The sequence below is a fragment of the Mobula hypostoma genome, chromosome 1 (assembly GCF_963921235.1).
Source record: "Mobula hypostoma chromosome 1, sMobHyp1.1, whole genome shotgun sequence".
NCBI lineage: Eukaryota > Metazoa > Chordata > Chondrichthyes > Myliobatiformes > Myliobatidae > Mobula > Mobula hypostoma.
Window position 1 is genome coordinate 94,770,052 of NC_086097.1, and position 72,089 is coordinate 94,842,140.

The 72,089-nt window shown below is 45.0% G+C and overlaps 1 long non-coding RNA gene across 1 annotated transcript; it reads left to right on the forward strand.

Annotated features, from left to right (window-relative positions):
• The first annotated feature begins 21,655 nt into the window (after nucleotides 1–21,655).
• Nucleotides 21,656–52,112, forward strand: LOC134349075 (uncharacterized). Its single transcript, XR_010018581.1, has 3 exons — nucleotides 21,656–21,820; nucleotides 45,958–46,067; nucleotides 49,253–52,112. It is a non-coding gene; the product is annotated as an uncharacterized LOC134349075 (long non-coding RNA).
• The last annotated feature ends 19,977 nt before the right edge of the window (nucleotides 52,113–72,089 follow it).

Below are 72,089 nucleotides of genomic sequence, written 5' to 3' on the forward strand. Positions count from 1 at the left end.
TACAAAAACTGTTTTTCAATGTCTGCTTTTGTTTTTAATGCAGCATAATATCTGAAAGTCGTTAAAGTTCATCTTTGTGTCATTTCTCACAAATGAGGTAAGCTGTCTTCTGGAGCAAGGAATAAAGATTGTGGTGATAAATTTCGCACCCACGGTACAGTGAGGGCTTGTTGGGTTTTGTCACTCATTGTAGATACTCCGTGACACAGAAGAGGTTGGAGTTTTAACCCCATCCGTTTTGACTTGAAAACCTCCTGGCTGTATTTTGAATCACTGCCTTCAGAAGTCAGTAGAAGCCTTAGCCGTCTCTTCCATCACTCCAGTCTACTGTTTCTCTTTGTGTGTGATCATCCCAATTTTATAACATTACTTTTGGCCTTTGTGGTTTTTGTCTCCAAAGGCTTAAACTCTGGAATTCCCTCCCTAAAATCTTCAATCCTATCACTTGTCTTTCCCCGTTAGGATTTCTTTTAAGACGTACTACTTTGTCCAAGCTTTTGATCCATATCTTTTCTGTGGATAGAGTCAAACATTGCTAATATCTCTCTGAGAGATGGTATGACATGTGAACTATGTGGCCTCAAGTGACGTAAGACACTCACGAAGGAGATAAGAGTGCAAGGTAGCACTGACTGAGCTCCTGATTTGTCATTGTGGCTGACGGAGACTGGCCTAGAGAGCTCGTCTCGAATAGAGTTTCTGCTGGCTTTGGAAACTACAGTATGGAGCGGTAGAGCCCTTCGCAATGTCTGATGCAAATGCAGAAGCCTAACAGCATCCATGTTTGCTTCAGCCTGAGCTGTGTCAGTTTGAAGTGGTCTTAGTTCTTGCCTGGAGTACTGAACCCCGGTGATCACAAGGCCCAGGGTGACTCCTTCCTGTCTGTTCTCTAGCCTCCACTGACCCCACCCACCCAAACTCTGACAATGAAATCTCCACCTTTACACCAATCTCACTGTCTAAATGATCTCCAACCCCTGGCCACCCAACCTACAATTGCTTTGCACTCTTACCCTCCAGGCACTAACATCCCACCCCCACCAACCCGAATCATCTTCACACCTTCTCCAACCGCTTCCTCTGTAATCGCCTCAGTATTGATCTGTGCTGGTGCCCACACACAAAACTGGCCTTTGTGTCCCTCACACTGTGCTCCTTTACAGTGTCCTTTCTTGCCATATTACAGCTTTTAAACCTTGAGGAAGTAACGAGCACATAGTGGCAGTGGTGAGAATTGCGCTCGGCAGAATCCCTGAGGCAAATTTCTCTCCTTCCCTTTGCAGCCCATGCTTCCACTGTAGTGTAGCCTCCTACAGAGAGCCTGCTAAGAGACTCTATAAATAACCCTCATCTCAGCTAACCTGACATCACCGTTCACTTCCTCTATTCAGATAACCCCTCCATCCCCAGGTATTGTGAGCTTATTACTGATATGCATCGGTGGCCTCAGAAACTCAGAAAAATTACACAATATTTTGTAGGCTAACTGCAGATGTCCCAAACCACTGACAACTAACGAGCAGAAACATGGGCATTTAGCAACTATTCACCAATACGAGGATCTTTAAAACATTAACTTGTCTTAAGTTACAGTGATATTGTAGACCAGGTGTTCCAAACCTTTTTAATACCGTGGACCCCCCGACCGTTAACTGAGGGTTCTGTGGACTCCAGGTTGGGAACCTCCTGGTCTAGACATTGTAGGATACGCAGTGGCTATAAAATACAAAAACAACTAACCTTAAACTTGACCATATGTACCAAGCAGGGAATGCTCTACCATTGTCTTCTCACCAGTACACAAGGGACAATAACATGGTCTCCAAGATATCCCAGGTAAAATTGATTGGGATACTCCAAGCTGCTCCAGGACGCTGTTGTTCGCTTCAGATGTTTGCATGATTTGTATTTTTTTTCTTTCTCTTGCGCATTGAGTGTTGGTCTTTTATTTTTATTTTTATTCTTTTTTTTTCTTTAAATTGGGTTCTTTCATGTTTTTTACTTTGTGACCTCCAGTGAACAAGCAGTCTCGAGATTGGATAACCATTCTTTGATAATAAACGTACCTGAAATTGGATGGAAGTCATATGCGAGGTTCAAAAATAAAAGCAGGTTTTACACCGGTCTGAGAGAGGAAAGGAGATGTGAGAGTGAGAGACAACACAACTGAGTTTTAATGACGTGGTAGGTTGGTCTAGAGGTGCAGCTAATGGAGCTGCTGCCTCACAGCTTCAGAGATCTGAGTTCAGTTCTGGCCTTGGCACTGTTTGTGTGGAATTTCCCTGCAACTGTGTGGGTTTCCTCCAAACGCTCTGGTTTCCTCCCACATCCCAAAGACATGGCCTCTATTGTGTCGCTGGGGAAAACTGGGGAGAATAAAACAGAATGAGTGTAAATGAGTGGTTGAGAGTCAGCACAGAGTCAACGGGCTGAAGGGCCCATGCTCTATGAGTCTATGGCTTCCCTTGGATCTCGTGACCTTTACATTTCAGATCATATTTCAGACATTGCCAACCTGGTAGTCAAGGCAAGATTTAGCAGCACAAACCTAATGGCAGAGCTTCAGAGTTTTCAAGAAGAAACCACCTTAGAAGGCTGGGAGGAAGTAGGTGGGAAGTTAACACGTAGACAGGTCCAAGATTGATGCCAGTACGGAAACAGTTAATTCAGAATTACCACTTCACATTAAACCGTGGGAGCAAACGCAAAATCAGCCATTTGAAGCAGAGACAGGTGCTCCTTAGTGAAGAACGTACTGAGGTTACAGATTGGAGGCGCCAGAAGCTCTCTTAAGCGTTATGCTGAGACTGATGGCCTTCCTCATTATCGTGGGATCTCGTGACGCCAGAGGGGGTGCAGTGCGAATCGGATTGGCCTTGTGGTGCTCTGAGTCAGACAGATTCTTCAGGCTAACCTACGCTGATCATGCCAACCGATCAGTTGGAGGGAGAACTCAGTGTAAGAAAACATTCGCCCACTTGCTCCTGTCCTATAGACGTACAGTGTAAGACACAGCAAATTCTTTCCATAGCTTCCAGGGGCTGAGTCAGAATCGGTGGTGGCTGGATCTGAGAGGACAGTGAAACCTCCTCCTGCTCTGATTAGCTGTTCTGAAAGCTGCTAGGCTTTCACTTTGACTTTTGTGCTCACTGATTGCCAACAGACACCAGCTCCACTGATAGAGTCCATTCTATTCTTAGTAAACCATCAATAATTATGTTCCATAGACCCCACTCTGGGGGTGACTTCTGTATCCACACACCAGCTGGATTGACGAGATCTCTACTGGGCCCTGGAACTGTACAGAATCAGACTCCAAAGTAGCACTTCACTGCTCTCGGCTGCATCTTATGAACAGTGACAAAAAAGGTGATTGTGGACTTCAGGAAGGCACAGGTTAACCGTTGCACGTCAATGGCTCTGCCGTGGAGAGAGAGTGAAGAACACAAAGTTACTTGGGATGCACATAACGGGCGATCCAACCTGAACCCACAACGCCTCCTTGTTAGTCAGGAAGGCACAGCAGCATCTAAGCTTTCTGAAGAGACTCAAGTGTCTAAGGCTCGCCGCTCCGATTCGAACAACTTTCTACAGGAGCACCATCAAGAGTGTCCTGTCAGGCTGCATCATTGTGTGGTACGGAAGCTGCAAGGCATCGGACCGTAAGACCCTACAGAGGGCAGTAAAAATTGCAGAGAATTTCACTAGGGTCTTCCTCACCCCTATTTGTGACATTATGCATGGGATGATCTATTTGGGTATCATGTAAAGTAAAAGCTTTTCACTGTATCTCATTCACTGTATTCATCGGAATAAGTAAAAATTTAAAAAAACAATTCCCAATTACGATCCACCAACAAGGAGCTACCTTCGACTACAGAAAGGCAGCTAATGCCACAGACTCTGTCCAGCATTGACCCACCTAGAATGTGCAAGAGATGGGAAACTATGGTCAACAGGAGAAACACGTAATATCAAATGTGGTGAATGATGATGAGAGGTATACTGTACATAGAGTGAATGGGAAATGACCACAGTTTGTAGGTTAATTTTCCGCAGTAAATCACCCCTCATGAATTTATAAGGTTTGCAGCTTAATTTTCCACAGTAAGTAACCCCTCATGAATTTATAAGGTTTGCAAGTTAATTTTCCACAGTAAATCACCCCTCATGAATTTATAAGGGTTAGAATCAGGGGATGTGGGAGGGAAAAATATAAGAGTTTAATATCAGCTTAGTGGAAATGGGTGGGTGATGAAGAGTACAGACGCAATGGGTCGAAGAGCCTCTTTCTATGCTGTATCTCTATGACTCTATGGTTGTTTCCTCTGATGAGAGAGCTAACATGGACATTGTGGGCTTAATGGCCTCTTTCTGTAAGGGGTCACCAACATATGATCATGACTGAGAGAGATAGAGTGTGAGAGAGATAGAGTGAAAGAGAGAAGAGGAACAGGGAAGAATTTCTTTGCTGGGCAAGGAATTTTCTGCGACAGGGAGTGATCAAGACAGAGACATATGGATCTTTTTCAGAGAGAAGCGGACTCACATTTGAAAGTGTGGAAACAAGGCTATAGAGATGGCAAGGGATTAGTGAATGTTTTTCGAGGGAAAACAGCCTTGTTCTATACATAAAACAGACAGCGGCTGCACTCAACGGGTCAAGCATCAGCTGTGGAGGCAGTTATTTGCCCTGAGGTTCAGGTAAAGACATCAAGACTAAGGATGCAGAAAGAAAGAAAGAAGAGGTGATAGGGTTAGAGTGAAGCAGCAGCTGAGAGCTGAAAGATGGATCCATGGGAGAAAGGGCTGGTGAGCAGATGAATCCAGGCAGGTGAAGGAGGGGTAGAGATAACAACAGAGGGTGCGATATGATTGGCTGATGTTGCATTTTAGGACCCTACATTAGGGTGAGGGCCATTATTGAGAGGTGAGATAGGGCTGCCAGGTGATGGGTGGAGCCTGCTAAGGAGGTGGGCTTATGAGCACATGGAACGAGGTGGGGGAATGTTATGTTTGTAACTTTAAACTAATTGGAAGATAAACAAGAGAGCCAAGAATGCGTCTCCTGCTCTGTTGTTTACTTTAAGCGAGGAGTGTATGTATCATGTGGTACAGTGATGATGTAGGCAATTCATATATTTATACATATAACCCATAATAAATGATTTAAATACACAATCATTCTTAATCAATGAATATATATATGTATAGGATTACTCAAATATAACTGAAATATTAAATCCGTAAGACCACAAGACATAGGAGCAGAATTAGGCCATCTGGCCCATCAGTCTGCTCTGCCGTTCAATCATGGCTGATCCTTTTTTTCCCGCCTCCTCAACCCCAGTTCCTGGCCTTTTCCCCGTAACCTTTAATGCCATGTCCAATTAAGAACCTATCAATCTCTGTCTTAAATACACCCAATGACCTGGCCTCCACAGCTGCATATGGCAACAAACTCACCACCTTTGGCTAAAGAAATTTCTCTCCATCTCTGTTTTGAAAGGGCGCCCCTCTGTCCTGAGGCTGTGCCCTCTTGTCCTAGACTCTCCCACCATGGGAAACATCCTTTCTACTCTGTCTAGGCCTTTCAACATTTGAAAGGTTTCAATGAGATCTCCCCTCATCCTTCTGACTTCCAGCGAGTACAGACCTGCAAGTTAACCTTTAAGGTGTTCTGCACAAGGACTCCCAAGGCCCTTTGCATCTCAGATTTTTGGATTTTCTCCCCATTTAGAAAATAGTCTGCATATTTATTTCTACTACCAAAGTGTATGACCATGCATTTTCCAACATTGAATTTCATTTGCCACTTTCTTGCCCATTCTCTTAATCTGCCTAAGCCCTTCTGCACCCTACCTGTTTCCTCAACACTACCTGTCCATCTACCAATCTTTGTATCATCTGCAAACTTGGCAACAAAGCCATCTATTCCATCATCTAAATCATTTATATACAGCATAAAAAGAAGCGCTCCCAACACCGACCCCTACAGAACGCCACTAGTCACTGGCAGCCAACCAGAAAAGGATCCTTTTATTCCCATTCCCTGCCTCCTACTAATCAGCCAACGCTCTAAACATGTTCGTAAATTTCCTGTAATACCATGGGCTCTTGGTAAGCAGCCTCATGTGTGGCACCTTGTCAAAAGTCTTCTGAAAGTCCAAATATACAACATCCACTACATCCCCTTTATCTATCCTACTTGCAATCTCCTCAAAGAATTCCAACAGGTTAGTCAGGCAGGATTTTCCCTGAAGGAAACCATGCTGACTTTGTACTATATTGCCCTGTGTCGCCAAGTACTCCATAACCTCATCCTTAACAATTGACTCTAACATCTTCCCAGCCACTGAGGTCAGGCTAACTGGTCTATAATTTCCTTTCTGCTGCCTTCCTCCTTTCTTAAAGAGTGGAGTGACATTTGCAATTTTCAAGTCCTCTGGTGCCATGCCAGAGTCCAATGATTTTTGAAAAATCAGTTCTAATGCCACCACAATCTCTAACGCTACCTCTTTCAGAACCCTAGGGTGCAGTTCATCTGGTCCAGGGGACTTACTTTAGGTCTCTCAGCTTTTTGAGCACATTCTCTCTTGTAATAGTAACTGCACCCACTTCTCTTCCTTCACACACTACAACATCAGGCACACTGCTAGTGTCTTCCACAGTGAAGACTAATGCAAAATACTCATTTAGTTCATCAGGCATCTCCTTGCCCCCTGTTATTATTTCTCCTGCCTCATTTTCTAGTGGCCCTATGTCCACTCTCATTTCTCTTTTATTTTTAACATACTTAAAAAAACTTTTACTATCCACTTTGATATTAATTTGCTAGCTTGCTTTCATATTTCATCTTTTCCCTTCTAATGATTTTTTTAGTTACTCTCTGTAGGTTTTTAAAAACTTCCCAATTCCCTATCTTCCCAAGAATTTTTGCTTTGTTGTATGCCCTTTCTTTTGCTTTTACAATAGCTTTGACTTCCCTTGTCAGCCATGGTTGTACTATTTTACCATTTGAGTATTTCTTCATCTTTGGAACACCTATCCTGCACCTTCCTCATTTTTCCCAGAAACGCACACCACTGCTTCTCTGCTGACATCCCTGCCAGCAGCTCCTTCCAATTTACTTTCTCACACCACTGTAATTTCCCTTACTCCACTGAAATACTGCTACATTAGACTTTACTTTCACCCTGTCAAATTTCAAGTTGAACTCAATCATATCGTGATCACTGCCTCCTAAGGGTTCTTTTACCTTAAGCTCCCTAATCGCCTCTGGTTCATTACATAACACCCAATCCTGCATAGCTGATTCCCTCTTGGGCTCAATGACAAACTGGTCTAAAAAGCTATCTCTTAGGCATTCAACGAACTCACTCTCTTGAGGTCCATTACCAACCTGATTTTCCCAAACGACCTGCATGTTAAAATTACCCATGACTACCATAACATTGCCCTTTTGGCTTGCCTTTTCTAATTCCTGTTGTGAGCTGTGGTCCACCTCCCAGCCACGGTTGGGAGGCCCGGATATAACTTATTGGAAGGTAGGGCAAGATGGTGAAAAGGAGAGATGCAGTCAGGACCTCAGCCTATGGGAGACCTGAGGAGGAAAGAAGAACTGGCAAACAGTGTGGGAATTAGCAAAGAATGTTTATTCCTTGCTTGTTTGGCTCACTGAGATAGAACTAGGGAAATCTGAGAATGGGCAATAATTCTGGATGGCACCTGCAGAGGCAATGTTGAAGGTTGATGAGTTTGCATCATGATTCAGATAAATTAGCGATGGAAAGGGGCTCTGTCCTGAAGAGAAATTGGGGAGGCATGGAGATTGTCAAAGGCATGGCCTATGATAAGGTGGGGACCAGGAGAGAGGGATTACTGAGGGGTGAGTGCTGACAAGTTGGCAAGGGCTGGAGAATAACAATAGTTGTGCCTGCTGAGGTAAAGATAAGAGCAAGTGAAATCACAGCAGGTTACAGCAAGAGTAGTTCAATGTATACAGTATACAACCTGAAATTCTTACTCTTTGCAGACAACCACAGAACAGAAAAAAAGAATGAATGAATGACAGATATGTCAGAGCTCCAAAGCCCCCTCCCAAGCACAAACAGCAGCAAAAGCATCAACCCTCAACCTCCTCTCCCCCCCCCCACTGGCTCCAGCAAAAGCACCGAACTCTCCCCCACCCCCCATGGAAGCAATAGCAAAGCCCCCAATGAGACATGATCTAGAGTCCATCAAAAATCTGCTGTCCATCTCAGCACTTCAGTATCTCAGACAGGACTTCTCTCACCGGTGAGGGAGAGAGAGATATCACTTCTGCAGCAACCAGTGTGGGAGGGCAGCAACTCACTGTTTCGATGTTACTGTCTGCTGCATCACTTCGAGCCCCTGACTTGAGGACTGCCAGGCTTTCACTCACCGAGAGAGAGTGTACAGAGCCTTCTTCCAGCAGCAGCGCACACCGCCTGTTGCCTTGATGTTCCAGTCTCTTGCAACGCTTTAGTTGGCTGGGTTGTCGCAGATCTTCCAGGCCATATCTGGAGATATGGAATCGCCAGGCCACATGGCGAGTCCAAGAATGAGCCCACACTGGTTGTGAAAAACCGCTGTTTGAGCAGTAGCTGACCCCAGCCACCTTGAAAAGAGAACAAAAAGCTGTTTCGCGGGTGAGTTGGAAGAAGTCGGCTGGATCTGTAAAGAATATCTGGCACCATCTTTTCCAGCTCCTAGAAAGGGAGTCATTTTGGCTCATGTAACCAATACCAGACACTCTGGCCTCACCTAATGCATTGCCCCTGGTTGTAGTCCCCTATTGCTTGAGTTACTGTATAAGGAGAGACTTTATTCCTTAGAGTGAAGCAGACTGAACAGTGACCTAATAAAGTGTTTAAAACCATGAAAGGTACAGATCGGGTGAATGCAGTCATTTTCCCAGGGAGAGGGAAACAAAACCTAATTGATTTAGGTTTTAAACAAGATGAGAATGATGTGAAAGGACATCAGAGAAAACTTCCTCATGCAGAGAGTGGGGGGTTATGCAATGAGTTACCAGAGGAAGAAGTTGAAGAAGGTGCCTAAGAGGTAATTTTTTGTATTGCACTGTACTGCTGTCACAAAAAAAACAAATCTCATGACATATGTGAGTGCTGATAAATCTGATTCTGATCTGGGTCTCTATTGTGGGCTGAGAGTGGGAAGGGGACAGGGAGAGGGGAGTCATGGTTGGGAAAAAGGGAAGAGAGAGGGGAGGGAGCAGGAAGCACCAGGGAGACAGTCTGTAATGATCAATAAACCAGTTGTTTGGAATCAAATGACCTTGTCAGGTGTCTCAGGGCTGGGTGAGCCTGCATCCACACCACTCATCCCACTCCTGGCACTCCTTCTCTGCCACCTGTCCCACCCCCCCCCACGGCACTCCCTCCTTGCCATTTCCAACAGCCTTTACTCCCACATGATTTACAAACTTGTTCTCCTGTTCACGTTGGCACCGTAGTTGTTGTATATGTGTCACACACACACACACACACACACACACACACAGAGTTAGCTGCTCACCTGTTCTCCTGGACCTGCTCTGCCAGTCAGCAATGTCACAAATAATCCCAATCCCCATTCACTCATACGTGTTCAGAAGCCATAAATCTGTGCATGACAGCCATGAATGGGAGCCACATGCTCTGGTTTGTTTGGGTGAGCTGGGAGAGGCTTGTGTGAAGCATAAAACACCAGCATGCCAAAGCTAAAAAATTAGCTTCATTTGTCACATCTACATCAAAACATACAGTGAGAAACTTTGTTCATGTCAATGACCAACACAGTCCAAATGTGTGCAGGGGGCAGCCTGTGAGGTCACCATACGTCCAGCACCAACATAACTTAGCGACTCATCCTAGTCAGCACATCTTGGGAACATGGAAGGAAACTCTGATGAAACCTATGCAGTGACGGGGAGAACGTACATTCAGCGGGTAGAATTGATCAACAATCACTGGCTCTGTAAGGTTTTACACTGGCTGCCATGCTGCTTTGCTGTCTGGTAGTGAGTGACCTCTGACGGCATTGTAATTTGTAATACTCAAATCCTACACTTGCCTGGTTCGTCAGTAGGACAAGGCACACTCACGCAGTGGTGTTGTTTCCCTAATCACAATCTTCTATGCACAAGACCTTATTCTGAGATTGAACCCTAAGACCCTTGAATAGAGAGACTGGTTAAAGAGTCTCTCAGCAGCCAGCCGGACAAACCCATGCCCTGTTTTTGGAGGGCAAGCCAATAGCTTCTGTAATCAAAGTGCAAAGCACCACAGCTGCAGAAAGACTGAAAGTGAACAGAAATGAAGAAAGTGAATGTAGGTTGAAAGTTGACTGGAGGAACACCTCCCTTCAGACAACAAGGGTGTTTGTGGGGTTCCAGTCAATTGGCCCCTTGATTCCCCAACCAAATCCCATGATGAACCAGCCGACATCGGCCGAAGGTAAGCTCAGGTAAATACCTCACCATCAACAATTTATGGAAACAGCCTTTCCAGTGTGGGTCAGGCAAGCTTTACAGACATTTTCTACCTGTAATTTTAACCTGGCTCATCACTCTCCACATCTCTCCAGCTTCAAGATTACTTTTAGGAATTTCTGTCTTTATATCACTCACCCACATAAACTATATATCACTGGACCCTGTGGTATGAGACAGAGATGCACGAGACCCTGTGCTGTGGGACAGAGAGACACTGGATCATGTGGTGTGAGAGAGTGAATTACTAGTGTCTGTGTTATGGGACAGAGAGACTCTGGATCATGCGGTGTGAGAGAGTGAATTACTAGTGTCTGTGGTGCAGGACAATGAATCTCCGAACCCCTGTGGTGTGGGACAGAGAATCACTAGATCCTGTAGGATAAAATCAATCTCGTTACACACCCCATTTGAATAGGTCCCCTGACCGATCTCTTCCTGATTATCCAGTTCACTGTAACTTGACTTAAATCAACATTTTGACAAGAGGAAAAAGCTGTCAGCGGTAATCCTTTCCAGTCTCCTGGTTCGCTATTTTACAGGCCAAATTCAGCAGCTCATGAAAAAGGGCCATCTGTTTGTCAGCGATTTGCGGGCCTCGTAACTCACTGCAGGAAGAGGTACTCAAAATAAACTGATGGAATCGCTCCCACGGCTCGGTGAAAAGCCGATCTGTCTGTATTGCACAACCCGGGAATCATGTCTCCTTGAGCACTCCCCTCTTCACTGTCCATCTTCATGCTCATCCTCACGTACTCATCTGATGCATGTCCAGTCAGTGTGTTCCTCATGCAGTCCTCCTGCCTTGACCGGGAAGTGCTGGGATTTTACTGCCACTGCCAGGGAGAAGTATTGACCTACAGGGCCCCCTACATACCCTAGAGCTTTCCCCAGTTTGTGTCCCTGTATGGTGGCAGGCTTCTCTGCCGCTCCGTCCTGATGGACATGGCTGGTCTCCTGCCTCTGCTCCTTCCACAGCCCTTCCTTCTCTTCTGGCCAATGCACTGCATCCTCTGTGGACCCCTCAGCCAGCTTCTGACTGTAGACGATGCCGGCCCCCCAGCAGTGATAGTGGGCACCCAGTTAAATAAAGAGCAGCTGGAGGAACTCGATGTGTCAGGCAGCACCCGTGGAGGGAAATGGGGAGATGATTCTTCTTCTGGACATGCAGAATAGAGGAGATTTCCCCTGTGAGTGAGATGACCTTACGCACGTGTACTGCATAAGAAGGCTGGACGGCTTCTAAAATAACAGACAGAGATTCCATTTTCAGTCTGAGTGCATGACCTATGATTCAAGGAGTGCCAAGTCTACAAACAGGCCATTCAGCACACTGTGCTAGCATCTGTGCTCCAAACAAACCCCCTTCTGCTCAAGTTAAGCCCCAGCTTGGCTGGTCTTACTTCATCGGTTGCCTCTGGTATTAATAAAGGTGTATACTGTATAAAATTTACCTGTTTTTCTGAAGCAGAAGTGAAAACTTCTGTCAATCTAAGCAAGTCTTCATTCCCGCGCTTGAGATCTCTCACAGAGCTTGGGATCGCCCCTCTTCTCTCCATTAACCAAGCCCTTGCAAGAATACGGTGAGGTAGATTGTGAGGCCATTTGAACTAGTTAAATGTCTGAGATCCTTCATTGTGTGCTCTGATGAAGTTTCTCTCTCCACGGATACTGCCTGACCTGCCGAATGTTTCCAGCAGCTTCCATTTTCATTCTGCATTTCACCCAGCTCATCCCAACACATCATCCGTGCTGAAAGACACTGGGAATTCACAGGCTTTGGTACAGAAGGAGACTATCTGGACCTTAGTGACTATGGCAGCTTGCTACCAGATCAATTCATCAGTTCCATCCACCAGCCTCATGGATGTAACAACGAAGGATGTGATCGAGGCAGAGGAATGAAAGGTGGGGGAGTAGCATTGCTTGTTAGGGAAAATATTACAGCAGTGCTTAGGCAGGACAGATTAGAGGGCTTGTCTACTGAGTCCTTATGGGTGGAGCTGAGAAACAGGAAAGGTATGGCCGCATTAGTGGGATTGTATTACAGACCACCCAATAGTCAACGAGAATTGGAAGAGCAAATCTGCAGGGAAATAGCAAGCAATAGCAGGAAACATAAAGTTGTGGTGGTAGGGGATTTTAATTTTCCATATATTGATTGGGACTCCCATACTGTTAGGGGTCTAGATGGTTTATAGTCTGTAAAATGTGTTCAGGAAAGTTTTCTAAATCAATATATAGAGGGACCAACTAGAGGGGATGCAATATTGGATGTCCTGTAAGGAAACGAGTTAGGACAAGTGACGGAAGTCTGTGCAGGGGAGCACTTTGGTTCCAGTGATCATAACACCATTAATTTCAACTTGATCATGGACAAGGATAGATCTGGTCCTAGGGTTGAGATTCTTAACTGGAAGAAGGCCAAATATGAAGAAATGAGAAAGGATCTAAAAAGCGTAGATTGGGACAGGTTGTTCTCTGGCAAGGATGTGATCGGTAGGTGGGAAGCCTTCAAAGGAGAAATTTTGAGAGTACAGAATTTGTATGTTCCTGTCAGGATTAAAGGAAAAGTGAATAGGAATAAGGAACCTTGGTTCTCAAGGGATATTGCAACTCTGATAAAGAAGAAGAGGGAGTTGTATGACATGTATAGGAAGCAGGGAGTAAATAAAGTGCTTGAGGAGTATAAGAAGTGCAAGAAAATACTTAAGAAGGAAATCAGGAGGGCTAAAAGAAGACATGAGGTTGCATTGGCATCAAAGTGAAGGATAATCCAAAGAGCTTTTCCAGGTATATTAAGAGCAAAAGGATTGTAAGGGATAAAATTGGTCCTCTTGAAGATCAGAGTGGTCGCCTATGTGCGGAACCAAAGGAAATGGGGGAGATCTTAAATAGGTTTTTGCGTCTGTATTTACTAAGGAAACTGGCATGAAGTCTATGGAATTAGGGGAAACAAGTAGTGAGATCATGGAAACTGTACAGATTGAAAAGGAGGAGGTACTTGCTGTCTTGAGGAAAATTAAAGTGGGTAAATCCCCGGGACCTGACAGAGTGTTCCCTCGGACCTTGAAGGAGACTGGTGTTGAAATTGCGGGGGCCCTAGCAGAAATATTTAAAATGTCGCCGTCTACGGGTGAAGTGCCAGAGGATTGGAGAGTAGCTCATGTTGTTCCGTTGTTTGAAAAAGGATCGAAAAGTAATCCGGGAAATTATAGGCCGGTGAGTTTAACGTCAGTAGTAGGTAAGTTATTGGAGGGAGTACTAAGAGACAGAATCTACAAGCGTTTGGATAGACAGGGACGTATTAGGGAGAGTCAACATGGCTTTGTGCATGGCAGGTCATGTTTGACCAATCTATTGGAGTTTTTTGAGGAGGTTACCAGGAAAGTGGATGAAGGGAAGGCAGTGGATATTGTCTACATGGACTTCTGTAAGGCCTTTGACAAGGTCCCACATGGGAGGTTAGTTAGGAAAATTCAGTCGCTAGGTATACATGGAGAGGTGGTAAATTGGATCAGACATTGGCTCAATGGAAGAAGTCAAAGAGTGGTAGTAGAGAATTGCTTCTCCGAGTGGAGGCCTGTGACTAGTGGTGTGCCACAGGGATCAGTGCTGGGTCCATTGTTATTTGTCATCTACATCAATGATCTGGATGATAATGTGGTAAATTGGATCAGCAAATTTGCTGATGATACAAAGATTGGAGGTGTAGTAGACAGTGAGGAAGGTTTTCAGAGCCTGCAGAGGGACTTGGACCAGCTGGAAAAATGGGCTGAAAAATGGCAGATGAAGTTTAATGCAGACAAGTGTGAGGTATTGCATGTTGGAAGGATAAACCAAGGTAGAACATACAGGGTTAATGGTAAGGCACTGAGGAGTGCAGTGGAACAGAGGGATCTGGGAATACAGATACCAAATGCCCTAAAAGTGGCGTCACAGGTAGATAGGGTCGTAAAGAGAGCTTTTGGTACATTGGCCTTTATTAATCGAAGTATTGGGTATAAGAGCTGGAATGTTATGATGAGGTTGTATAAGGCACTGGTGAGGCCAAATCTGGAGTATTGTGTTCAGTTTTTGTCACCAAATTACAGGAAGGATATAAATAAGGTTGAAAGAGTGCAGAGAAGGTTTACAAGGATGTTGCCAGGACTTGAGAAACTTAGTTACAGAGAAAGGTTGAATAGGTTAGGACTTTATTCCCTGGAGCGTAGAAGAATGAGGGGAGATTTGATAGAGGTATATAAAATTATGATGGGTATAGATAGAGTGAATGCAAGCAGGCTTTTTCCACTGAGGCTAGGGGAGAAAAAAACCAGAGGACATGGGTTAAGGGTGAGGGGGGAAAAGTTTAAAGGGAACATTAGGGGGGGCTTCTTCACACAGAGAGTGGTGGGAGTATGGAATGAGCTGCCAGACGAGGTGGTAAATGCAGGTTCTTTTTTAACATTTAAGAATAAATTGGACAGATACATGGATGGGAGGTGTATGGAGGGATATAGTCCGTGTGCAGGTCAGTGGGACTAGGCAGAAAATGGTTCGGCACAGCCAAGAAGGGCCAAAAGGCCTGTTTCTGTGCTGTAGTTTCTATGGTTCTATGGATCTAAGAGGCACAGCAGCATCCTGACTTTCTCGGAAGGTTAAGGGGATTTCGCATTTCACTGAAAACTCTGACAGGTATACTGTTGAAAATATCCTGACTGGTTATACCAAGGTCTGGCACGACAATTTGAATGTACTGTACCAGAATGTAAGAAGCTTCAGAGAGCAGTGGGCTCAATCCAATACACCGGGACACATCCCTCCCCAACACCTACAGTAGGCACAGCCCCTTGAAGGCAACATCTACAACCAAAGATCCCCACCAGCTGGAATCATCATGCAGCAAGTACAGAAGCCTGAAGTCCCATACCACCATATTCAACAACAGCTACTTCCCTTCAACCATTTGCTTCCTGAACCAACCTGTACAATCACATAAACAACGGGAATTCTGCAGATGCTCGAAATTCAAGCAACACACATCAAAGTTGCTGGTGAACGCAGCAGGCCAGGCAGCATCTCTAGGAAGAGGTACAGTCGACGTTTCAGGCCAAGACCCTTCGTCAGGATTGAAGAAAAAAACTTTTTTCTCCTGTGGACTGGAGCTAAGTGACCACAGGGACAGTGTGAGTGAAGACGAGAGACTCAGACTGACAGGAAGTAAATGTTGGGAGGCAGTTTAGCAGAGCATGGTGGCAGCCACATCAGGAGGAAAGAAAAGGCGCCTAAGAGGGTCTAGCACAAATCGACGTTGGACAATCGACACCGGGGAGTGTGTAAAAAGAGCTGGCTTTCGATCAGGACTACGATTGAGATTTTAAAAGTAAAGCTTCAAGGCAGTTTCTCTGCATTGTAGAGTGACCAATCAGCAGGAGGAATTCATTAGAAAGGGCCAATAAAATTAGCACAGGTGCAAGAGGAGTGGCCATTCTTTCGAGTGTGCGGTGTTTAAAGAGGCTTTCGTTCACCAGACTTGGATGAGGTAAAGTATCTTGTAAGTTTCTCTCTTTCTGTTCTAATTCGTTCATTCCTCATCTGTTAGGGCACAGTAGTTTAGTGAGAATGGCTCCAGGGGCAGTGTTTTGTACTGTGCTTAGGATGTGGGAAGTCTGGGCGGCCTGCAGTCTCACAGATAAACACATCTGCACCAGATGCATGGAGTTGCAGCTCCTGAGAGACCGTGTTAAGGAACTGGAGCTGCAGCTCAATGACCTTCAACTCATACGGGAGACTGAGGAGGTGATAGGCAGGAGCTACAGGGAGGTAGTCTCCCCTAGGTTGCAGGAGACAGGTAACAGGGTGACTGTCAGGAGAAGGAGGTGAAATGCACAGCCAGTGCAGAGTATCCCTGTGGCCATTCCCCTCAATAACAGTATGTAACTGTAGATACTATTGAGGGGGATGACCTACCAGGAGTGGACCACAGAGGCTGGGTCTCTGGCACTGATCTGGTGCTGTGGCTCAGAAGAGCGGAGAGAGGAAGAGGACTGCAGTGCTGGTAGGAGTTTCCCTAGTTAGAGGAGGGCCGTCTTTTTAGAACGGAGACAAGGAGGGATTTCTTTAGCCAGTGAATGGTAAATCTGGGGAATTCTTTGCCACTGGCAACTATGGAGGCCATCTTTATGTATATTTAAGACAGAGATTGATAGATTCTTGATTGATCAGGGCGTGAAGGGATGTGGGGAGAAGTCAGTATTTAAAACCTCAAGTGAACTACCTCTCCACCTCCTGAGGGAACAGATATTCTGACACAGAACACCACATCAATGTCAGACCCACACAGATAGGCACCTCTCAGTCACCATCCAGCTAACAGGAGTCACCTGTCACCCATTTCCAACTCATCACCTGCAGCCTATTTAAACCCAGCTCTCACCTACAGTCCTTGTTCACCCATCGAACCAGCCAGCCTCAACCCAGTTGCTTCTAGCCATCAGTTACCTTGTTGCCTGTGACTATAGTATCTGTTCTCTCTTGCTTTGTGGCCCTTCGTGGCTTGTTACCTTGCAGCTTATTAGTAAAGTATTGTTTACTGCTAAATCATCTCTGCTGTTTTGCTTTTGGGTCAAGCTTCCTCTGCAATTCCTGACAATCAAAGCCAGGTATGGAGGCTCCAACACATAGGGTCACAAGCGGCTGCAGGGAATTGCAAACTCTGCCAGCCCTATCAGGGGTACAACTCTCCCCACAAGTGGCTACGGAGAATTGTAGACTCAGCCAACTCTATCAGGGGTACAACTCTCCCCACAAGTGGCTACGGAGAATTGTAGACTCAGCCAACTCTATCAGGGGTACAACTCTCCCCACAAGAAGACATCTGTAAGAGGCGGTTCCCCAGGAATGCAGCATCCATCACTGAGGACATGGCCTCTTCTTATTCCTACCATCAGGGTGGAGGAACCTGCACTCAACGTTTTAAGAAGAGCTACTTCCCCTTTGCCATTGTATTTGTAAATGGTCTATAAGCCTCATTATTCCTTATTTGCATTATAAACGCTAGCATGTAAAGATATGCAGAGCTATGGCCCAGATGCAGGTCAATAGAGCTAGGCAGAATAAAAATTCAGCATAAACTAGATTAGATTAGATTATGAGGACACGCAGTCCTCTTTTATTGTCATTTAGTAATGCATGCATTAAGAAATGATACAATGTTCCTCCGGTGTGATATCACAGAAACACAAGACAGACCAAGACTGAAAAACTGACAGAAACCACATAATTATAACATATAGTTACAACAGTGCAAGCAATACCGTAATTTGATGAAGAACAGACCATGGGCATGGTAAAAAAAAAGTCTCAAAGTCTCTCAAAAATCCCATCATCTCACGCAGACGGAAGAAGGAAGAACACTCTCCCTGTCGTGAGCTTCCAGCACCGCAAACTTGCCAATGCAGCATTCTGGAAGCACCCGATCACAGTCCGACTCTGAGTCCGTCCGAAAACTTCGAGCCTCTGACCAGCCCTCCGACACCGAGCACCGAGCACCATCTCTGTCGAGCTCTTCGACCCTGACCCCAGCCCCGGCAACAGGCAATAGGCAAAGCTAAGGATTTGGGGCCTTCCCCTCTGGAGATTCTCGATCGCACAGTAACAGCGGCAGCAAACCGGGCATTTCAGAAGTTTCTCCAGATGTTCCTCCGTGCTTTTCACATCTGTCTCCATCAAATCAGGATTGTGCACGGCATCCTACTTACAAATACGATATCATTCACCAGAGAGCTGCGCGCGCTGCGTCGCGCCGCCATCTTCTCCTCCCTCCCTTTTGAAAAGAGAACACTTTGCCTTGAAGAAGGGAAGCAGGTGGAGCAGTTGTAGGAAGCAGTGTGGCTGGTGACAGACCCCCATCCAACTGATAGCAGCCCTTGTGACGAGGAGATATTTTCCCGAGGTCCCACTGGGCTCAGTGTCTACAGGACAGCTCACCCAGTTTTACACAACACGGACAGGGAGGCCATTGTGTGCTTTGTCAGTGAGGTGTATTCCACCCCCCCCACGACCCAAGGTAGGTACAGTATCTCCACACACCCCTCCCTGCATGCCTGGCATGAACACCCTTGTATATACATAGCACACACGCATGAGTGTATGCACAAACCCACACTCCTACACTTACACACACAACTCACACACACTCACACATGTGCATACATACATACACACACATATATATGCACACATGCACACAAGCACACAAACGCACATTTACTTACATACTATACACACTGATACACAGACACACATTTGCAAACACAATGACACAGAGATATACACAAATGAACATACAGACATGTGGACATCTACATATATATATATACACACACACATACACACACACACACACACACACACACAATTTGCACATATTCACACACACACATGCAAACTCTCACACATCCACAGACACTAAAACACACTTATGCAGTTGTGTGCACAGTGACAAAGATATGAACACACACACCCCCATAGAATTTCTCTGGGAATCTCGGGTGACTCCAGTAAAATGCCTTGGATGAGAGCACACCGAATCCTGTCTCATTCATTGGTCCCCGTCTAGGTCAGGATATGGACTTAACCAAGGATGTCCCTTGTTATCGGAAATGGGTGACCTGGCACTGGCCAGAAGGTGCATTCAGGGCAGTCAATGGCCACAGCCGGACTGTTAGAGAGGATGAGGTGCCAAGGGTTTGCACAAATCTCAGGGAGAAACTCGTCGACAGTTTCATCGACAAGACAACACAGCTCTGAAGGCAGCCCTGAGTGACCAGTGGATGCCTGGGCTGTTGCCAGCTTCACTTTGGCTGGAGGAAGCTGCAGGGCATGGGGTTAACCTGCACTACCTGCCCTCTGAAACCACTGGCACTCCCAGGAGTGTGGCTATGTACCTGAGCTCCACATTCCGGCTGCACTGAGGCTGCCAACTTCCCTCCTCACCCCTGTATACCCCGTGCCAGGTCCCTGGCTGGTCCATCTGCTGCTCCTTTACCTCAGTTTGAGACTGCTTCTTCTATTCATGTACTTTCAGCTCAAACCAATCTTGAGACACACAACCGATCCACTTCCTGGTCTGATAACAGTCCTCTCTTCAAACAAAGACCAGTACTTTAAATAGGACCTCAAGATGTCCCAGACCATTCAGGGATTAGACTTCATAAACATCTCCATCAGACCGCTCACACCAACGTTTCCCACTTTTGGAAAGCCTTGCAGCCCACACTACTGCCACCTTCCAAAGGACCCAGGAAGGTCCCCCACAGTGGAATCTCCCCATTTGCTCTTGGTTGTTCTCCTGACAGAAGCCAATTAACCACAAGCAAAAGCTCCTAGAAGAGCGATACAAATTTGGGGAAATGCCTGAAAAGTGCTGACCTTTCTAATGTTCCTCACCCAAGCTACATGGAAATAAACACGCAGTCCAGCACTCTCCAAACACTGGGAGCAGCTATGTAAAGAGTAAAAGGGAGGCAAGAGTAAATATTGGATTGCCGGAAAATGACACTGGAGAAGTATTAATGGAGGACGAGGAAATGGCACTCTTCACTGTGGAAGACATTAGCAGTATGCTGGAAGTTCGAGAGTGTCAGGGTACAAAAGTGAGTGTAGTTGCTATTGCTAGGGAAAAGGTGCTTGAGAAGCTGAAAGGTCTGATGGTTGATAAGTCGCCTGGACCAGATGGACTACAGTCCAGGGTTCTAAAGGAGGTAGCTGAAGAGATTGTGGAAATATTAGTAATCACCTTTCATGAATCAATAGGTTCTGACATGGCTCTGGAGGACTGGAAAATTGCAAATGTCACTCCACTTTTCAAGAAGGGAGGGAGGCAGAAGAAAGGAAATTATAGGCCATTTAGCCTGACCTCAGCGTTTGGGAAGATTTTGGAGTCAATTGTTAAGGATGTGGTTTTGGGATACAGTACTTGGAGGCACATGATAAAATCGGCCAAAGTTAGCACGTTTTCTTTAAGGGAAAATCTTGCCTGACAAATCTGTTGGAATTCTTTGAGGAGGATAGACAATAGAGAATCAATGGATGTTGTGTACTTAGAAGGCCTCAGACAAGCTGCCTCACATGAATCTGTCTAACAAGTTAAAAGACTATGGTATTAAAGGAAAGATATTAGCATGGATAGAACATTGGCTGAATGGTAGGAGACAGAGAGTGAGAAAAAATGGAGCCTTTTCTGATTGGCTGCTGGTGACTAGTGGTGTTCCACAGGGGTCTATGTTGGGACCCAATTCTTTTTACAATGTATGTCAATGATTTGGATGATGGAGTTGATGGCTTTGTGGCCAAGTTTGCAGATGATGCGAAGATAGGTGGAAGGGCAGGTAGTGTTGAGGAAGCAGGGAGGTTGAAGAAGGACTTTGACATACTAGGAGTATCATGACCAGGTTTCACCCCTTATTTTAGAAAGGATGTGCTGACATCGGAGAGGGTTCAGAGAAGGTTCATGAGAATGATTCCAGGAACGAAAGGCTTTATCATATGAGGAGGCATTGATGGCTCTGGGCCTTTACTCACTGGAATTTAGAAAAATGAAGGGGGAATCTCATTGAAACCAATCGAATGTTGAAAGGCCTCAGTAGAGTGGATGTGGAGAAGATATTTCCTATGGTGGGGGAGTTTAGAATCAGAGGGCACAACCTCAGAATAGAGGGACATCCATTTAGAATGGAAATAAGGAGGTATTTCTTTAGCCAGATGGTGTAGAATCTGTGGAATTTGTTCACAGGCTGCTGTGGGGGACAGGTTATTGGATGTATTTCAGGTGGAGGGTGAGGGGTTCTTGATCACTCAGGGTGTGGAAAGTTGCAGGGAGAAGGCAGGAGAGTAGAGTTGAGAGGGAAATGAATTAGCCATGAGGAAATGACAGAGCAGACTCGATGGGCCAAATGGCTTAATTCTGCTCTTATCTGCTATGGTCTTATGGAAATCTGAAATAAAAGCAGAAAGAGGTAGAAATAAGGTGCAAGTCGGGTAGTACTTGCAGGGAGAGAATCAATGTGTCAAGTCAATGACCTCTGACCAGCACAGAGAATTTGCAGCATTTTCTGTTTTTATTGCAAATAGGCTGCTAACAATCCAAAGCTGAAGTGAATGGGACTCTGTGGGGAAATGAAACCCACTCAGAAGGGAACAGGAGAAATAACCCAGGATATCCAGAGAGCACCAGCCTGATGCTTCATTCCTGTCTGTCTAATGAGAATATTGAGTCCTTTCAATATCACTGCCGGATTGAGACACAGGTTCATGCTACTGGTGAGTATCAATACCACTGTTTGAATATCCTGAAGTGTGCTTACATCCTGCTGGTGAAGATTAAGACGTGTGACCTGTTTTCTGGGTCGGGAAATATTGAATTTGCTGCTGACGAGAGTTGAGGCACAGTTTTGTAAGCAATTTTGTGGAACGTGATTGTCGGTGGCAAGGCCACCACATCTTGCCCAACGTCACCTCACCCCTAGAGGTCAGCTCTGTGGTCCGTGTTGGGAGGGTGCCGTCAGCAGAGTTACCACTTCACAGCTCCAGAGACTCGAGTTTGATCGTGACCGCGGGTTTTGCCTGTGTGGAGTTCACATGTTCGCCCTCTTCTTGTGAGGGATTGTTGGGTTGCTCCAGTTTCCTCGCACATCCCAAAGACAGAGAACAGAGAACATTACAGCAGGAGCAAGACCTCTGGCCCTCAATGTCGCATGGAACTAATTAAACTAGTAATTAACTACTTAACTAAGCTAATTCCTTCTGGCTATACAATGACCATATCCCTGCATTCTCTGCACATTCATATGCCCTTCTAAAGCCTCTTAAATGCCTCCATTGTATTTGCCTCCACCGCCCCCCCGGCAGCACATTCCAGGCGCTCACTCCCTTTTGTGTAAAAAAAACTGATTTCAGACACTCCCCACCCTTCGTGTAAAAAAAACTGTCCTGTTCTCCTTTTTGAACTTAGCCCCCACCTTAAATACATGTCCTCTAGTATTAGACATTTCAACCCTGGGAAATGAAATGAAATATCTTTATTGTCATTGCATAGTACAATTTGTCATGCACCAATACAGCGAAAATGAGTCTGCAACTCTTGTACTCAATGCTATAAAACAACAAATAAAATAAATAATCAATAAATAACATCAAGTAACCAGCCAGTACAACCAGCAACCATAAAACCATAAAAAAGATACCTGTCTGTTTATCTTTCTATCCACGCTTCTCATCATCGTGTAGATTTCTACCAGGTATCCCCTTAGCCTCTACCACTCAAGAGAAATTCAAGTTTGTTCATTCACTCCTTATAGGACATGCCCTCTAATCCAAGCAATGTCTTCTGCACCCTTCTCCAAAGCCTCCACATCCTTTCTATAACGGGGTGATCAGAACTGAATGCCGTCCTCCAGAGCTTTATAAGCTGCAGCATAACTTCCTGACTCTTGAATTCAATGCCTTAACAAATAAAGACAAGCATGCCGTACGCCTTCTTTACCAATCAATCTGTGCAGCCATATTGAGCATCTTCCAAAATCCCTCTGTGAAGGGTCCTGCCATGAACAGTGTACTCTCCCTTTACATGTGATCTCCTAAAGTGCAATAACTCACACTAATTGTGGTTGAAACTCCACCTGGCATTTCTCCGTCCTTATCTGCAACTGATCTACTATATGTAATGTGGCTTGGTAGGTTAACTAGCCACTGTTAACTATTCAGGGTGTGTAAGTGAGAGTTAGAATCTAGGAGAGTTTGTGGAAGTGCTGGAGAGGGTAGGTTATAGAGAATTAAGTAGCTCTGATGCTATTGCACTAAGAGATGGCATCAGCTCAATGAACCAAATAGCCTCCTTCTACTTCATAAGAAAAGAAATTTTATGTAATTTTAAAATGTGTTGAGGAAAGGAAAATTTTTAAAATGCATATGGTAAAAACCTCAAATAAAAACAGAGAATGTTGGAAACAGGGCAGTGGGGTGGAGATAGGTCTGTACAAAAGAAGGCGCAAGGGACTCCTTCCCTCGATTAGCCTGCGGCCACCTTTGGGCAAGGTGTAGCTATTGCTTAGGCCCCCCCACCTCCCCTCGCGATCAAGGTCATGTGAAGCCCTGGAAGCAGGTGGTAGATAGTAACAAAAGCAGCTGGTGCATGTCACGTCCTAGTTATATAACCACAGACACCATGCAGACAGTTTCTGAAGAGTATTGATAATTGATAATATCTTGTAAGGACACTGGCCAGAAGAAGGTAATGGCAACCACTCTGTAGAAAAATTTTCCAAGAACAATCATGGTCATGAACAGACCATGGTTGCCCACATCATACGACACAGCACATAACAAACTAAGGAATACCGGGAGCACTCAGCAGACCAGTTGTATCCGTGCAGAGAGAGACATGGTTAACATTTCAGGGGCAAGATCCTACAAGAACATGTGTTGACACCTGGAGGCAAGTGGTCCTGGTAAAATTCAAATGGTGATGCCAGAGATATGTTTGTAGTTCCGCTGGTGAGGATAGAATACATTTGTGTCCCTGCTGGTGTGATGGAGGTTATACTTGTGTCTCTGTTGTCAAGGTTCACTCAAGGGTTAATCACTGCCTATCAGGTTGGAATATGTTTATTCTTAGCTGATTTGGTATTGAAGCTTTTTGAAAATATCCTTCTGAATATCAATTCCTTTGTTTTCTCTATGGTTTCTAAATTGCCCGGCAACAAAATAGGTTTATTAAAACCCAAAAATTTATGGCGCTGCACTGCAATCTACAAAAACACACCAGAAATATGCTCAACAAATATGGGACTTGCCGTTGGCCAAATCAGCTTAGATAAACATTACATTAAATAAAGTGTGATACAGATCGAGATCATCTCTGCACTCACATTGAGTGAGAAAGAGAGAGGACCGGTGGGAGTGATGGGGGAGCAGAGAAGGAGTTAATACAAGGATGAGGGTGAAGGAGAAGAGGGGAGAGAGTAGAGGTTAAAACTGAGATCAAGGCGTTTAGATGGGGTGGAGTTTGTTCGGTGTGTTCAGAAAGGTTTCCTAACGCAATGTGTGGATAAATCAACTAGAGGAGAGACTGTACTTGATCTGGTATTGGGAAATGAACCTGGTCAGGTGTCAGATCTCTCGGTGGGAGAGCATTTTGGAGGTAGTGATCACAACTCTATCTCCTTTACCACAGCACTGGAGAGGGATAGGAGCAGACAATTTGGGAAAATACTTAATTGGGTAGGGGGAAATATGATGCTATCAGACAGGAACTTGGGAACATAAATAGGGAGTAGATGTTCTCAGGGAAATGCACAGCAGAAATGTGGAAAATGTTCAGGGACCATTTGCATGGAGTTCTGCATAGGTATGTTCCATTGAGGCAGGGAAAGGATGGTAGGGGAAAAGAACTGTGGTGTACAAAGGATGTAGAAAATCTAGTTAAGCAGAAAAGAAAAGCTTCCGAAAGTTTCAAGAAACTAGGTACTCTAGAGTTCTAGATAATTACAAGGGTGCCAGGAAGGAGCTCACGAATGAAATTAGGAGAGCTAGAAGGGGCCTAGAGAAGTTCTAGGCAAGTAGGATTAAGGAAAATGCCGAGGCATTCTACAAGTATGTGAAGAGCAAGAGGATGAGCCATGTGAGAATAGGACCAATCAGGTGCGATAGTGGAAGCATGTGCATGGAGCCAGAGGAGGTAGAGGTGGTACTTAATGAATACTTCGCTTCAGTATTCACCAGTGAAAAGAACCTTGACAATTGCGGGGATGACTCACAATGGACTGAAACGCTTAGTGTAAAGACATTAAGAAAGAGGATGCATTGGAGCTTTTGAAAGATATTAAGTTAGATAAATTGCTGGGACCTGACAAGATATACCCCAGGCTACTGTGGGAAGCGAGGGAGGAGATTGCTGAGCCTCTGGTGATGATCTTTGCATCATCAATAGGGATGGGAGAAGTACCAGAGGATTGGATGGTTGCACATGTTGTTCCCTTGTTCAAGAAAGGGAATAGAGATAACTCAGGAAATTATAGACCAATGAGTCTTACTTCAGTGGTGGGCAAGTTGTTGGAGAAGATCCTGAGAGGCAAGATTTATGAGCATTTGGAAAGATATAATCGGATTAGGGATAGTCAGCATAAGCCTAATTGAGTCTTTGAGAATGTAACAAAGCACATTGATGAAGGTAGAGCAGTGGATATAGTGCGTATGGATTTCAGTAAGGCATTTGATAAGCCTTATATCAGAGGCATTGATCATGTGGATAGCCAGAGACTTTTTCCCAAGGCTGATAAGGTTCCCCATGCAAGGCTCATGCAGCAAGTAAGGAGGCATGGAATCCAAGGAGACCTTGCTTTGTGGATCCAGTATTGGCTTGCCCACAGAAGGCAAAGGGTGGTTGTAGATGGGTCATATTCTGCATGGAGGACGGTGACCAGTAGTGTTCCACAGGGATCTGTTCTGGGATACCTCCTCTTTGTGATTTTTATAAATGACCTGGATGAGGAAGTAGAAGGGTGGTTTGGTAAGTTTGCTGATGACACAAAGGTTGGGGATGTTGTGGATAATCTGGAGGGTTGTCAGAGGTTACAGTGAAACATTGATAGGATGCAGAACTGGGCTGAGAAGTGGCAGATGGAATTCAACCCAGATAAGTGTGAAGTGGTTCATTCGGTGGGTCAAATTTGAAGACAGAATATAATATTAATGGTCTGACTCTTGGCAGTGCAGAGGATCAGTGAGATCTTGGGGTCCATGTCTATTTGACACTCAAGCTGCTGCACAGGTTGACAGTGTTAAGAAGGCATATGGTGTGTTGGCATTCATCAACTGTGGGATTGAGTTCAAGAGCCGTGCGGTAATGTTACATCTATACAAGACCTTAGTTAGACCCCACTTGGAGTACTGTGTTCAGTTCTGGTCACCTCACCACAGGAAGGATGTGGATGCTATAGAGAGAGTGCAGAGGAGATTTACAAGGATGTTGCCTGAATTGGAGAGCGTGCCTTATGAGAATAGGTTGCGTGAACTTGGCCTTTTCTTCTTGGAGCGACGGCGGATGAAAGGTGACCTAATAGAGGTGTCTAAGATGATAGAGGCATTGATCATGTGGATAGCCAGAGACTTTTTCCCAAGGCTGAAATGGCTAACATGAGGGGGCATAGTTTTAAGGTGCTTGGAAGTCAGTGCAAGGGGGATATCAGAGATAAGTTTTTCACACAGAGAGTGGTGGGTGCGTGAAATGCACTGCCAGCAAAGGTGGTAGAGGTGGATACAATAAGGTCTTTTAAAGTGTTGCTTCCTCTGATTTATTTTTTGTTTGTGATAGACCACTTGAAGCTGAACACAAGTATAATTTCAGACTATTTGTATCACATAGGAATTTGGAGAAACAAGAAATTAATTTTTATTGAATATAATGCATTTAATTGCATAATGGTATTGTCGCTTTGCAATAATTCAACTAAGCTAAAATGTTTGTTGATGATTTTCATTTATACTCAGTGTCTGAGGCTTCTCGCTTCAGTGTCTAACAATAATTAGTCAGCATTGATGGATTCCAGTTTCCCTGACACTGTTTCTCCATGACCGCAATGTCCAGGTGAAACCTTTCACCGTGCTCGTCACTGACAGCACCAGGATTTGCAGGGAAGAAGTCTAAATGGGAATGCAGAAAATGAATCTTCAGTGACATGTTGCACTTCATGGACTTGTGTGCTTGAAATATGTTGTCAACCAGCTGCACGTAGTTTGCTGCTCTGTAGTTGCCAAGAAAATTTTCAACAACATCCTTGAATGCCTTCAATGTGATTTTCTCTGGTCCCACTAGAAATTCTTCGAATTGCCTGTTATTGATGACCTGTATTGATTTGTGGACCAACAAAAATGCCTTCCTTAATCTTGGCATCAGTTTTTCTGGGAAACATCTGTCTCAAATTTTGAAACCCTTCTCGGAAATTTATAACCTTTCTAAAACTTATCCTCCGCCCTGTCTAAGCATGCCCAGGCATGCCTGGACAAGATAGAAAACTTTTCAGCTTACGTTGTGGACAACATTTTAATTGACTTAAATTATGAATTGAAATAACAAATATAGGGGATTTCAAAAAAAATGGTGCATGATAGGGAAATTTCATGGTGATTTTCATGATCAGCAGCCCACAATCCATAAGATACAGCCAAAATTATTCAGGAAGCAAAATCATTGTTATCCAGTGTTATGTTTTCAATCAGTAGTTTCTTGGGCACATCTTCTCATAATTCTGATATGACATAGTTTCATAATTCTTACAGGATTTTCAGCTCATGAAGTCTATGTTGGCCAGGAAATAAGTCCACTTATTTCCCTGTAATCTACCCCGAGATTCTGCCCTATACCTACACTCTAGGGGCAAGTTACAGTGGCCAATTAACCTGACAACTCACATGCCATTGAGAAGAAACTGGAGCACCCAGAGAGAACCAAAAGGAGAGCATGTAAACTCCACACAGATAGCATCTGAGCTCAGGACCAAATCTGGATCTCTGGAGGTGAGATGAAACTATGCTATTGTGTAACCAATCATCGAGCTCTCCCATGGGTATCCGGGCACCTGACATTTCAGTAGAGTTCTCTTAATAGCCAATATTTACGGTGCTGCTTGGGCTGTAACATTAGTAACCCAATGGGATCCAACTGCACAGCTCATCTGTTACACAGACCTTTCTCATACTTCCTTATGGCAGAAGACTGGGCAAGAACAAGAGGGAAAGACCATAGGGAACAGGAAGAGAGAAGGGGAGCTTGGGAGAAAAAGTGGAAGAGGGAGGAAGGATTGGATAAGTTGAGAAAAGAGTGAGAACTCAATGGGTAAAAGGGGGAAGGAGGGGAGAGGACCAATGGGAAAATGGGGATAAGTGAGAAAGGAAGAGAGGCAATCAGATCAAAGAAAAAGGTCAATTCTTCGTCAATGATGCCTGATCGGGAGAGGTTTTGCAGCCTATTCCTTCTGCACTGCTTTTCACCACAGGCTGTGATCATTAGACAGAGCAAAACAATCCGACACTCCAAGATGAATGTTGCGAATTCTCAGTTCTCAGTGCTAGCAACATATCTGGCAAATGGCCTCACACACCACATGGGATTCTGATGGAACCAGGTACTTATTCAACTTTTCCTTCAGAAGTCTCGTTGAATTTTCTTCCGTCACTTTATCAGACTGTGTACTCCAGGTTATAATAGTCTGCTACTCTGCAGAAGGAATTCTACTCATTTGTGTGTGATTGCCTGATTGTGCTTGTGCGTGCGTGCGTGTTTGTGCGCGTGTGTGAGCATGTGTGTGTACACATGTGTGTATCCTTTCAGGGTAGAGAATTCTGGACACCACAGAACAGGTTCTTGTGCTCCAAGTTGGAGAAAGAGCGAGACAAACATGTAGCAATGGTCACCCTTGAGATAGGTATGGGATTAACAGACCCCAGAGACTTCAGCCACTCTTGCCTGTAGAGGCAAACATCATCAGGGACCCACACCATCCTGGCCATGCCCACTTCTGAAGCCCCACACCTCAAAGTTCAACAATAGCTCCTTCCCCACTGCCACCAGGTTGTTACACTGACACAAACATTTCCAACATTATCTTGACTGTTTATTGTTCCTCTCTCTCAATATTGCATGAAGATCATTATGTTAATTCTGTTGTTTATTTTGCATGGTGTGTATGTATAATCTATGTTCATTTAAGTTTATGTTAGTTTATGATTGTCCTTGTCTTGTGACAAATGTGTTGCTGCAAAAAAAAACAACTTTTGTGGCATCTATGCCCTGTGTATGTGTGCCTATGACGAGAAGAAACTTGAAAGAATAAGATTGAAGATCTGGCTGAGTGGTGGGTCACACCAACAACCTCTTACTCAACGTCAGCAAGATCAAGGAGCTAATTATTGATTTCAGAAGAAGGAAACCGGAGGTCCATGAGCCAGATTTCATCGGGGGATCAGAGGTGAAGGTGGTCAGCAACTTCAAATTCCTTGGTGTTACCATTTCCAAGGATCAGTCCTGGGTAACTATGAAGAAAGCATGACAGTGCCACTACTTCCTTAACAGTTAGCAAAGATTCGGCATGACATCTAAAACTTTGACAGACTTCTATAGATGTGTGGTGGAGAGTATATTGACTGGCTGCAACACAACCTGGTATGAAAACACCATTGCCCTTGACTGGAAAATCCTACAAAATGTAGTGGATATGGCCCGGTCCAGCACAGGTAAAGCCCTTCCCACTGCTGAGCACATTGCATGGATCGCTGTCGCAGGAAAACAGCATCCATCATCAGAGACCCTTGCTCCCCAGGTCATGCTCTCTTCTCACTGCTGCCATCAGGAAGAAGGTACAGAAGCCTCAGGACTCAGCACCAGGTTCAGGAACAATTACCCCTCAATCATCAGGACCAAATCTTGAACCAAAGGGGATAACTTCTCTCGCCCCATCACTAAAGTGTTCCCACAACCAGTGGGCTCACTCTCAAGGTCTCTTCATCTCGTGTGTGCAGGGCATGCCCCCTTCTCACTGTTACCATCAGGAAGGAGGTACAGGAGCCTGAAGGCGCACACTCAGTGATTCAGGAACAGCTTCTTCCCCCTCTGCCATCCGATTCCTCAATGGACATTGAACCCGTGAACACTACCTCACTACTTTTTTATTTCTGTTTTTTTGCACTACTGTACTTATTTTAACTTAACTAGTTAATAGACATATCTATACTTGCTGTAATTCAGATTTTTTTCTCTGTATTTATTTATCATGTATTTCATTGAACTGCTGCTGTAAAGTTAACAAATTTCACAACGTGCACCGGAGATAATTAAACCGGATTTTGATTCTGATGATCTCAATATTTATTGCTGATTTATTTATTTTATTTTGTACCTGCAGTTTGTTGTCCACCTATTGGGTGCAGCCTTTCTTTGATTCTATTATGATTATTGGATTTACTGAATATGCCTGCAAGAAAACAGGTATCAGGGCTGTATGTGGTGACATATATGTACAAAGGGGAAGATCAGATGGGTTCACAGATTGGAAAGAGGACAGGGCCTAGTATAGGTCAACTAGGGCATCATGGTCAAGTGGGTTCTAGGACCCGTTTCCATGCTGTTTGATTCTATGACTCTGATGAGATGGAAGGAGAGACGGGAGTGACAAGACTCATTCAGAACTCACTCGCTCAGGGGCGTAACCCCCTGTATTCTGGATTTCCGCCGGAGAGAGTGAAACTGGGGGCTGCTTGCTGATCCTGGACCAGATTTTCAGATTCTCCACAATCACAGCTGTTGCAGATTATCCAATGTCCTCTCGCCCACATCCGCGTAGCATGGTTGTCTTTAACGCAGAAGAATCCAGTGAAATTCTTGACAGATGACAGAGCTTCCTCCCCGGCTCTGATTCATAGCTTGGCCTGGTGCGGTTCCATTATCCTCAGCCGCTTGCCTCCGTCCCTGAGGAGAGCATAAGCGATCTGACTGTAAGCCAGCCGCCCTCGATGGGAAGCACATTGATGGTGTGGTGTAGCAGGGCTGCAGTCATTGACTCCCTGAGTGAAAGCAGCTGGCGTGGTTCAGAGAGAACCCAAGTGACCCCCTGTACTCACCACAACCCCCACCCCCCACCTCCCACTGTCAGCTCAGCTCCTTTAGGAAACACAGAACGTTCCAAAAGCTTGCCTCAGCAAAAAAAAAGTAAACTTGCTTTGCAAATCCAGTACCCTGCCTGCTTCATCCTGAGTTTTTCTTTAATTTATTGGTTCTCTTCCAAGTGGATTAATTTGAAGCCAATGAGTTATTGATCAGACACAAGCAAAAACACTGTGGCTCTATCCCTCATCCTCCTTAACACAATGTCTATACTCACACATGGATCCCCGACCCTCCTGTTTTAATTTGTTTCTTTCTCTTCTGTTGCCAATTGCTCTTTTTTTTAAAAGTAATTGCCACCTTGCACCCTATCACGGACACTCCCACATTCTCTCCGCCCCGAAGGGACTTGGTCTGTAAGTCCGATAATCGACTACCTCGTTGTTTGGGAATCCTGATGGTTTAGCATTGAGTTCTCAGGACCCAATCCCAGACTTCTTGAGGCCTCAGTTCCTACACTCACTTTAAGCTCATGCTGTCTGCTTTCCCACACTCCCTTTCAACTCGCCAGGGCCCTGTTCCGGCACTTTCTTCCAGCACGCTGAGGTGCCTTTTCCTGGGAACCACTTCCCCCCTCCCTTTAAACTGACTGGGAGTCTTGCTGCTGCTTCCCCTTTTAAACACACTGAGACTCTGCTTCCCTCAGCCCCTTCAGGCTTTTTGGCATCCCGTTTCCTGCAAACACTTTAAACGCACTGAAGTTCTGTTTCCCACACTTTTTAAACACACTGGGTTCAATTAAAAAGATTATTATGTCACATCAGATAAAGTGGATTACAAGTACCCTGGGGTTTTAATAGGAGTAACATCCAATTGACTGGAAAATGTTCCAGTCTGACACCTCGATTGCTGTTGGATCGCTGGTGTTTTTCTCTGTTGACCATTCTCAGGCTGTGGCGGAGTTGGTGGCTTGTGTGTGGGGGCAATAATGGCCTTAATGGGACGCCGGCCTAGTCTGGCCTGACCCTTACCTTCTCAGCGCTCTAATTCAGGAACTTTCCAGTAAAGTGGAACGGGGAAGGTGTACACCCACGTTACCTGGCTGGAAATCATGAGGAAGTGAGTTTGAGTCCCACCAGCGCTGTTTTCAGATCTTGCCCTGAACTGATCCAAAAGGAAAGGCTGCTGTTAGTCAAGGTGACTCTGAAGATTATCAATAATCTATCGGATCATCGTAAGGACATTTCAGGAAAGGAACCCCATAAGTCATTACCTGCTCTAGTGTATCATTAGGTCCTTGTCCCCGGTCCCTCGCTGTCTGCTGAAGTGTCCTCATTTACTGGTGCTACAGTGACAATTTCCAGGTTACGTAGAACAGTACAACATTGGAGCAGACCCTTCATCCCCACAGTGTCCATGCCAACCATGCAGCCAATGAAAGCTCATACTGTCCACCTGCATGTGGACTCCATTTTCTGCCTGTTGATGTGTCTGTCTAAATGACTTCTAAATACTGTTATTGTATCTGTTTCTACCTCACAACCCCCAGGAACCTACCAATTCATGCTTAAAAAAACTTGCTCATAAATCTCCTTTAAACATTCCTCCTCTCACCTTAAAACCAAGTCCAGTAAGATTTGACATTTCCACCCTAGGAGAAAGATGCCAACTATCTACCCCACTAGTCTCCTCATAACTGTATATACCTGTAGGTTAGTAGAGAAATATCGGCCTTGTTATCATTCGTTCCATGTTCATTGAAAGGAGAAGTGCTACACCTGCCCATTCCCCTCCTCCCTCACCCCCAATCAGGGCCCCAAATGTTAGGCAACACGTCACCTGTGAATCTGCTGGGGTCGTCTATTGTAACGAGTGCCCCCGATGCGGCCTCCTCTACATTGGTGAGACCCATCGTAAATTGGGGGACTGTTTCATCAAGTGCCTCTGCTCCATCCACCAAAAGTGAAACTTCCTGGTGACCAAACATTTTAATCTCGACTCCCATTCCTGTTCTGACATGTCGGTCCATGCCCTCCTCTTGCGCCACGATGAGGCCACCCTCAAGGTGGAGGAGAAACACCTTATATTCCGCCGGGTAGTCTCCAACCTTATGGGGCAAATATCAAATTCTCCTTACAGTAAAAAAAATTCTCTCCCCCTTCCTTTTTCTTCTATTCCCCACTATGGCCTCTTACCTCTTCTCACCTGCATATCACTTCTCCCTGGGTCCCCTCCTCCTTCCCTTTCTCCTATGGTTCACTCTCCTCTCCTATCAGATTCCTTCTTCTCCAGCTCTTTACCTTTCCAACTCATCTGGCTTCATCTATCACCTCCTAGCTATCCTTCCTCCCCTCCCCCCACCTTTTTATTCTGGTGTCTTCCCCTTCCTTTTCCATCCTGAAATTTCCACGACCAACTTCCTTCAGCATTTTGTTGTTTTGGTTCCTAAATGGTCATGCTCCCTCCAGCTCTGGGGCCTCAAATACCGAGCTCCCTGTCTTATCCCCGGATAGTTCAGGGGAAACCCTCAGGGAGCCATTTTGCCTGCTCAGCTCGATGAAGACCCATCAGTGGAACTCTGGAATTCCCTCTACTGAACAGGGGAGAAGGCACCTCTGTGCTCATAGACCCACTCACAGAGTCATACAGAGTGAAACAGGCCCTTCAGTCCACAGATCTGTGCCAACCATCACTATTCCTACATGAATCACATTTTATTGTCCCCACACTCCCATTAATTTCCTCAGATTCCACCACTCATCTACGCACCAGGGGTAATTAACCTACCAGCCCAGGCACCTTTGGGATGGTGGCGGAAACTAGTATTCCCAGAGAAAACCCATGCAGACTCAGAGAGAAGCTGCAAACTCCATACAGAGAGCACCCCGAGTCAGGATTGAACTTGGTCACTGAGGGAGCGGCTATACCAATTACGACACTCTGCCACCTTTCTTTGGGTGGGTTAGGGTTTCATATGGAGACAAGTACTGAAATAGGAAGCAACTCAGAAAGTGCTGGAGGAACTTAGCAGGCCAGGCAGTAACTCTGGAGAAAAATGAACGCTGGCGTTTGGGGTCAAGGCCAGATGAAGACCAACATATTGAATGGTGGGGCAGGCTTGAAGGAACCAGTGGCCTACTCCTGATCCTGTTTCTTTGTGTGTTTTCAATGCTGTGGAACTGCTCAGTGAGATCTCCTGCTGACGCGCCCCTTCCCAAATCCAGTTCTGCTCCTGCATCCAATGCATCAAATGCAGCAACATGGAGCCTGGCGTGGAATCATTTCAAGAGCTCTAGGACTTTTGGATGACTTACTAAATTTGGTTAACTACTGAATTGTTAGCGAATTAGAAAAGATCCGAGAAAGGGATTGTAACCCCCTGGGGGACTGTTTCCAAGTCCAGAAAGACTGGTCTGTTTCAGCCCTGCCCAGTTTGTAGGGTGACCTCGCTGAACCCAAGTGTGCATTCATTTAAACTCTACTCAATACCTGCTCACCATGCAACACCAATTGCCAACAATGTCTATTTGCAGAGGTTACAAACTTATGTAGATAATGTACAAAGAGCTTAAAAACAAGGTAGTCTTTCTTAATTCACGGAGTCATCACAGACGGCCTCCCCACAACCTGCCCAGCATTGTTGCTGCTGACAGAGCAGTTGCAACAGGACTCAATCTAAGAAGAAGTAATTGCCTTGGAAAAGCAATATCGTTAGCCACCAATATTCCAAATTCAAGAAAGGGAACTGAACTAGCACATGTAGAAATGCTGGAGGAACTCAGCAGGTCAAGCAGAAATGGACAGTCAACATTTCAGGTTAAGACCCTTCACCTGGACTGAAAGGTCAAGGGGAAATGGTCAATAGAAAGTGAGGGGACGAGCTGTGACGAGAGCTGAAAAGCGATAGGTGGATCCAGGTGGGGAGGGGGTAACAGGCAGATAAAATGTTCACGTGCTGCATAGGATATTCAGGCTGGTACACGGGTACAGTGACAGAGGTTGCTGCATCACATTACCAGAGACGTAGGTTCAATCCTGGCCTTGGTCGCGAGCTGTGTGGAGCTTGCATGTTCTCCTGTGACTCTGTGGGTTTTCTCTAAGTGTCCTGGCTCCTTCCCGCATCCTAGAGACATGAGGTAGTCGGTCATTGGGAACTGTAAATTGCCCCCCTCAATGTAGCTGAGTAGTGGAACATGGGGGGGGGTTGGAGTTGAAGGGAGGGTGTGGAGAATAACATGGACTTAGTAAGTGGTTGATGGTCAGGAGGAAATCAGTGTGCCAAAGGGTCTATTTCCTTCAGTGATTGGTTTGCCACTTTTTCTGATCTTCTTCATGATCCCGGTGCCACATGTTTTGACTTCCCAGATTGCCCAGACTTTGCCGGAGTATCGTCAATGACATGTTACTTGCTGACCCTCCTCGGCCATGTGACAGGCGCTCTCCTCATGAACAGCCACGGCACGCATGTCAGAAACATCTTTCCCTTGCCCTGCTGTGGTTACAGAAGCACACTTTGGTACGGTAGCTGGTCTGAGGATATCATCCACTGGCAATACGTGGTCAATGTGAACCTTGCGGACAAAAAATGAGGCCCTTGGAAAATTAGGTAGCACCTATGGAAAGACATGATATTTTAATTCTGCTAAAGGGCCTCAGAGCTGAAATGCTAACTGTTTCTCCCTCCACCAATGCTGCCTAAGTGTTTGCCCCATTTTCTGATGGTATTTCAGATTCCTTGAAAGCCTGAAGTTTTTGATTTTCAGAGACCTTGTGGAATCTGTTTCCAATTTTCACTGGATAATACCCAGTCCTATAAACCTCCTGCACTTCGCCCATGGTCTCACTTCCGACCTGTTGAAGGTGCTTGTGCCTCTCAGAACTTGTGACCGGAGCCATGGCATTTAACCTGTTTCCATTTCTGCTCCTCTGTTTCACTCTCCCGTGGTACATCACAGGCTCCTTTTCCTTCTCATTGCATGTCAGCAGTCTACATCCTGCCATGGTATGAACTGTGATTCGATAGCTTCAAAACAATGCCGCTTGACAACCCACCCACCCTGCGTAACTTGTTTCTGTTATGGCTCCTCTACCCTCAGAACTGTTTCACTTCCCCATGGGAAGATGGGTGGCAAGCAGAAGTGAAACAATCCTTTACCACATCAGTAAATACAAACTCTTGTCTGACACCAGCGCTTGAGACAAACAGTCTGTGTCAAAGATTCCCCGAGTGTTCAACAAGTGGATGTCAACCAGTGCCAAACACTGCTGCATTCTATGCAGTCCTGAAGAACGATCATTAACCATTTATTCATTTCCATAGATGCTGCCTGACCTGCTGAGTTCCCCCAGCACTTTGTGTACGTTGCTCTGCATTACTTTTCATACACTCGTCAATATTGCCCCTTGCTGCACCTCATCTGGTGCAGTAACAAGAAACGTTCAGCATTTTGAAAAACTATTTTGGTCTTCTTTGCCTTGGCCAGTCATTAGCCCCTGCAGCCAAAACCTTCATGTTCAAGTGTTGCAATCTGATGGCATGAACATTGACTTCTCTAACTTTCGTTAACGCCCCACCTCCCCTTCGTACCCCATCCCTTATTTATTTATTATTATTATTATTTTTATTTTTTCCCCTTTTTTTTCTCCCTTTTTTCTCCCTCTGTCCCTCTCACTATACACCTTGCCCATCCTCTGGGTCCCCCCCCCTTTCTTTCTCCCTAGGCCTCCCGTCCCATGATCCTCTCCCTTCTCCAGCCTCATATCCCTTTGCCAATCACCTGTCCAGCTCTTGGCTCCATCCCTTCCCCTCCTGTCTTCTCCTATCATTTTGGGTCTCCCCCTCCCCCTCTCAAATCTCTTACTATCTCTTCTTTCAGTTAGTCCTGATGAAGGGTCTCGGCCCAAAACGTCAACTGTACCTCTTCCTATAGAAGCTGCCTAGCCTGCTGTGTTCCACCAGCATTTTGCGTGTGTTGCTTGAATTTCCAGCATCTGCAGATTTCCTCGTGTTGCACATGGAGTTCCTTTATGTGTTTCCTCTTATGGCTGGTGGATAGTTCATCCTGCATGTGTTTCCATGCCTTCAGAGAAGCTGACACAGAACAATTCAACACATGAACAGGCTGTTTGCCCTGCAACATCATGCTGAACCTAAATAAATTAATTAAATGCCTACAACAGGAATTCTGCAGATGCTGGAAATTCAAGCACAGTGACCTCCCAGTGACCTGCCAGAGAAAGTAGGATCTCCCAGTGGCCAGACATTTTAATTCCACATCCCATTCCCATTCTGACATGTCTATCCACAGCCTCCTCTACTGTAAAGATGAAGCCACACTCAGGTTGGAGGAACAACACCTTATATTCCGTCTGGGTAGCCTCCAACCGGACGGCATGAACATTGACTTCTCTAACTTCCGCTAATGCCCCACCTCCCCCTCGTACCTCATCCGTTATTTATTTTTATACACACATTCTTTCTCTCTCTCTCTCCTTTTTTTCCCTCTGTCCCTCTGACTATACCCCTTGCCCATCCTCTGGGTTTCCACCCACCCCACCGTCTTTCTCCCCGGACCTCCTGTCCCATGATCCTCTCATATCCCCTTTGCCAATCACCTGTCCAGCTCTTGGCTCCATCCCTCCCCCTCCTGTCTTCTCCTATCATTTTGGATCTCCCCTTCCCCCTCCCCCTCCCACTTTCAAATCTCTTACTATCTCTTCCTTCAGTTAGTCCTGACGAAGGGTCTCGGCCTGAAACATCGACTGTACTTCTTCCTAGAGATGCTGCCTGGCCTGCTGTATTCACCAGCAACTTTGATGTGTGTTAATTAAATGCCTAACTAAGTGTATCCACTAAATGTTCATATCTCTCCATTCTCTGCACATTGATGTGTCTATCTAAGAACCTCTTAAACACCTCAATTGCCTCTAATGCCTCCATTACGTCCCCTGAAAGTATATTCCATGTACCCGCTGGTCTGTGTAAAAAATTTGCCCCACACATCACCGGTAAATTAGGCTCGCACTCCCCACCTTAAATGCATGCCCTTTAGTATTAGACATTTCAACCCTGGGAAAAGATACTGGCTGGTTACTCTGTCTATCATATCCTAACCTATTGGGCATTTCTACCTTCTGTTTTAAAAGCAACCCTTATTCTGTAGGCCTGGCCTCTGCAAAGCCTGCGTTTCTGGTTAAAAAACAATCCTTTTCAGCATTGTGGCCGTCACATTGAGTAATCTAGACATGTTGCTCCCTGTAGTGTTGGTCTTTGCAGCCTGTTTACGCTGTGGTGGTCTTGCTGAGGTAGTCCGATGGTGATTCCACCACCCTGGGAGCAGCAGATTGATTCCCATTGTAGCTCGGAGAGGTTTGTGTTCGTAAACTGGGAGCAATGTGAAAAATGGTGAAACCTTATCTGTCAGAATACAATCATCAATCCCGCCCCCCATGGATGTGTGTGTGTGTGTGTGTGTGTGTGTGTGTGTGTGTGTGTTGGTTTGCACATTTTGTCAGAATGTGGAATACTTACGCAATGTGACTGTCTCTGCACGGTTAACCAGTGCCTCATCTCATGCCTCAAAGCTGAAGTCAACTTCAACACACAGTTGGTGTGGTGACGTGCTAACAAACCAGGCCTCTCTTGCACAAGTCAGGGGTTTGCTCCTGATTCCACTCCTCCGCCATGATCTGCCTTTCTTCAACACTGGTGAACTGTGGCAGGGCAGGGTAGGAACCTGGAATGTTATTGAAGCATAATGAGATTAACTCTGGAACATTTCCAGACTTCCTGATTTCAACCTCAAATTTCTCTTACTCTCTGCTTTCCCATTCTCCTCTACCCACAGGCTCCAACAAATCCCCATCTTCTAGATGAAGGCACATATAAGCCTGTTGCCAAGTTTGCAGATGTCACTGCTGTGGTGGGCCTATTCTCAGATAATAATGAGAAATGATGAGATGGAGAACAGAAATAATGAGATAGAGGACGGATAATGATGAGATGGAGAACAGAAATGATGAGATGGAGTACAGAAATGACGAGATGGAGTACTGGAATAATGAGATAGAGGATGGATAATGATGGGATGAGTACAGAAATGATGAGATGGAGTACAGAAATGACGAGATGGCGTACAGGAATAATGAGATAGGGGATGGATAATGATGGGATGAGTACAGAAATGATGAGATGGAGTACAGAAATGACGAGATGGCGTACAGGAATAATGAGATAGGGGATGGATAATGATGGGATGAGTACAGAAATGATGAGATGGAGTACAGAAATGACGAGATGGCGTACAGGAATAATGAGATAGGGGATGGATGATGATGAGGTGAGTACAGAAATGATGAGATGGAGTACAGAAATAATGAGATAGGGGATGGATGATGATGAGGTGAGTACAGAAATGATGAGATAGAGGACAAATAATGATGAGATGGAGAACAGAAATGAGATGGAGTATAGATAATGATGAGATGGAGTACAGAAATGATGAAATGGAGTGTAGAAATGATGAGATGGAGTACAGAAAAGATGAGATAGAGGATGGATAATGATGAGGTGAGTACAGAAATGATGAGATGGAGTACAGAAATAATAAAATAGAGGATGGATAATGATGAGATGAGTACAGAAATGATGAGATGGAGGATGGATAATGATGAGATGGAGAACAGAAATGATGAGATGGAGTATAGATAATGATGGGATGGAGGATGGATAATGATGAGATGGAGTACAGAAATGATGAAATAGAGTGCAGAAATGATGAGATGGAGTACAGAAATGATGAGATAGAGGATGGATAATGATGAGGTGAGTACAAAAATGATGAGATGGAGTACAGAAATAATAAGATAGAGGATGGATAATGATGAGATGAGTACAGAAATGATGAGATGGAGGATGGATAATGATGAGATGGAGAACAGAAATGATGAAATGGAGTGCAGAAATGATTAGATGAAATACAGAAATGATGAAATGGAGTGCAGAAATGATTAGATGAAATACAGAAATGATGAAATGGAGTGCAGAAATGATGAGATGGAGTACAGAAATGATGAAATGGAGAACAAAAATGAGGAGAAATCCTTTAATTCCTTCAACCAGTCCCTTCCAAGAAAATGAAAACTGTTAACACAGTGAAGCTGATAGAGTGGTCCAATAGTTAGGTCAAGGGACTGCTAATCAATTTTGTTCTTGATCAGTGTGGACAAGTTGGGCCAAAGGGTCTGCTTCTGTGCAATACCACTCTATGACTCCGATATGCAACAACAGCTTTGCCTTCTGGCCTGCGGTGAGCTAATGCACAGTCAAGTTACCAAAACAGTCTCACAGTCTCACCAGAAGTTGTTCTTCATCTTGAAGTGCTTCTCACCAATGAACAAGCATCTGGTAGTGGGTGTCCCTCCCCTGTATGGACCAGTCTAGTAATAAGACCACAAGACCATAAGATATAGGAGCAGAAGTAGGTCATTCGACTCATCAAGTCTGCTCTGCCATTCAATCATGGGCTGGTCTAATTCTTCCAGTCATCCCCATTCCCCTGCCTTCACTCCATACCCTTTGATGCCCTGGCTAATCAAGAACCTATTTATCTCTGCCTTAAATACACCCAATGACTTAGCCTCCACAGCCGCTCGTGGCAACAAATTCCACAGATTTACCACCCTCTGACTAAAGTAATTTCTCCACATCTCAGTTCTAAAAGGACGTCCTTCAATCCTGAAGTCGTGCCCTCTTGTCCTAGAATCCCCTACCATGGGGAATAACTTTGTCATATCTAATCTGTTCAGGCCTTTTAACATTCGAAATGTTTCTATGAGATCCCCCCTCATTCTCCTGAACTCCATGGAATACAGCCCAAGAGCTGCCAAATGTTCCTCATATGGTAAGCCTTTCATTCCTGAAATCATTCTCGTGAATCTTCTCTGAACCCTCTCCAATGTAAGTATATTCTTTCTAAGATAAGGAGCCCACAACTGCACACAATACTCCAGGTTTGGTCTCACGAGTGCCTTATAGAGCCTCAACATTACACCCCTGCTTTTATATTCTATACCTCTAGAAATAAATGCCAACATTGCATTTGCCTTCTTCATAACCGACTCAACCTGCAGGTTAACCTTTAGGGTATCTTGCATAAGGACTCCCAAGTCCCTTTGCGTTTCTGAATTTTGAATTCTCCCCCCATCTAAATAATAGTCTGCTCGTATATTTCTTCCACCAAAGCGCATGACCATACTCTTTCTAACATTGCATTTCATTTGCCACTTCTTTGCCCGTTCCCCTAAACTATCGAAGTCTCTCTGCAGGCTCTCTGTTTCCTCAACACTACCTGCTCCTCCACCTATCTTTGTATCATCTGCAAATTTAGCCACAGATCCATTAATACCATAGTCCAAATCATTGGCATACATCGTAAAAAGCAGTGGCCCCAACTCCGACCCCTGTGGAACTCCACTGGTAACCGGCAGCCAGTCAGAATAGGATCCCTTTATTCCCACTCTCTGTTTTCTGCCGACCAGCCAACGCTCCACCCACGCTAGTAACTTCCCTGTAATTCCATAGGCTCTTATGTTGCTAAGCAGCACCTTGACCATATGTGCGGCACCTTGTCAAAGGCCTTTGGAAAACTATGGGGCAGTCTGGTACTGGAGTGTTCCTCCCCTGGATGGTGCAGTCTACGGCTCGCTCTGTAACAATTTTTATTTTCATTTTGAAACCACTACTGTCATTTTCTTCATCGCTACTTGTGGTGTACATTGTGTCCAAACACTACTCGTCCATCTCAATGTTGTGCTAACTTCTCATCTGTGGGGTTTGACCCATCATCGCCTTCCTTCTGTTGTACTCAGCTGGGTTACCACAACTCTGGATCACTGTGTTCTGTCCAGCCTTCCGTGCATTTTACTGCGCTAAACCAAAAGGACTGTGACTCTGTGGTTCTCATGGAATCAACGACAGGACTTTTGACCATAGTCGTTTCTTTTGCTACTTGTCAGTCGAGTTTATTGTCATGTGCACCTGTACATGGAAGGCCTAATTCCAGCAACATCGTGGACACAGAACATTAGGGACACAATCTTCACAAGAAAATACACAAGTTATGCAAACTTATACAAGGAAGGACGCAGAACAAACAATGACGAAGTCCATTGTACCACAAAGTGATCACAGTGTTGCTGCATTAAGATAATGATCGGGGATGTGCACGTTGGTTCAGAAAGCAGATGGTTGCAAGGAAATCGCTGCTGTTGAATTTGGCGGTGTGGGTCCTGAGGAAAGGTCTCAGCCCATAGACGCTGCCTGACCTGCTGATTCCTCCAGCAGTCTGGCTCTACTGTTGGTGGCTACAAGAAGATGACATGGTCTGGATGCTGGGGAGTCTTTGATGTCAGGTACTGCCTTGTTGAGACAGAACCTCCTGTAGGTACCACCGATGAAGGGAGGGATGTCTCTCTGACATATTGGTCTGAATCCACTACTCTCTGCACCTTCTTACTGTCCTGCACATTCGAATTGCTCTATCAGACCATGATACAACCCATCAGAATACACATTCAAATTGCTCTATCAGACAATAGACAATAGGTGCAGGAGTAGGCCATTCGGCCCTTCGAGCTAGCACCAACATTCACTGTGATCATGGCTGATCATCCACAATCAGTACCTTTTTCCTGCCTTCTCCCCATATCCCTTCACTCCACTATCTTTAAGAGCTCTGTCTAACTCTTTTTTGAAAGAATCCAGAGAATTGGCCTCCACTGCCTTCTGAGGCAGAGCATTCCACAGAACCACAACCCTCTGTGTGAAAAAGTTTTTCCTCAACTCCGTTCTAAATTGTCTACCCCTTATTCTAAAACTGTAGCCTCTGGTTCTGGACTCCCCCAACATTGGGAACATGTTTCCTGCCTCTAGCGTGTCCAATCTCTTAATAATCTTACATGTTTCAATCAGATCCCCTCTCATCCTTCTAAATTCCAGTGTATACAAGCCCAGTCGCTCCAATCTTTCAACATATGACAGTCCTGCCATCCCGGGAATTAACCTCGTGAACCTACGCTGCACTCCCTCAATAGCTAGAATGTCCTTCCTCAAATTTGGAGACCAAAACTGTACACAATACTCCAGGTGCATGATGCAACCCGTCAGACTACAATGCATTCGTGCTGATGGGACCTTTACTCATTGCTGGGGATCCTATCACTTTGCTGGCGTTGGCACAAATAAACAAACAAACAGACAAATAAATAAATAGACAGACAGATTAAATAGACAGATCAAATAGACAGATAAATAGACAGATAGACTGATAGACAGATAAATAGACAGATGGATAGACAGATAGATAGATAGATAAATAGACAGATGAATAGACAGATTGATAGACAGATAGACAGATTACATAGATAGATTGATAGATAAATAAACAGACATAAATAGACAGATGGATAGACAGATTAGATAGATCGATGGAAAATAATAAAAGCATGAGTTGTAGAGTCCTTGAAAGAGAACCTATAGGTTCTGGAATCATTTCAGCGTCTAGGTGTGTGAAATTATCCACATGGTTTTGAGGTCTGATGGTTGTAGTGTAATAACTGTTCCCAAACCTGGTCATGTGGTGCCTGAATTCCTCTACCTTCTGCGTGATGGTGGTAGTGGGAATAGACCATGGCCTGGGTGATGAGGGTCTTTGATGATGAATACTGCTTTCTTGTGGCAGTGCTCCTTGTAGATGTGCTCAATGATGGGAGGGGGGGGTATTTTCTTGTGATGGACCGGGCTATATCCACTACTTTTGTAGGCTTTTCCATGCTTGGGAACTGGTGTTTCCATGCCAGGCCATGATACAACCAGTCAGGATACTCCCCATTGTGTATCTATAGAAGTTTGTCAAAGTTTTAGATGACATGTTCAATCTGTACAAACTTCGAAGAAATTAAAACCATAAGAATTAGAGGCACTGCCGTGGCTTCCTTGTAATGGCACTTACATGCACGCCCCAAGTCAGATCCTCTGAAATGATAATGCCAAGCAATTAAGTACTGGAGCCTGAAGATGCACACTCAAATGTTTTAAGAAAAGTTTCGTCTTCACTGCCAATCAGATTTCTGTACAGTCCATGAACGTTATTTTTGTCTGTTTTTGTTCTACTTTGTTTAATGTATTTCTTATTGTAACTTATAGTATTTGTTTATGTATCACGCTGCACTGCTGCCACAGCAGAACAAATTTCACGACGTATGTCAGTGAAAATAAACCGGATTCTGATTCTGATTCATAATCTTACTAACCTCTATCAGATTTCCCTTCACCTCTGTTGCTCCAGAGAAAACAATCCTAATGTGTCTAACCATTCTTTATAGCCTTCTGATTGAGGCAACTTCCGAGGAAACCTTTTCTGTGCCTCTCCTGAGCCTCCACACCCTTCCACATTGGTGTGTCTGGCAAAATCACCTCCTTGTGTTCACGTGTAGCCTCATCACAAGCACCTTCTCACTTGTCCTCTATCTCAGTAATGACATCTACTGGGGTATAAACCCTCTCTTCCTTCTGTCTATGATTTGTTGCAGCCTCTGAAATTTACCATAAACCCTGTCTGGGGCTGGTCTGCCACTGCATTGTCCACCAGCCAAATTTTATAATATTGGCTTGTACTTTGCAATCAATTTTGCATGGACTGTTTTTCCCTCACTTCATCTCACCATGATTGATTGGGAATTTCCCAGTGTCAGTCTGTCAAGGTAGAACCAACCATCTCCACAATTGTTGCAGAGAACATATACTCCACAATGATCCCTTGTCATGTCAACTCCATCACCAGTGTTGCAATGTGTTTCACCAAATAAAATCCATTTGCAGAGTGTGCAGATAAACACACAAGGAGTCACAAAGTGAGACCTCTTTATGGAAGACCCTCATACACAGCCTCCCTTAAACTTTCTATAAAATTGATACAGTGATAAGGTCACTTGGTCACATAAAATAATCCTTTAAAAAGTACCAGGCTGAAAGCGATTATTTCGGCTCACGGATAATGTTACTTCAACGTAGTCACTCACTGACTCACAAACACCTCTTGGTAGGGCATGGAAAAAGGCCAATTGTAATGTCCTTGCCTCAACAATGATGTCACAACCCTGAGGACTGGCAACACAACAATATTTTGCAAACATATGACTCACATCCTGAGCTTGGAAAGGACACAACTGTGTGGCTCTTCGCATTAGCCACAGACTGTTTCTAGGCACAGAGCAAGAGAGGAAAGCCACACTCACTTTCTGTTCAACTGCCTCTTCACTTCTGCTTTGGGATTTCCCAAGTCTGCAGAACTGTAGACCTGGCAACCCTTTCAGACACAGGCACAGCTATCTGACTGCAGATAGTCTCAGCCCTTCTCAGTATATCATGGCGTCATAGGAATGCTAGTGCAGACTTTGGGACGTGGGCCTGCTGATGTGTGAGGGTGAGTCAGTCAGGGTGAAGGACGGACTTCACTCCATCATTCCTGAGAGCACTGGCTGCTCCAGTGGGCACCACCATCCAATCTGCCATAACTGTGGCATGTACAATATTGACTCTGAACTATCCTTGTTGTCCTAAGGCTCTATCCCTTTAAGGATTGGCTCAGGGGACCAATTGTATTGTTGCAAAGTTTTATAGCGGGTAATGTTCCAGATGCACTGTGTATGTCGGGGGTGGCGGGGGGGGGGAACAGAGTAACAAATGTTGTCTGCTTTAGTTTTGAAAAGTAATTTATCATTAATTTCAATTGCTATTTTCCAGAATTTTAAAGTGAGCAATACCGAGACATACTGCCAGAAGTGCTGGTTGATAAGGTGATGAAGTTAGACTGGCCAGGCCCAAATGAGGAAAAATGTTCTCACCCCAAAGAGGTAAAGGTGAATGTGTACTTAGAGGTAATGAGGTGCATGATTCTATTGAGGGAATGCACGATAGAGCATTTGCTAGTGCCCAGATCACTGGCATTCTTCTCACTACTAACATTTTTTAGATTCTTCCTTACTTCTAATATTTGTATATCTGTGCACTTGTAGTGCTACTGTGACACTGCAATTTCCTCTATCAGGCAGGAGGAACAAAAGTCTCAGGTCCCTCACCACCAGGTTCAGGAACAGTTATTACCCCTCAACTATCAAACTCCTGAACCAGCATGAATAACTTTACTCACCCAAACTCTGAACTGATTCCACAGCCTCATATACAAAAGTCTTAGGCACACGTACATAGCTGGGGGGCCTAAGATTATTGCACAGTATTACAGTATTTTATGTTTTGCATTGTACCATGGCTGCAAAAATAAATCCTGACATCTATGAGTGACAATATACCTCATTCTGATCTGGGTCCCTATTGTAGACTGAGAGTGGGGAGGGGACAGGAAGAGGGGTACCATGATTGGGAAAAGGAGAAGGGAGAGGGGAAGGAGTGGGAAGCACTAGAGAGACAGTCTGTAATGATCAATAAACCAAATGTTTGGAATCAAATAGCCTTACCTGGTGTCTCAGGGCTGGGTGTGTCTCAGCCCCCCACCCCTGCCACTCCTCTGCCACCTGTCCCACACCCCACCCTCGCCATTCCAAACATCCTTTGCTCCTGCCAGATTTTAAAACTTGCTCTCCACCCAACATTGACAAATACAGTTCTGTGCAAAAGTCTTAGGCACCCTAACTATACAGTGCCTATAAAAAATATTCATCGCCCCCCCCTCAGAAGTTTTCATGTTTTATTGTTTTACAACATTGAATCACTGTTGATTTAATTTGGCTTCTTTTGACACTGATCAACAGAAAAAAACTTTTCGTGTCAAAGTGAAAATAGATCTCTACAAAGTGATATAAATTAATTGCAAATATAAAACACAAATAATTGATTGTATTAACCCCTTTTAATATGACACACCAAGTCATCACTGGTGCAGCCAATTGGTTTTAGAAGTCACATAATTAGTTAAATGGGGATCACTGTGTGTAGTCAAGGTGTTTCAATTGATTGTAGTAAAAATACACCTGTATCTGGAAGGTCCAATTGCTGATGGGTCAGTATCCTGGCAAAAACTACACCATGAAGAAAAAGAACACTCCAAGCAACCCCGCAAAATGCTTATTGAAAAGCACAAGTCCGGAGATGGATGCAAGAAAATTTCCAAGTCACTGAACATCCCTTGGAGTACAGTTCAGTCAACATCAAGAAATGGAAAGAATATGGCACAGCTGTAAATCTGCCTGGAGCAGGTCACCCTCGAAAGCTGAGTGACTGTGCAAGAAGGGGATTGGTGAGGGAGGCCACCCAGGGACCGATGACAACTCTGGAGGAGTTGCAAGCTTCAGTGACTGAGATGGGAGAGACTGCACATAGAACAACTGTTGCCCTGGTGCTTCATTAGTCACAGTTTTATGGAAGAGTGGCAAAGAGAAAGCCACTGTTGAAAAAGATTCACATGAAATCTGAGTTAGTGTTTGCCAGAAGGCATGTGGGAGACTCTGAAGTCAGCTGGAAGAAGGTTCTATGGTCTGATGAAACCAAAATTGAGCTTTTTGGCCATCAAACTAAATGCTATGTTTGGCGTAAGCTAAACACTGCACATAATTAAAAACACACCATCTCTACCGTGAAGTATGGTGGTGGCTGTATCATACTGTGGGAATGCTTCACTGCAGCAGGCCCTGGAAGGCTTGTGAAGGTAGAGGGTAAAATGGATGCAGCAAAATACAGTGAAATCCTGTTGGAAAACTTGGTGCAGTCTTCAAGACAACTGTGACTTGGGAGAAGATTTGTTTTCTACTAAGACAATGACCCCAATTATAAAGCCAAAGCTACACAGGATGGCTTAAAAACAACAAAGTTAATGTCCTGGAGTGGCCAAGTCAGAGTCTAGACCTCAATCCAATTGAGAATTTGTGGCTGGACTTGAAAAGGGCTGTTCACTCATGATCCCCATGCAATCTGACAGATCTTGAGCAGTTTTGTAAAGAAGAATGGGGGAAAAATTGCAGTGTCCTGATGTGCAAAGCTGTTAGAGACCTATCCACACAGACTCAAGGCTTTAATTGCTGCCAAAGGTACTAAATACTAACTTGAAGAGGGTGAATACTTATGCAATCAATTATTTTGTATTTTATATCTATAATTAATTTAGATTACTTTGTAGAGATCTGTTTTCACTTTGACACAAAGTCTTTTTCTGTTGATTAGTGTCAAAAGAAGCCAAATTCAATGTTGTAAAACAATAAAACATTAAACATACTTTAATTAGATTATGAAGACACACAGTCCTCTTTTATTGTCATTTAGTAATGCGTGCATTAAGAAATGATACAATATTTCCTCCGGTGTGATATCACAAAACATAGGACAGACCAAGACTGAAAAAACTGACAAAACCACATAATTATAACATCTAGTTACAACAGTGCAACAATACCATAACTTGATGAAGAAGTCCATGAGCACAGTAAAAGTTCAAAGTCTCTCAAATGTCCCACATCGCACGCAGACGGGAGAAGGAAGAAAAACTCTTCCTGTCATGCCCGACCACAATCCGTCTCTGAGTCATCCAAAAACTTCAAGCCTCCAAATCAGCTCTCCAACACTGAGTACTGAGCGCCATCTCTGTCCGAACGATTCGACCTCAATCTCGGTCGCTAACAGCAGGCAAAGCCAGGGATTTTGAGGCCTTCCCTCCGGAAGATTCCCGACTGCACAGTTACGACAGCAACGAACGAGCGTTTCAGAAATTTCTCCATATGTTCCTCTGTGCTTTCACGTCCATCTCCATCAAATCAGAATTGTCCACGGCCCCTATTTAACAGATACAATATCATTTTTCACCGGAGGGCTGAGCACGCGCGGCACGCTGCTCTCTCTCCTCCCACTATTTGTCTTCTTTTGCACATTGGTTCTTTATTTATGTATAGATTTTCATAAATTCTAATGTATTTATTTTATTTTCCTGTAAATGCCTGCAAGAAAATGATTCCTAAATTAGCAGAAGGTAGCATATGCTGACATATACGTACTTTGATAATAAATTTACTTTGACTTTGATTTTGGATTTCAGGTCAAGTGCCTGTGTGAAGATTGGAGAGACAATTTTACTCTGTGTTTTGATCTAGCTGTGGAGGATAAATTAGAGGAAATGAAGGCCAAGATGTGATTGTTGTCAAAGGTAGGGGAGGAGAGGTCTGCACTCGCGTTCCAGGACATGTTCGATACACTGCAGGCACACTTCAAGCCCGGAAGTGAATGAGCTGAGTGCTTTTGGATCTCTACATGCAACCAGGGTTAGGGGAATCCACTGACACTTGCTCAATGGAGCTGAGAATGCTGAGTTTAGGGGCTCTCTCAAGTACAGGGCAGCTGATTAGTGAATTTTCAATCCATTCCATTACACAAGATGGAGATAATGAAGTTGCTGTTTAGAAATAGCAATGAACAGCCAAAACAGAAGAGCCCAGACCTGAGAAAGAGTGGGTGGGATGTGGATTGGAAAATCATGTCTATATTCAGTCAATGACAAACAGCAGGTTGAGATGAGCCATGCGTGGTCAAGACTGGGTCAGACTCACAACGTCTGTCGAGCTCACTGCACCTTGTACCAGGTGAGGTTGATTCAGTGTATGTTGGTGCCAGGGTGTCCTGTGACATTTCACTTGACTTGATGTGGCAGCCGTCCCGAGGTGGTGCAGTTGAAACCAACGAGCCATGTGCTGATCATATACAACCAGCCGGCACTGGAAGCAGGCTGTGACATGCCCGGAGAAGGTAATGAACGCAAAGGAACATGGGAGGAACGATGGAATTTTCAAAAAATAAAGAATCACTTTATTTGACACATGTAATCAAAACATTGAAATGTGTTGTTTGCATCAACAGCCAACACAGTCCAAGGGTGTGCTGGGGGCTGCCCGCAAGTGTTGCTCTGCTTTCAACACCAACACTGCAAGCCACAGCTTACTAAACCATACGTCACTGGAGCGTATGTGGGAGGAAACTGGAGCACCTACAGGAAACGCCCGCGGTCACGGGGAGAACATCCTCACAGGGAATTGAACCCCAATTGCTGAAGCTGTAAAGCGCCATGCCAACCACTAAGCTGCCTTGCCACTCCTTGTAGAGACAGGAAAGATAATCACTCCCATAATCGGAACTGGTAAAGATGCAGTGAGATGTCCTGAAGCTTGTTCCAGTGCGACACCAGCCACGGATCAGTCTGTCTACCTCTGCACCACAACGGGTGCCGAGGATACAAAGCCAGAGACAGTCAGCGTGGTGAGCCACAGGTCAATCTCTCACCACTGGCTGGAGATGGAGAAGGCCACCAGACAAGTCAATGGATGAGAAGGCTAGAATATTAGACCACACTTGCAGTATTGTGAGCAGTTTAGGACCCCTTATCCAAGAAAGAAAAATGTGCTGGCAATGGAGAGATTCCAGAGGAACTTCACGAGAATGATCCTGGTAATGAAAGGGTTAACATATGAGGAGCTCTTGATGTCTCGGAGCCTGTACTCTCTGCCGTTTAGAAGAATGGGGGGGAATCTCATTGAAACCCACTGAATATTGAAAGCCCTAGACAGAGTGGACATGGAGAGGGTGTTTCCTGTAGTGGGGTAGTTTAGGACCAGGGGACACAGCCTCAGAATAGAAGACATTCCTTTAGAACAGAGACGTTGAGGAGTTTCTTGAGCCAAAGGGTGGTGAATCAGTGGAATTCATTGCCACAGATGGCTGTGTAGGCTAAGTCAATGGGTACATTTAAAGTGGAGGTTGATAGGTTCTTGATTAGTGTGTGTGTTAAATGTCACAAGCTTTGATCCTACTCACCAGCCACAAGGCTGACATCAGGAGTGTGATGGAACACTTTCACTTGCCTGGATGAGTGCAACTTCAACAACACAGAGGCTCAGCAGCAAACAGGATGTAGGAGCCCACTTGTCAAGCTCCCCATCCACAACCACTCACTCCCTCTGTCACTAACACACAGTGGCAACAATCTGTACCATCTACACGACCCACTGCAGCCACTCACCAACCCTCCCTAGACAACACCCTCCAAACCCACAACCCCTACCAGCCAGAAGGACAAGGAAGGCGTCCGTTGATCAGGGTCAATCACGGATGTCTACATGATACAGGGCAGTACGATATGGAGAGAAAACTCTTGCCCAGATAGCAAGCTCCCCTCGCCAAACAACTGATGAACCCAAAGAACGGCAGAGACCGATAAAGTCTAGCACCAGTGGAGTTGCAGGAGTTACCAGTCAGCATTGAACTCAACATGGGACTGCCTTAGGGGCTCCAGCTCTGGATTTTTCCCTTGGGGTTTACTCCCAAAGACTTCTACATGAGTGGGTAATAGCTGAAAGGCAGCAGAAGTTTGAGATCAAGAGTTTTCCTTCTCCCAGATGAGCTGCCAACCACGACTGATGAACCCCATCTGCCCGAAGGGACTGGTTTTAAGTGCCAGTAACCCACCTTTGCCCCTTTCTCCTGTCAGTAGAAGCAGTTCCACCGGGCTCAGTGCTAGGCCACACGTGAAGGTCAGGAGCTGGACTTGATTGTCACAGGCTATTTGAGGCACATGCCTTTGGGAGTATTTAACAGGTAGTGGGAGCTTGTTCCCATTACCACCCCCAGCTATAACGACCTGAAGGGACCAGAAGGACAAGGGCAGCAAAAGCAAAGGAATATCTTCAAATGGAAGTTGCCCTCCGAGCCACACTCCATGCTGACTTGGAAGTATATCACTGCTACTTCACCTTCGCTGGGTCAGAATCGTGGAGCTCTGTCCCCAGTGCATGCACCTGCCACTCAAGCAGTGAAGTTGTTCAAGAAGGCAGCTCATCGGCCACCCTCTCGAGAGCAACTCGGGATTGGCAATAAATATTCTAGTTATACGTACCTGGTCTGAATTACAGACTCCTGGAAGGACTCAGCAAGTCAGGCAGCATCTGAGGAAACCAGCAGATAGTGCTTGAGCCTTTGAGCTCCTCTGGCAGATTTCTGATCTGGATTTCCTCATCTGCAGCCTCTTGTGCCTCCTAAATTGCAAATTGGTCTCCAGTGTCCCAGAGAGAGAGAGATGGAGGCTTAATGGTCTGGGGAAGTAGGGAGAGGAATGCATTTTCCCTGAGAGCCAGCACAAACTTGATGAACTCGACCGTCAGACTTCAGGAACATGTGCCATATGGAAATATAAGCAACTGAATACAACAGTTTACACTTGGTGACATCAGAGAGATCGACTCCCGGCCAGCTGCAGCAGACAGCCCTGGGAGGCTCTGTCTCATTAAATGCCTTTGCACCTTCCCATGCCAGCTGGAAAACCAACAGCCTTTGCCCCTCAGTTACAGTACGAGCCCAGACTATCATTTATCACACCCAGAGAAGCATTCAAACCAAATTTATACAAGTCACATTTCAACTATTGTGATGTTTCATTGTTGAGAGCAGTGTTTTTAATTCCTGGCGGGTTTGTAAGTCTGAGCCAGGATTGTTACCCTTTCTGTGCTGAGTTCACTGTGACCTCAGCTTGGACTATATTTAGTCTCAGCGCGCCTGGGTTAACAGAGTGGGGGAGGGGTGGAGCTGCTGTTCCTTCTCACTCCAAAAGCTCCAGAGTCTGATTAGCTTCTGCTGCAAAACGTGGGTCATTGGTCGAGAGCAGAATTAGAAGCTGCTCCTATCCAAATCTCAGGCTTGGTTCCCTAGTCTCAAGGAGTCAAAGACCATGTAATAGGGTGACACAGTGAAACAGCTGGGTAGATCTACTGCCTCACAGCTCTATTGACCAGGGTTCGATCCTGACCTCTGGTGTTATTACATGTTTTGTGTTTGCTCAGGGTTCTCCATTTCTGAGCTCGTTCGGAAGGCATTTGGCGTGGGTGCCTTTATTGGACGAGGCAGTGAATATAGGAGTTGGGACGTCATGTTATGGTTACATAAATTGCTGATAAGGCTGCACAGAGTATTCTGTACAGATTGGTCGCCGTGCCATTGGAAGAGTGTGATTAAGCTGCAGTAAACTTCACACTGACGTTACCTGGATGGTGGGGGTGGCTTTAATTATAAGGAGAGACTAGATGGGTTGGGGCTGTTTTCCCTGCAGCATAGAAAGCTGAGGTAGTAGACTTATACAGTCATGATGGGCTTAAAAAAGGTAGACAGTCACGGTCTTTTTCCCATGGTAGGGGAGACTAAAACTAGAGGTTATAAGATCAAGAGTGAGCGAGGAAAGATTTAATGGAGCGTGTTTTCTACACAAAGGGGGATGGGAATAAGCTACTGGAGGAAGTGGTAGAGGCATACAATTAAAACATTGAAAAGACATTTGGACAGATGCATGGATTGGAAATGTTTAGAGGGATATGGGCCAAATGGGACTCGTGTAGATTGGCATCTGGGTAGACACGAACAACTTGGGCCAAGAGGCATGTCTCCACACTGTATGACTCTATGAATCTGAAAGGTGGTGTGTGTTGTTGGAGGAGCAGTTGGGTTAACCCTCATGGAGTCACCCCTGAGGAAGGAACCACGCTGACTAAGACCCAACAAGAGAGAGGTAGCCATAGGGCAGGAAAATGGAGGTGAGTGAACTTTAACACATTTATATTCACATGTGCATGAGGGAATATTCCCTGAACCTTCCTTTCTGGTTTCTTGTTATAGAACATAAAAACATAGAAAACCTACAGCACAATACAGGCCCTTCGGCCCATAAAGCTATACCGAACATGTCCTTACCTTAGAACTACCTAGGGTTACCCACAGCCCTCTATTTTTCTAAGCTCCATGTACCTATCCGGAGTCTCTTAAAGGACCCTATTGTATCCGCCTCCACCACTGTCGCCAGCAGCCCATTCCACGCACTCACCACTCTCTGCGTAAAAGGCTTACCCCTGACATCTCCTCTGTACCTACTTCCAAGCACTTTAAAACTGTGCCCTCTCATGCTAGCTATTTCAGTCCTGGGAAAAAGCCTCTGACTATCTCCAAAAATATTATGGTACAGCTTTCCTCAAGAAACCCTTCCTGCGGGGCTGAATTGAATAGAACTGCAGAGCACACGCAGTTCCCTTGTCTGTTCAATCCAGTGACGGTCACAAAATTCCTACTGCATCTTCATTATAGGAACTTTTCATAAATTCATTTTTAGGATCTGGGTATCATTTTTAAGGCCAGCATTTACTGTCTGTCCCTAACTGCCCGAGTGGTTAGCTCAATCATTTCAAAGTTACCCATCCTGCCACAGTGGCTTGAACGCTGAAACCTAGACTCCAGGCAGATCTAAACCTGGGCAAGTAGATTCATGTAAAATAAACATCTTGGTCAGCATGGGCCAGTTGGACTGAAGGGCTCTTTTCTATGTTATACAACTCTATGACTCTCTGGTGCAGTAGTGAGGGAGCACAGCACTGTCACTGGTGCTGCCCTTTGCATGGGACTTTGAACAGGGACCCCCATCTTGTGGCGGCAGCTGGTGGTGTGGGACCTGAGGCTCCTGAACATGCTTTTTGATGGCAGAAATGAGAAGAACCAGGGTGGTGAGGATCTACTTCCCTGCAACAGTGCCCCCTGTAAATCTGATCAATGGTGGAGGGGGGGCTTTACCCGTGATGGACTGGGCCGTATCCACTACTTTTTGTTGGATTTTCCATTCAAGGGCATTGGTGTTTCCATACCAGGCCATGAAGCAACCAGTCAGTGCTAAAGAAGTTTGTCAAAGTTTTGAATGACATGCCAATTCTGTGCAAACTTCTAAGAAAGTAGAGGCACTGCTAAGCCGTTTTGTAATGGACCCAAAACAGATCCTCTGAAATAATAGTGCCAAGGATTTTAAAGTTGCTAACCCTCTCTTCCTCTGATCCCCTGATGAGGACTGGCTCATGCTCATGTTTTCCTCCTCCTGCAGTCAATAATCAGCTCTGTGGTCTTGCTGACATTGAGTTAGTGGTTATTGTTATGACACCACTCAGCCAGATTTTCAACCTCCCTCCTGTATGCTGATTCATTACCACCTTTGAATTGGCCAATGACAGTGGTGTCGTCAGCAAACTTGACTATGGCATTGGAGTTGTGCTCAGCCTCACAGTCGTAAGTGTAAAGTGAGTAGAGCAGGGGACTCAGCACACAGCCTTGTGGTGCTCCAGTGCTGACGAGATTGCGGAGGAAATATTGTCCCCAATCTGAATAGAAGCAACTATTGAGATGAAGGTCTTGAAGCTTATTGATTAGCTTTGAGAGGATAACAGTATTGAATGCAGAGCTGAGCGGAGAGCCAATGAAATGGCATCTGCTGTGGACCTGTTGTGATGATCGGCAAATTGGAGCAGATCCAAGTCGCTCCTCAAGTTGGAGTTGATATTTTTTATCTTAAAACACTTCATCAGTGGATGTAAGTGCTACTGGACTATAGTCATTGAGGCAGATTTCCATGCTCTTCTTGGGCATGGATTTAGTGAAGCCTGCTTGAAGCAGGTGGGTACCTCAGACTGCCAAGGCAAGAGGTTAAAGATCTCAGTGAAAACACTACTCATTTGACTAGCAAACACAAAGAAATCTGCAGATGCTGGAAATTCAAGCAACACACACAAAATGCTGGTGGAACACAGCAGGCCAGGCAGCATGGGGCTTGGAATTAAAATATGTGGCCATTGGGAGATCCTGCTTTCTCTGGCCAATTCCCATTCTGATATGTCTATCCTTGGCCTCCTCTACTGTCAAGATGAAGCCACACTCAGATTGGAGGAACAACACCTTATATTCCGTCTGGGTAGCCTCCAACCTGATGGCATGAACATTGACTTCTCTAACTTCCGTTAATGCACCTCCTCCCATTCTCACCCCATCCCTTATTTATTTATTATTTTTTCCCTTTTTTCTCTCTCTGTCCCTCTCACAATTACTCCTTGCCTGCTCTCCATCTTCCTCTGGCACTCCCCTCCCCCTTTCTTTCTCCCTAGGCCTCCCATCCCATGATCCTCTCCCTTCTCCAGCCTTGTATCCCTTTTGCCAATCAACTTTCCAGCTCCTAGCTCTATCCCTCCCCCTCCTGTCTTCTATCATTTCGGATCTCCCCCTCCACCTCCACCTCCCCCTCCCACTTCCAAATCTCTTCTTTCAGTTAGTCCTGAAAAAGGATCTCAGCCTGAAACGTCGACTGTGCTTCTTCCTATGGATGCTGCCTGGCCTGCTGCGTTCCACCAGCATTTTGTGCGTATCATTTGAATAGCACAAGTCTTCAGAACTCGGCCAAATATTCTGTCTGAGCTGGGTATTTTCCATGGGTTTACCCTCCTGAAGGATTCTTTTACATTGGCCTTAGACACTGAAATCACAAAGTCGACAGGACTATGAGAGTTTGCGAAGGTTCCTCCATGTTTTGTTGGCCAAAACGAGCATAAAAGGCATCTGTGAGCAAAATCTTGTTGTCACCTATACAGTATCACTTGGTTTTACTTTGTAGGAGGTGATGGAATTCAAATTCTGCTACAGCTGTCAAGCATCCTTCTTTGATTCAAGTTTGGTCCAGAAATGCCACTTTGATTGTGAGATGGCTTTCAGGAGAACTGCCTGGACTTCTTGTACAAACAAGAGAAACTCTGCGGATGCTGGAAATCCGAGCAACACACACAAAATGCTGGAGGGGCTCAGTTGGCCAGGCAGCATCTGTGGAAAATAGTACAGTCAACGTTTCGGGCCAAAACCCTTCAGCAGAACTGGAGAAAAAACATGAGGTCAGAGTTAGAAGGTAGGGGGCGGCAAGAAAGAAATGCAAGGTAGTAAGTGATAGGTGAAACCGGGAGGGGTGAAGTAAAGAACTGGTAAGTCAATTGGTGAAAGAGGTACAGGGCTGGAGAAGGGGAGTCTGATGGGAGGGGACAGAAGGTCATGGAAGAAAGGGAAGGGGAGGAGCACCACAGCGAGGTGATGGGCAGGTAAGGAAATAAGGTGAGAGAGGGAAATGGTGAAGAGTGGGAGGACATTACCAGAAGTTCAAGAAATCGAAGTTCATACCATCAGGTTGGAGGCTACCCAGACGGAATATAAGGTATTGCTCCATCTACTAGAGAGTGGTCTCATTGTGGCAGTAGAGGAGGCTACCGACTGACATGTCAGAATGGGAATGAGAAGTAGAATTAAAATGGGTGGCCACTGGAAGATCCCACTGCTTCTGGAGAACGGAGTGTAGGTGCTCGGCGAAGCGGTCTCCTAATCTATAATGGGTCTCACTGATGTTTGGGAGGCCACACCTGGACTTCTTGTATTTTACTTTCCTGTCAGATGTGAAAGGCACTGATCTGGCCTTCAGCAGATTGCAGATGTCTTGCTTCTTCCAGGACTTCTGGTTGGAGAAGACTGAGTGACTTTGTGGGGACACTCATCCACAAAGTGTCTTTATAAGGTCCATGACAACTGTGGCGTATTCATTCGGGTCCTTTAGAATGGCCCAGTCCACCAACTTGAAGCAGACCTGTAGCTGCCCCTTTGCCTCTCGCGACCACATCCCTGTTGTCCTTCCCTCTGGAGCTTTGCCTGTATGCAGGTAGGAGTACAGCAAGATGATTAGATTTCCCAAAACGTGGTCTATGCATATGGCATGCTTGCACTCATTGGGCAGAGCACTGAGTATAAGAGCAAGGAGTTCACATCAGAGCAAGATAAAACTTTGGTTCAGCCAGACTTGGAGTGTTATGTACTATTCTGGTTGCCCCATTCAAGGAGGATGTGGGGGCTTTGAAAACAGTTCAGAAGAGGTTTACCACAATGCTGCCTGAATTAGAAGGCATGTGATTAGAGGTTGAACAAGCTTTAATTGCTTTTTCTGGACCGTCGGATGCTGTGGGAGACCTGATAGAATTTATAAGATCATGAGAGACACTGATAGGGTAGACAACCAAAGGTTCTTTTCCCCTGGGTAGAAATGCTGAATTCTTGAGGGTATAGCTTTAAGGTGATAGAAGGTAAGTTTAAAGGGGATGTGGGAGGCCAAGGTTGTCATGGGGATAAGATGTTGAAGTCATCTTGTAGATGGGTTAATGAGGACCAATATTCCCTCTGCACATTGAGGCTAATAATTTGTGATGCAATTACAAAGCCACTACCCTCCCCCACCTGGGACAGTCTGACCAGTTTTCATTGTTTCTACTTCCCAAGTATAGCCCCGTCATTAAACGTGTGAAACCCACAATGAAGACTATTAAGATCTGGCTGGAGGGCGCTGACTGTGTTCTTCAGCACCAATTCCAGCACACAGACTGGAATGTGTTTGCTGCCAATGCCACCACAGACTCTCAGATTAACATTGATTTATATACCAACTCTGTCCCTGAGCACATCAACAAGTGTGTGGATAGAGTGACATCACAAAAACAAATAAAAGTTTTCCCCAGTCAGAAACTATGCATGAACAGAGAAGTTCGCCTCCTGCTCAAAGCCAGAGATTCAGCCTTCAGGTCTGGAGACTGGGAGGCTTACAGCTCAGCCAGGGCCAACCTGAGGAGGGGAATCTCTCAGGCTAAACACACATACAAAACAGAGAATCGAGGAGCATTTCAACTCCTCAGACCCCCCGGCACATGTGGCATGGCATACAGGTCATTACAGACTTCAAACCACCTAGTACTGTTCCCCCTTCCAGCTCTGCTTCCCTCCCTGATGAGCTCAATTACTTCCATGCTCGCTTTGACCGAGGGAACAAGGAGGTCACCCTCAAAGTGGATCTCCCACCTGGTGAGCTGCCTCTCTCTCTTTCCACCTCCGATGTTTACACCACCCTGAGCAGGGTGAATGTACGGAAGGCAGCTGGTCCCGGATGGAACACCTGGCCGTGTGCTCAGAGTCTGTGAGGACAGTTGGCCAGGATCTTCACGAACATTTTTAATCTGTCCCTGGCCCAGGCAGTTGTCCCCACAAGCTTCAAGATCGCCACTGTCGTGCCAGTGCTGAAACATTCCACTGCCACTGGCCTGAATGACTTCTGCCCAGTTGCACCCACCCCCATCATTGCAAAGTGCTTTGAGAGACTGGTTCTACCATATCTGAAATCCTGTCTGCCCACTACCCTGGACCCCCATCAATTTGCCTATCACACCAACAGGTCAACAGAGGACGCCATCTCCACAGCACTTCACTCTGCCCTGACCCACCTGGACAGCCCCAACTCTTACATCAGAATGCTGTTCATTGACCTTAGTTCGCCATTCAATACTGTGATCCCCTTCAAGCTGATCGCCAAACTTCGCCAGCTTGGTATCAGCTCATCCCTCTGAAATTGGACCTTGAACTTTCTGAGGTAACAGACCCCAGTTAGTTAAGTTGGACAACCTCTCCTCCTCCACTCTCACCCTGAACACCGACGTGCCTCAAGGCTGTGTGCTGAGCCCTCTTCTGTACTCCCTTTTCACCCATGATTGCGTTCCTATACATGGTTCTAACTCTATAATCAAGTTCGCAGACGACACCACGGTGGTTGGCCTGATCAGAGAGGATGACAAGACGGCCTACAGGGACGAGGTCCAGCACCTGACCACGTGGTGTGCCGACAACAACCTGGCCCTTAACACCCAGAAGACCAAGGAGATCATTGTGGACTTCAGGCATGCTAGGAGCCACACTCACGTCCCCATCTACATCAATGGAGCTGTAGTGGAGTGTGCAGCAAGCTTCAAATTCCTTGGTATCCACATTTCCGATGATCTCACCTGGTCCCTGAACTCCTCCATCCTGATCAAAAAGGTGCAACAGCACCTTTATTTCCTACGGAGCATCAAGAAAGCTCACCTCTGTCCCAGGATATTGACGGACTTTTACCGCTGTACCATTGAGAGCATACTCACCAACTGCATCTCAGTGTGGTGTGGCAATTGTCCTGTATCGGACTGCAAAACACTCCAGCGTGTAGTGAAAACTGCCCAGTGGATTATCGGCACCCGATTACCCACCATTGAGAACATCTACCATAAACGCTGCCTGGGCAGGGTGAAAAACATTATCAAGGATGCATCTCATCCTAACCATGGACTTTTTACTCTCCTCCCATCCAGTAGGCACTACAGGAGCCTCCGCTCCTGCACCAGCAGACACAGGAAGAGCTTCTTCCCTGAGGCTGTGACCCTGCTGAACCTCACATCACAACGCTAAGCAGTATTGCACCCATATTGGATTGTCTCAGTACTTTTATATTTGTATGCTGTAACACTTACTTTTTATTCGCAGTTATTTTGCAAATAACACTATTCTTTGCATTTCTGGTCAGATGCTAATTGCATTTCATTGGCTTCATATCTGTACTCGGCACAATGACAATAAAGTTGAATCTAATCTAATCACTTTGAAAATCTATCCAATTAACCACACTCTGCTGCTCTACCCCCATTTACCAACTCATTTGTAAAATATAAACCTAATTCCCTTTCTGAAAGCTCCAACCACTTCCTTGGGCAATGCATCTAGAATGCAAACGGTTCCCCCTATGCCACCCCCGAACTTCTCAACAACTCTTAAATCTAGTTACCAGCTCTGCAGGCAGAGTAAGTAGTTAACTTTGATTTACTCACTGTAATAGCCATTTTCAAAAGCTCCATCAGATTCTCCCTCAACCACAAGTGCTGTGACGATTACAATCCTGACTTTGCAAACCCCACAGAAAGCTGAAGTCCCCTATCCCTCCTGTCAACTATGTCCCTCTCTGAAGCCTCGTCACCCTTCTACCATCTATCACATGGTTTCCAAGAGCTATAAAGTCCATATTTACCACAGCGTCCTTTACCCTGTTCTTCTGTCAATAATGCTAAGGACTCCATTTACCTTTTCTAAGTTGCCTTGCCATTCCCAAAGCCTCATCTACATGAACACTAAACTTGCTCTCTGCCTTTCCAAATGCATCACTTGTTAACCATAACACTCAGATTTATTTACAGCCAATGCAATAACACAGAAGCAGGAAAGCTGAGAGTCCCAATCCTGCAAATACTTAGAAAACAATAATGAAATAATCAGTCCACAGAAGATTAAACCATCCGATTCAGAACACAATGTTCTGATGTAGAAAGGTTTGGGGTAAGTGGCCTTTTGAGACTTCCTGACATTATATCTGCCCAAGAGTACTTACATTGCTGAATTTAGGTCACGGGGGTAATGCATAACCAAAACCACTGAACTGCAAACTGAGCAAATGGTTCTGCAAAAGGTTGGCAGTGCATAACTTAATCAAGTGATGTTTAGTAAGAAGCTGTCAAAGACTCAAATCAGAAACACAGCAAATCGCAGATAGTTATTCGTATATTGGCTAGCTTTTGTATATTAATTAAGACTTTGATCATATGTAATTAGATTAGCACTGGGGCTGATGTTTTTGCATGAATATAAGAACTAAGCATGCTGAATAGCAGAGTTTCTGCAGTTAACCATATCCTCTATGAAGCCTGGTCACCCTTGTGCTGCCTGACATACTGTTTCCAAGAGTAGTAATGGTAGCGTATTGGTCAGCACAATGCTTTACAGTACAAGAGACCCGGGTTCAATTCCTGCCACTGCCTGTAAGGAGTTTGTACGTTCTCCCCGTGACCGTGTGCTCTGGTTTCCTCCCTGTGCCCTGGTTTCCTCCCACAGTCCAGTGACATACTGGGTAGGTTAACTGTTCATTGTAAATTGTCCTGTGATTAGGCTGGCATTGGGTGCCATGGCTCAAAGGCCCAATTCCACACTCTGTCTCAATAAATATATAATGTTTTACCCATTGCCATTCATTTTAGCACTTACAGAAGATAGAACAGTACAGCACAGCACAGGCCCTTCAGCCCACAATTGTGCACTGACCTATATGACCCAGCCCATGATCAATCTAAGCCTTCACTCCCTACACAGCCCATAACCCTCCATTTTTCTTACATCTATGTGCCAAAGAGTCTTAGATGTCCCTACTGTGTCAGCCTCTACCGCCATCGCGGTAGTGCATTCCACACACCCATCACTGTGTGTGTAAAATGCATGATAAGTTCGGGGCCTAAGGTAGAAGGAGATGAGTTATACAGCTCTCATTACATGCACGCGCAGTTCAACTCGTTGAGTGATTATGCAGACCACGAACTTGTCAATCACCCCTGCTGTGGACCACTTTCTGGATGTCCAAGACGCCGACTTCTACAAGGAAGGATCCCTATGCTCCACGACCACTGGACTAAGTGTGTAAATGTGGAGGGGACTATGTTGAAAAATAAATATGCTAGGTTTTCTAAAATTGACTCCTTCTACCTTAGGCAATGAACTTATCAATCACCCCTCATAGAACCTTACAGCAGATACTTCAGTCCACAATGCAGTGTCAAACTTTTAACCCGTCCTAACATCAAACTAACACCTCCCTATTACATAGTCCTCCACTTTTCTATCATCTATGTGCCTATCTAAGAGTTTTTTTCAAATATCCCTACTATAGAGGGAGTACAAAGGAGGTTCACTAGATTGATTCCTGGGATGGCAGGACTTTCATATGAAGAAAGACTGGATTGACTAGGCTTATACTCGCTGGAATTTAGAAGATTGAGGGGGGATCTTATTGAAACATATAAAATCCTAAAGGGATTGGACAGGCTAGATGCAGGAAGACTGTTCCCGATGTTGGGGAAGTCCAGAAAGAGGGGTCACAGTTTGAGGATAAAGGGGAAGCCTTTTAGAACCGAGATGAGGAAAAACTTCTTCACACAGAGAGTGGTGAATCTGTGGAATTCTCTGCCACAGGAAACAGTTGAGGCCAGTTCATTGGCTATATTTAAGAGGGAGTTAGATATGGCTCTTGTGGCTAAAGGGATCAGGGGGTATGGAGGGAAGGCTGGTACAGAATTCTGAGTTGGATGATCAGCCATGATCATACTGAATGGCGGTGCAGGTTCGAAGGGCTGAATGGCCTACTCCTGCACCTATTTTCTATGTTTCTATGTTTCTATATCTGACTCTACCACCAACCTTGGCAGGGTGTTCCATTCACCCAATATTGTGTAAAAAACATGTCTCTGACATTTCCCCCCTGCCCCTATACTTTCCACCAATCACCTTAAAGTTATCCCCTCTTGTATTAGCCATTTCCACCCTGGGAAAAAGTCTCCAGCTATCCACTTCATTTATGCCTCTTAACATCTTGAACTCCTCTAGCGATTTACTTGTCATTCTCCTTCACTCCAAAGAGAAAAGCCCCAGACTCTGTCTTCAAGTTTGCCTTTTCAAAGTGTATCACTTCACACTTTTCTGGATTGAACTCCGTCTGCCACTTCTCAGCCCAGCTCTGCATCCCTCAATGCCCTGTGGAAATCCACACTATCCACACTCCATCGATCTTCGTGTCATCTGCAGACTTACTAACCCACCCGTCCGCTTCCTCATCCAATTCATTTATTAAAACCACAAAGAGTAGAAGTCCAAAAACAGGACATGTGGAACACCACTGGTCACTGACCTCCACGTAGAATACAACCTGTCTGCTGCAACTCTCTGCCTTCTGCAGGCAAGCCAGTTCTGTATCCACTTAGCCAAGTTTACCTGGATCCCAAGCCTCCTGACTTTCTGAATGAGCTTGCCATGGGGAATCTTGTCAAACATCCTGCTAAGATCCATATACACCACATCACATCCACAGCTCTACCGTCATCAATGTGTTTTGTCTCCTCCTCCATCAGCCTTGTGAGGCACAACCTGCTCCCCACAATGCCATTCTGACTATTCTTAGTAAGACTATGCTTCTCCGAATGCTCATGAATCCATTCCCTAAGAATCCTCTCCATTAGTTTGCCCACCACTGATTTAAGACTCACTGATCAGTAATTCCCAGTATTAGTCCTCTTACCTTTCTTAAATAATGGAATAACTTTTGCTATCCTCCAATCCTTTGGTACAACTCCTATGGCCAATGAAGATGCAATCACCTCAGAAAGCTCCTTCCTCACCTCCTATAATAACCTGTGGAATATTGCAATGAGCCCAGGGACCTATCTATCCTAATGCTTTTCGGAAGCTCCAGCAGTTTCTCAACACATTGCAGCACATTGGCCTGTTTTATGCTGACCTCACATTCAAGGTCCCTCTTCTTGGAGAACACTGAAGCAAAATTTTCATTAAGGATCTTCAATACTTCCTCGGCTTCCAGGCACATTACCCCTTTGACCTTTAGCGGTCTCACTTTATCTTCCTCTTCTTCACTTACATGTCGGATGCCTTGGGGTTTTCCTTAATCTTACTTGCCAAGGCCTTTTCATGTGCCCTTCCAGCACTCCTAATAAACTCCTTCCTGGGTACATTATAGCCAGAATCCTGTCTGATTTTTGTTTCCTCAGCCTTAAGTACACCATAGTTCCTTCTCACAACCATCCTTTCCCTGTCTCAGTGAGACAAATCTATCCAGTGCCTCTAAACAAACTCGACATTTCTGCTGTGCACTTCCCTAAGAACATCTATTCCCAAGTTCCTGTTTAATTTGCAGGCCCCTTTGCAGGAGGAGGAGGAGAAGATGGTGGCACGACGCAGCGTACGCGGCCTCTCCAGCGATGATATCTGTTATCTGTAGAGTAGGATGCCGTGCACAATTCTGATTTGATGGAGGCAGACGTGAGAAGCACGGAGAAACATCTGGTGAAACTTCTGAAATGCCTGTTTTGCTACCGCCGCTACTGTATAATCCAAAATCTCCGGAGGGGAAGGCCCCGAATCCTCGGCTTTGCTTGTTGCTCGGCGGCTGGGGCCGGGGTCAAAGCGCTCGGTAGAGATGGTGCTCGGTGCTCGGTGTCGGAGGGCTGGTCGGAGGCTCGAAATTTTCGGACGGACTCAGAGTCGGTTGTGGTTGGGTGCTTCCAGGATGCTGCATTGGCAAGTTTGCGGCGCTGGAGGTTCATGGCAGGGAGAGTTTTCCTTCCTTCTATTGTCTGCGTGAGATGATGGGGCTACCGGGACTTTGAGACTTTTTTTTACCGTGCCCATGGTCTGCTCTTATCAAATTACGGTATTGTTTTGCACTGTTGTAACTATATGTTATAATTATGTGGTTTTTGTCAGTTTTAGTCTTGGTCTGTCTTGTGTTTCTGTGATATCATACCAGAGGAACATTGTATCATTTTTTAATGCATGCATTTCTAAATGACAATAAACGAGGACTGAGTGTCCTCATAATCTAATCTAATAATATCATCATAATTACCCCCCCCAATTAAATACTTCCTCATGTTGTCAGCTGTTATCCTTGTCCATGGTTTTGCTAAAGTTCATTCTGACCATTATATCTAAAATACTCACCCACTGAGATCTGTCACCTGTACAGGTTCAGGTTCATTGCCATATCCAGTACAGAATTCCCTCCAGTCTGCCTGTCCACATACACAGCTAACAAATTCAGCTCTACCTAAATCTTTTGTACTAAGGAAGTGCCAATCTGTAGTAGGAAGCTGCACTCACTCATGACAACAGCCCTGGTGGTTTTCTGCCTTTCCAAAGTCTGCTTTTGGGGGGGAGGGGTGCAATAGAATACTCCTATAAGAGTGATTGCCCCTTCTTGTTTCTGACTTCCACCCAGACTGACTGAGTAGATAATCCCTCCATGACATCCTCCCTTTCTGCAGCCATTACATTATCCCTGATTAGCAATGCCATTTGCCCAGCTCCCCCCCCCAACCCCTTTTAATTATCTCCAAGTCCCTTTTGAAACATCTGAACCCTGGAACAACCAGCAGCCATTCCTGCCCTTGCAATAGTAAATTCTCCATAATGACCATCATAAATCCATGTACTTATGTTGCAAAAATCTTTCTCATAGACTGAAAACTGCTTCATCACACTCAATATAAAATAGTTCAAAATCTTTGGGCAATAAAAGTTGTTTATACAAGATATATATCTCCATAATTTTTCCTCTTCAAATTTCCAACAAATGAAATATGTTCCATATTTGTCAAGCTGACTAAAAGACTTCGATAATCATCCCTAGAGGGACTACAGCCAATAACAAGCCAAATCCATGCACTTCCTGAGCATCGATGGCAGCCAGCCGATGTCTTGGGAATAGAGATATCCACAGCTAAGGCTGTGGAAGCTCCTAGGAGCCCAAATCTGTGGGCTGGTCCTCACAGGGGGAGCTGGTAACAGTCAAAGTGTGCAAAACAATTGGACGGCTTTCACTTGACACTGTTCAACGCACAAAACCCATGGCTGTTTCAAATTCAGTCTTCTCATCAGAAAGAAATTTCCCCTCAAGCTAAAGAGACATTGGCATCAGTAACTGAGACAACAACAATCCAGTATGGGAAATATATCCAGTAAAAACTAAATATATATGTATATATAATAGTCAGGACAGCCACTTATTGGGACAACTCTTAAAGAACAAAAACAAATCGAGAAAATAGCCAGAATTCCTTGAGTTTATTTGGGACAGAATGACACTTAATTGGGACAGGAGACTTGTCAAACAGTTTCTAACCAGTGTCAGTAACATGCACATAGTGTGGCTATTAGACACTATACTGTGCTTAGAGCGAACAGTTTTTAAATAGAGTCACTTGTGTGAGTTTGTGTTCAAAAAATAGTGACTTTTGACACTGATAGTTGGTGAGTAATAAACACTAAGACAATTCAGAACTGTCTTGCTCACTGGGGTTTCAAGGATTCAGGTTAGAGAAGCTAGAAACGGCTGTGAGTGAAAATGAAACAATTTCACTATTTCAACAAATTGAGAACTGTGAAGAATTTGAAGGTATCAACAACCATCTTGAATGCTTCAATGAAAATGAAGATTTGAGAATGCAATTTTCAAAAGCATTGCGTGAAGGCAGTCCATTGTCTGCAGAAGGTGTCTGCGCTGATTTTTTTCAGTTATAGTCAATCAAAAGAACATGGCAGCGTACAATGGATTAATTCCTCCATCAATAACTATTAGGAACTAATACACAGCTTTATAGTACTGTAGTAATTTTGGTAGTGTTCTAATTTGTTCAGTATTTCAGTTAAATATATAATTTGCTACTCAGTTAAGTAATAGTTTGTCTTTTTGAAAACCTTTCCATAAAATTTCAGCTAATTGGGCAGCTGCATAAATGGGCCAAAATGAATTTGTCCTGACCTGTTCCAATTAATTGAAATCCACCGTATATATGTATCTTTGTGTGTAACTCATTGATTGAAGTTCCTCGTCCTTTAGCAGTATTTCTTTTCAGATGTAATTAATTCATGGAATAGTTTCTCCCTGTGAAAACAAAGAACAGGAGCCAAGCATTTCCCAAATTGGAAGTGATCATTCCAGCTCATATCTCCAGGATATTATTAGCTGTCTTTCCTGTCACACATGCAAAAAGTGCTGGGTTGCTCGCAGGGGACAGGGTGGACCCTCCACTGGGAGGCTAGCTGCATTGATATATAATAAGCCAGTGTTGGTAGTATTTCCCATCAGCATCAGGTTTGGGAGCTGGGTTCGAATCCGATACAGACATGAGAGACAGATGTCTGCTGAATGCAGGAGAGTTGACTGGGTTCTTACTGCGTGAGGACTCACTCACACAAAACTGGGCAGCTGTCTGCAGTTAAACTGGCATTCTTCCTCAGAAAAATCACAGGGAGAATGGCATCAGGATCACTCTTTGACATTAGGACAAAGATTTTTTTACTGGGGCAAAGGTAGAGGAAGTTTTATCTTAAAGTTAGTTGTTATAGTGTCATGGAATCAGACAGTACAGAAACAGGCCCTTCAGCCCCTCCTAGTCTGTGCTAACCATCATTTACACTAATCACATTTTATTCTCCCCACACTCCCATTAGCTCCCTCAGATTCCACCACTCCCCTCCACACCAGAGGCAGGCGCACTGGCCAATTAACCCACCAATAATGGATGTAAATGCCAATTTTTACAAATGCATGATATCTGGATGCATCGCAGTTTGGTATGGCAACTGCTCTGTCAAAAACCATAACAAACTATAGAGGTGTGAACACAACTCAGTCCATTATGGAAAGCAACCACCCATCCATAGTCATTTTGCACTATTTATCTACTTAAGTTATTTTTAATAAAATTATGTCTTTGCTGCTGCAGAACAAATTTAAGTCAGTGATAATACTGGTTCTGATTCATCTGCCAGCACTTGCCCCAGTCCTTTCCTCCAGTTTTTGTATTATTCCCCCCACTTTCCAGTCAGATGAATAGTCTCAACCCAAAACATTAACTGTCCATTTCTCTCTGTCGATGCTACCTGGCCAACTGAGTTCCTCCAGCACTTCCTGCATTGCTCCAGATTCCAGCATCTGCAGTCCCCTGGGTCTTCACCCCAAACACTTGCTGCCTCTCCACCTCTGCCTGTTTCAGGACTGTCTGCTTTGAGGCTTGCTGTTGAATTCTGTTCCTGTGAACACATTATTCCTCCATTAAAGGTACTAATTAGGCACGCAATAAGCACTAAATATGCTCAAGGGTGATACTCGTAAGTAGTGAAGAGATTCCAAGTATCGCCTCCGTGGAATCTCAGGATCTTGCCATCAACAGCTTGCACTCCTAGTGCAGTTTCAGTGTAGGTGGAAATGGAGTGACGATTCCTCTTACACTGTCCTATCAAACTGTGTTAGATTTGCAAAACAATTCTCTTCACATCCTCAACCAACACACCCAGCGTTGTGCTGTGCAGGTTAGAAACAGAGTAAAAGGTGTGCAAGGGATTGCAGATGTTGGAATCTGGAGGAGCTCAACAGGTCAAGTAGAAGATTGTTTGTTGCTCCAGATTCCAGTTGCATCAGGTTTCAACCTGAAGTGTTGACAATTACCTTCCGCCCACAGATGCTACTCCCTCCAAGAGGACCACAACCTTGTTGTAGGGTTTGGAGGCTTGTGTGCCTCAATGACCCAGAGCATTATGTTGGCTGGAGTCAGGCCTTTCTGCTTTGCCTCTTGGTAGGGTCACTCATGCCAAACAGGTCAAAGGGCAGCGGCCAGATTAAGAGTGAACCGGTCCTCCAGGTTCAAGGGTCACGCTCAGGGCTAACACCCTTGACTGGTCAAACAAAGTTGTTATGGAAACAGCAATGAAGAATCCTTCTACATCTGAGCGCAATGATATTCATGAGTCTCAGCCTTGGACTTGTATGGCTGACAGTAGTGAAAGCTGAGAGGAAGCTACCGGCATGATGAAGGAAGCCCTGAACCCCTCCAGAGATGGAGGCCCTTCAGTGCTGCCTTAAACACCATCGGTGTAACGGGAAGTAAGTCGATGGAAGTCAACCCACAGAGTTCCACCAGCAGATTGTTACAAACAGAATAAAATTCCCTCCTGACAAATACTGTTAGGTTAAGAATAGTATGAGAAAGATATGGAATAAGGCTTACCCTACGCCATTCCATTCAATACACTCAGAATTGTACTGCACAGAATTGAAGCTCTCTCGAGATTATCCCAATAAATGTGACTAGATGAAGAAAACAAGTTAGACACAGAACACAGTCTTCCTATGTTCTGGAATAATAATATAGATATTAATTAGATATTAATAATAATTAGATATAGAGTGAGACTCCCTTTAAAGTTATCTGACATTTTTCACATTGTCTGGCAGCCATGAGTGATAATTAGGGTTAGTTCTGTGCTGTGTGCTCTCTGGGACCTTGGCTTAAACTAAATGCATACACTTCCCTAAAGGAGCAGGTTTTAAACCCTCTGCTTGGAATCCCAAGCAAATCGACAGGAACAAACCCACAGCTGTGGCCCCATTCTCCTCTCTTTAGCGCTCCAGGTTTGACTGCTGTCGCAGGCTAGTCATTTGTTTAGGCACAGTTCAGGCAGAATGCTACATCAAGCTATAGCTACACAGCAAAGAAACATGAGAGTATCACTCCAGAGAGCCAAGAGACGAGTGGCGTTATTACAAGGGGGAAATGCTTATTGAACTGCGTTTAGGAATGTGGAGACTGTAGTTTCCTCAGAATGCGAGCCAGCTAGTGGTGAGTTGGGTTTCCCACACAGCCTAGTGGGGCCTCACAAAGGCTGGACAGCAAGGTTCACTTCTGTGCTTGTCCTGGCACTGACAGCTCTGTGCTCACTCCAAATGTACTGCTGGGAATGGCCCAATGTCACTGGACCGATGAGATTGTCTGATAGATTGAGATAAAGTTACACCTGCAGCCTCAGAATGCCCAGTCCCATCCCGAGGCACCTTCCACCAGTTGTATTAATGTGCAATCAGTGTTCTCCAACATTCCAGCAAAGTATTCCTACAGCAAGGCAAATGAAAGGTCAACGTTGCTATTGCTGGAAGAGTTGAACACTTTGACCCAATGCTGAGAATCCCCTTCAGATACAACAGGGTGTTACATGATTGGAAGTGTTTCCTTGAAAGGAAGCTGAGGGTTGACCTGGAAGAGGCGTCCAAAACTATGAGGGGGATAGATACGGTAAATACTGAGAATCATTTTCCTGTTTACAAGAGGTTATTGTTTTAAGCTGAAGATGTAGGAGGCTTAGAAAGAATCTGAAGGGGATTTTTTTTTCACACAAAGAGTGATTGCAATCTAGTATACACAGCCAGCAAAACTGGTGAGGCAGATAATTCCACAACACTTAGGAAGCATTTGGACAAGCATTCAAGTCACCAAGGCTATGGATCTAACATGGTCTGGATAAGTACCATAGTCAGTATGGACATAATGCTCCCCAAGGGCTGTTTCTCCACTACCTGGCTCTCCATTCAGCAGATCTCCTGTTGGATTCCCAGCGGGTGAGGAGTTAGTCTGCCGCACCGCCACGCCAGAGGCCCATCCACTAAAACTTTCACCCTCAGCACAGGACCAGCCCTCAGTCAGATTTCAAAGTGTCCAGTCTGATAGTCACAGCAGAAGTTACACTCCTGGTAGGACAGCACTCAAGGATGTGGGAGTCAGCTTACTGAGGGAAAGAAGGGCCCACACTGACTATGCTCACTCTGCTGACTTGCTTCAATCACATGCAGGAGGGAACTTGAAGTAGAGAGAGAGGGCAAACAAATCAATGTTGCTTCCTGGTTTTCCTTTTCCCTTTCTCTCTCTATTGGCAGGACAATTACCTGCCATTGCTTCCCCATTATGATGTGTGCTGATGCCAGAGATAGGGGAAATTTTACTCCAATTAAGAGAATGTTGGGGATCGAGCTGGGCGGTGATTCATAATGGTATCACAGGGATAGTTATCCCAGTGCGTGCCAAGTACTCTCCACTCCGCTCCCCGGCGTCCAGCAGCGTATCCCATTGTCTCATTTTTCAGTAGAAAAGATCTCACCAGGAAATCGCTTTGAGGTTCAGCTCAGGGGGCTGGAGAGAGGTTGAGATTCAGACCCAGCTGTAGAAAGCTCTCCAGTCTTCCCTTCTGGTAACAGTTTCATTCTCCACTGCGACTGGTAACATGGCTCACCTCTCCTCTTCACGTCCATCTTCAGCCATTCAGTCAGCCCGATCTCTGGGCCTCAGGCTCTATTAATCTCCTCCCTGGCAGCCTTGTGCTGTCTTCAAAGTGACAGACATTCATTTCCTGTGGTCTATCACTACATAACAAGGAAGTTTGTGACACCCACGCCTCATCAAGTGCCAGTCATTGAATGATTTGGCTCTCTAATCCCCTCCTCTTGTATTCTGCCAAATAAAGTCCATGGTAGTCACAGCGACTCTTTAATCCACTCCCTGAACTGCCACAAGCAAGTTCATTATTGACAGCTCTGGCTCCCTTCACTGTGCCAATTAAACCCCATTATTGATCAATGTGACTCTTTAATACTCCCTCTGCTCTACAATGCCAAATCATTCCATAAGGATTGACTGAAGTTTATTAATCCCTCCCAGCTGGACTTTGCCGAGCATTACATATCTTTGCTGCTCTGCTGACAGATGTGGCTGTTGGTTTATTATTGTTTC